This window comes from Polypterus senegalus, chromosome 3 (assembly GCF_016835505.1).
Source record: "Polypterus senegalus isolate Bchr_013 chromosome 3, ASM1683550v1, whole genome shotgun sequence".
Lineage (NCBI taxonomy): Eukaryota > Metazoa > Chordata > Cladistia > Polypteriformes > Polypteridae > Polypterus > Polypterus senegalus.
Window position 1 is genome coordinate 247,696,900 of NC_053156.1, and position 72,089 is coordinate 247,768,988.

A 72,089-nucleotide genomic window follows, 5' to 3' on the forward strand; every position below is an offset into this window, starting at 1 on the left:
TCATTTTCTGAAAAAATAGCAAGATCAGAAAACTTTTATTTGATAAATATGTACTCCATGTTTATGTAACCCTTTAGACTGTGCATGCGTTTTCCTTTGTTCTAAAACATATATGGAGTCTGCTTGTCACTGTAATTGGCTACCAATGGTTAAGAAATCCACTTGCCTATATGAAGTCTTGAATTTGATTGCTACAACTGTGCCACAAAGACTGAGATGTCTGTATCCATACCAGGGACGTTCTTAGGCATACGTGAACTACGCATCCACTTAGGGCCCCGGCCGCGAGGGGGACTCCTGACCCGTCCCCAACTTAACAATTTTTTATTTTTTGTTGTTGGTCTGTGGGCCTGGGGCCCATGTCATGCCCCTGGCACTGCAGCCGTCTGTGCCAGTCCCTCATGTCGTGTGTCACGATACCTTCCTCATCCTAAATTTTATCGTTCTGAGTCGAATTCGGTGGGGAAGGGTAGAAGCAGGGGGCAGCAGGCATGAAATCGGGGGCGTGGATGTGGGACTGGGAAAGTATAATTAGCGATCGCTTAGTCTGGAATGTGCATCTCTTAGTCTTATTAACAATGGTAATTTATTATCCAAATTGCAATCTTCACCTAATTCCCTAATAATATTGTCACGCTGTCGTAACTTTGCCAAATGCACTATAGCAAACGTTAATTTTAGAGATTCGGATTCATTCAGAGAGATCCCCATAAAATCATGAAATATCCTTATATTACCAGCCTTTACCAGATCCAGAACAAAATCAATATTTTACCACTCTGCATACACACAAGCGTACATGTAGGCCTACTGGTCATCTAAGGCCTTTTCCGGACATTTTATTAGAACACCCTCCTGAGCTCTGGGGCCTGCACATTTCTGAACTGCATAGGACCCCCAAACAGCTAAGAACGGCCCTGTCCATACCATAACATTTTCTATGCCCGCTCAATCCTGAGCACGGTCTCGGGAAGTATTCTGCAAATTAAGATAGGGATATTCAAAATATAAGAAGTACAGAGTTCATTTAAGGAGAGTGGAGAAGTAATAAACTTCTTTAGCACTTCAGAAATGTAGTGTATTTTTAACTGCTTATGCAGCTATTTAAAAATTGTCATTCAGTTCAGCTATAGACTATTATAGAAAAGATTTTCATTGGGACATTTGAAGGAGTTGGTGGGATCTTTATGCACGGGGCTTATGCATGTGTCGTCTCATTCGTGGGTCAAAATGAATGGTGTTGGAGCCCACATAACTGGTTTGTCTATAAAAGGTTCCATCGAATCATCAGGGGACATCAAGAAAACCCAAGAAGCTTTACAAAATGACAAAGAGAAATTGAAATTAAAGAATAATTGTTGCTAATTATAGAAAAGAAATTTATATTACTGCCATGAAGGATTTAGTCAACTACCTTTCACGATAAGTGTAAGGTCCGCACAACATTAAAGCTCCAGTCAGACTTCAAAATTATCCATCCATCCATCATCTAACCCGCTATATCTTAACAACAGGGTCACGGGGGTCTGCTGGAGCCAATCCCAGCCAACACGGCGTAAGGCAGGAAACAAAACCAGGGCAGGGCGCCAGCCCACTGCAGGGCACGCACACACACACCAAGCACACACACGGGACAATTTAGAATCGCCAATGCACCTAACCTGCAGGTCTTTGGACTGTTGGAGGAAACTGGAGCACCCGGAGGAAACCCACGCAGACACAGGGAGAACATGCAAACTCCACGCAGGGAGGACTTCAGAATTATACATTGACAAAATGTCTACTGAAATAGAAATATAAGTCTTGCTTTAATTCAAAGCACCATACCTGGCTTAGAATGCACATAACCTATCACTCAGGTAAAATTATTATATAATGGATGATGACAACCTGATAACCTTTTATAACTTTATATTTGACAAGACAGGGACAATATTGAGTTGAGCCATATAGAGTGAAATGTAACCATTAAAATAAAGTTAACGTTTTTGAGTGGCACGGCCAAATGTAAAACTTGAGTCTCATGTAGACTGACTACATTCACCTTGATGGAGCCTGAGCAAATGTTTCTAAAAAATGTTTCTAATATCTTTAAGTTCAGATGGGCAAAGTTCTTGCAGATGGGTCCAAAGGAGTATAAGATGGCACGGCACAACTGCTTGTAAGCCTTTTTTATTTCATACAAAATATTTCAAATTGAAGTATAACATTTTTTTGCTTCTTTAAAATTGCTGGTAATATTTTGTAAATAAAGGGATAGATCAATGTAGTCTTTGCAGATTAGCAAGTAATGACAGAAAGGACAAGGGGGAAAGTCTAAATTTTAAAAAGAAAAAATTAAAAATGTCACACTTAATGAATTTTAAACTGATGTAATCATTCAAGTCAGACCAAGAAAAATAATGTAGCCCATAATCTCAGCATGATTCCGTTATATTACTGGGAAAAAGGGATGGATGAGCTTCAATGGACTAGACGGGAACTGTCACCTAAGATGACACAATCTGCTTGGGCAGCCATTAACCTTTTAAAAGTTTAGCAGAGCTCATCTGACTATGCCTTTAATTGCTTGGCTCCCTGGAGATTTCAACAGCAGTGATGTCAGCCAGGTCATGCTGCCCCCTGATGAGTCATAAACCAGAGTGAGGTGGCAGCTTGACTGTATCATTAAGGCCGCTTTTTCTGGACAATAACAATAATGTACGTGCCTCAGCAGATAAAACATGAATCACCACGACTGTGAGATAAATTATCTGGTAAAACTAATGTCAGCTCCAGCAGCAGAAGCAGTTAAGCTCCCATGCAACCCCCCCTCTCCCAACATGAATCAGTGTCTACTGTGCCAAAAAAAGAGTGTTTAGCACCAAATATGAAATAGAATTATTTAAAGGATAACATATACAACAGATGCAGGACAAGAAAATAATCATATGCGAAAAGAAAACTCATACTAAAGATGGGTAAAGGCACCAGAAGCAATGACCCATTTGTATAAAAAGTGAATATGCCTCTGAAAAGTACCCTGAAAGTCAGTAGGCTAATGGAAAGGTCGGGGTAGGCCTTTAATTTGATAGAGTTCACTTTTACATAAAACAGTTCCTATTTGCATGCTTAGAGCAATGTATCCCTTTGTCCATTTCCTGAACTCATACAACATTGTGTGCCTAAAAAACATATTTAAAAATTTTCTAGCCATCCTTTACTTTTCTGTTAGGTTACAAGGAGGTGGATTCTCCCAGAAATAGGAATCAATCCTGTATGGGACAGAAGTCCAGAACAGGGAATGCACAAAATGACACTTTTACAGTCCCCAATTAATCTAAATTGCACATATTAGATGAGAAAAGCTCACAAAGGCACAGGTACAGCACACAAATTCCATACAGAAGGTAGTTGGCCCAGGGTTCAATCCTAGTTTCTTTGAGCTGTTATGCAGCAGTGTCACTGTGCCGCCATTTATCCATCCCTCCATCCAAACATCAGTTTGTCTGTGCTATGTACAATTCTGGGTCCTGGGTGCCAAAGTTGTTCTCAACTGTATCAGGCACAATGTGGGAACCAGTCTTGAACAAGGTCAATAGCTGGGCACACCCACACCCCCCACTCATATGAAGCCAGGTTAGATTCAATAAATAGTCTAACAAGAACGTGTTTAGCATGTAGTAAAACTGTAGTACACAGATTAAAACCTGCACAGTTGAGGGAGGAAAGTTAGGTGTCCATGTTTAAAAGTATAAACTATAAATGCACCAATACACTATGCAACATATAATTGAAAATAACCAGGATGCACTTTGCTTATTAAATGTGTAGAGGTGCTTATGGGCAATTCACAGGTTATGTCAGAAATGCATTTCGAATTTATTTCTAGTATATATTTTTGGTTTCCATGCATTATTAATTTTTATTAATGTTTATTTACATTTTCGTCATTATTTTGTGTGATTGTTTATCATGGGCACCACTATTTTGGTGCTTCAAGTGATATGTGCTATAAACATAACATGACATGTGCATTAAACAGTGGCCTGACCTTAAGAAATGAAAGGAATAACTTAGCAAGAGACTTGGGCTTGGGCAAATAAATTGTATAGGAACTGATTTTGTTTTTCATTTGGTTTTGTACTTCAAGTGTAGTGCAGTCCCTTGAACTTTGGTGAACCGTTTAATGTTTTGTGTACCAGCCTTTCGTAACAACCTTGAATGTTTGTCTGAAAAGGAATGAAAGGATGACCTTAATTGATCTCTGCCTCTTATCAATATATGTTGTCTGAGAAGACTTGCCATTAGTTCTCTTCGAACCTGACAGCCTGGTTGAGTGATATAAAAAAATCAATGCCTTCCAGGATTGTGACCTTGGTGTGGTACAGCAGCCTGTTCTCTGAAGTGTTCCTTGAAGCTAGATTTTCAGGATGTTTGAGATCCTGATGTAGTTACCTGTGGCAAATTTGACTATAAACAAGAGCTTGATAAAGAAAATATTAATTAAAATAAAATGAACCTCACTTGGATGAGGGGTATCAAGACACACCAGGGCGTGCAGTTCTCTGGCAACAGCAGAGTGTCCAGTCTCTGTGTGGAGAGGGCAGAAACGAAATGCCACTCAGAAGTTCACGACATTCTACTGACAAAATAAACTACGAGAATAAAGTGGAAGTGTCGACTGTAATCTCAACATAAATGACAAGAATTAAGTAGAAATGTCAACAATAAAGTCAACAGGTCGACTTTATTCTCGTCATAAGCGTCGAGATTAAAGTGGAAATGTCGAGAATAAAGTCAACATGTCGACTTTATTCTCGACATATATTTTTTTTTCTTCACTGTGTCTGTATTTTTTTTCTTTACCGTGGCCCTAATGCGCTTCCATAGATGTGAGGAACAGCTTAGAACAAACATATATACCTATACATGTATCCCTGTTTAAATGTTGCTCCTAAACTGATATACAAAAATCAGTCTATAGAAATAATTATAAAATGAACATCTAGGAGCCACAGTCACTATGATGAAAATGTATTTGCCCTTGGCCAACTTGCTACATAGTATGTATAAATATGTTCTGCAGTGTGCTATGATGAAGGAAAAGCTCCTTTTCATTTTAGGATCTCATTCCTATATTACAAGTAATAACTTGATCAATACACCACAGGTACTACATAATAACAAACCAATGCAACATTTGTGAAGAAACAGGTGTTAATGAAAATGTGAGAATATCATAGACACTATATAGATATATCTACATAGATATCTAGACACTGCAGATACTTTACTGATCCCAAAGAAAACTCCACTTGGCTCACATACTGTATATTAATATTAGCAAATGCTGTAAAAATAAAGAAAAAAAAGTTAGGGTCCTAGCTGTACAATAAGGCAAAATGATAAATACAAAGACACTAAGGTCTTGAACTGAATAGCACTGTAATGTCGGAGCTGGGTGTTTCACTGCTGCTATTTATCAATTGATGAGAACTTCCTGTTGCCATCTCCCTTTAGAGTTGTGGCTGAAGTGGACAGGAAGGAGTGGATGTAGCATCAGGTGTCTTTGGATGGGACTTCTGTGCTGGGAATGGAAATGGTGTCTATTATCATATATAGTGTATCCATCCCTCTCTTTAATCCACATGGACACAGTTAAATTGTTCTGGTAAGATATAATGCCCACGTGTTTGATATTATGAATATCAACTATACTTCATGTCTAAAAAGTAAAATAAATAAATAACATGTAGTGGGTTTGACAATGACTGACTGACTGACTCACATTTATTTATATAGCACATCTTCATATACACAGACTAACTGAAAGTGTTTTAGAAGATGTCAAAAAAGTTATTAAATGCAAAGAAAAACAAATTAAATTTAGGAAAAATAATGAATAAATAATACACATTTACATAAGACGGAAATATAATTAAGAGAAATAGAGTCCTTAAATATAGAATTTTTTTAAGTCAATAAACACATACACACAAGTAGGTCAATAAGTATTTATATAGTGACACAATTTTCATAATTTTGGCTCTGTATGCCACCACAATGGATTTAAAACAAATCAATCATTATGTGATTGAAGTGTAGATTATCAGCTTTAGTTTAAGAGGGTTAGCAAAAGTATTGTATGATACTTTTATGATGCTTGATTATCAAAAGTATCATATGAAACTCAGCCACAAGGGATGCAAAAACCAGTGTGTTTCTTTGTGCCCGTCCCAAGCTCAGATAAATGGGGAGGGTTACATCAGGAAAGGCATCCTGTGTAAAATTTTGCCAGATCAACATTCGGACAAGAAAGGTCTCGTCCGATGCGGAGATGGACGTCTGAAGTGGAGCTCCGCTAGCAGTGGTGCTATTTTTCATATTATTTGCTTATTATTCTGAGATATCCTGTATTTATTCAACCCGAGAGGGACCGCTACAGTATATGTAAACACATATAAACATGGCCAACAAGAAGGGAACGAAAGAATCAAGACTAAAGCTACATCCAAGCTGCGATCAGCAAGCCCTAGTTCGAGATACGGCCTCTCAGAGACAGACCTGGATCAGATGGGCGAAAGTACAGACTCCTCGGGACCACGGTCCGCTACATCGTCGCCGGCTGAGAGCGAAAAGGGGAGCGAAGGTGATCGTGAGTGCAGATGTGGATAGCTCGCCGATTGGAGAGGATTACCTGAAACTGGAAAAGGCGGGAGGTCCGCGGCTTCAGTTACGCAATTACGCTGGACTGGAGCAGCGGGACACCGCTTCAGCAGAGTCTGCTGCTTCATCTACGGTACAAGAAGGCACATTTGAGCTATCTGAACTGAAAGTGTTGCTCGCTGAGCTCACGCAAGATATAAAGAAAGCGAGAAGGCTAATGAGAAAGCAACGGCAAAGGCACTTGAGAGACTGAAACAGGAATTAAAACAGGAGATGAAACAGGCCAATGAATGTCTGCGACAGGAAATCCAACAGGCAAATGAAAGGCTGCGACAGGAATTCCAACAGGCAAATGAAAGGCTGCGTCAAGAGGTCCAACTTGAACCGACAGGTGCTGGGTAAAATTGAAGAGCGCATTGAGAAAAACTCGCTAAACTGAGCACGCTTGCTGATCGATTGGAGCATCTTAGTGAGACATTCACGAATCGGATCGAAATAGCCAAACATCTACGCTGCCAGTGCCGAGGAAAGAGCAGTAAATGTCAGTTCGGAATGTAAAAAACTCGGAGAAAAACTTGGAGACAGACTGGCTGCTTTAGAAGATGGGAATAGAAGGTATAATGTCAGAATTGAAGGCCTGCCGGAGAATCGAGAAAGTTTAAACCCGTGAAATTCGCAACTGAACTTTTTCTAAAATAATCGGGGCGACTTTAAAGCAGAATCTGAGATAGCAGCGCTTACGCGACGCGGATCAAACACCGTCAGACCCGACCAAGATCTTTTATAGTTCGTTTTGAACGATTATCATTTAAGTTAGAGGTGATGGAACTCCTCAGGAAAAAAGGGGAAGATATTATATATGAAGACTGCCACATTCGCGTCTTCCCTGACTTCTCTCCAGCAACAGCTATAAACGCGCCTTCTATAATATTAAACAGCTGCTACGGCAAGCCAATGTCAAATACGGCCTCCTGTATCCGGCAAAACTGAAAGTGGAATGGCAGGGTCATTTCTATGTTTTCGCTAGCAAGGAGGAGGCAGAAAATGAGTTAAGAAAGCTGATCCCGGGACTATTCTGATACATAATTGTGAGTCATGGCGGTAAATGATAAAGCTAGGATTAATAATCTACTGTCTGATCTATTTGTTTTAAAATACGGGTTTTTATCAGCATATATTCTCATATTCTTATATTACTTATTATTATTATTACTTACTTATTACTTATCATTACTTAGTATTACTAGGGCTAAATGTTTATGTTTTATTGTGCTTAATTACGTTTTCCTCCTCTTTTTTCTTTTCTAATTATTTCATGTGTACCCTAAATGAGACTGTTCAATATCATACCCTTGGTTTGCTGTTATTGCTATTACTGCATTAAGACTTGTTATGCTTGTTTTGGACACATCTTTAACACCATCACCTGGGTTTATTATCTGGGGATATCATCTTAATGCACTAAAATTGATGAAGATTATATGTATGTATGTATGTATATATATATATGTATATGTATATATATATATATATGTATATATATATATGTATATATTAAGTGCAAAATTCTTTTCTTTTTTTTCTTTTTCCTCTTTTAAAGACTATATTGGTAACAGATATCTCTATCTTTTAACCTTAAAGCGCCACTGCATGGGGGCTTGATGTGCTTTGGACGTGCTCTGTCTCTGGGTATGTCAGAGGACTGGGACTGCATGAAGTGGGTTTTAGCCTCACCTGGGGAGGCAAAAAGGGAGGGTGGGGGTTAAGGGGAAGAGAAAGAGAGCAGGCTTGATCTATATCTAATCTATCATCTCAATCTTTATAATTATAACTATCAACGTAATAATAAGCTGCATGGCAACAACTCTTGGGGGAATAGGAAATTAAGACCTAAACTATTTCACTTCCAGTTAAGACTATAATATGACACCAAAAACTCAGAATCAGTGTCTCCATGATGGGACAGTTAACTTCGTAAGCTGGAATGTTAAAGGCCTGAATCACGAATTAAAGAGAAAGAAAGTACTTTCTCACCTAACAGGTCTAAATGCTAAAATAGTATTTTTACAGGAAACCCACTTACTAAGTAAGGATCAGTTCCGGCTGCAAAAGACTGGACTGGCCAAATGTTCCATTCTAGTTTTACAAAGAAAACTAGAGGGGTGGGAATTCTCATACATAGAACAGTACCATTTGTAGCATCAGATGTAGTATTGGATCCTGAAGGGAGATATGTGATGGTCATGGGAGACTTATCTAACTGTAAAATGATTTTGATAAATGTTTATGCACCTAATGTTGATGATAAGGAATTTATACAAAATTTATTTGCATCCATTCCCAATCTGAACACTCATAAACTTATAATGGCTGGGGACTTTAATTGTGTTCTAAATCCACTTTTAGATAAGACTTCCTCCACAGGGGGAACGGCAACTAACACCGCAAAGATAATTACAAAGTTTATAACTGATCACAACTTATCAGATCCCTGGAGGTTTTTAAACCCAAATTCAAGAACATATTCTTTCTACTCACCAGTACATCATTGCTACTCAAGGATTGATTACTTCTTTATAGATAATAACTTCTTGCCTAAGATTAAATCTTGTAAATACGATGCTATTGTTATTTCAGACCATGCTCCGATGATCTTGGAGCTGAAATTACTAAGCCCCATACACTCACCCCAGATGGCGTCTCAATCCGCTTCTATTAGCTGACGAGAATTGTACTGAATTTATATCCAAACAAATTGAATTCTTTCTAGAGACAAATACATCCCCTGAGATCTCTGCAGGAATACTCTGGGAAACTCTTAAGGCCTTCTTAAGAGGACAGATTATCTCATATCTTTCCCACAGAAATAAATCCGAAGCGAAGAAAGTAGCAGAGATAAAAAGCGAAATTACTAAAATAGATGAAGAACATGCCAGACTACCAAGCGAGACTCTACATAAGAGGAGGCAGGCTCTACATTCAGAATTAAACCTCTTGACAACTAAAGAAACCGAACAACTAATTTACAAATCCAGACATCATTATTATGAACATGGAGAGAAAGCTAATAAGCTTTTAGCGCAACAAATTCACAAGCAAGATATGCAACGCAATCTCGTAATTACTAACACGAATGGAGATAAAATCATCGAACACAAAAATATAATGTACACTTTTAGAGACTACTATAAATCCCTATATACTACTGAGTTTAAAGAAGACAATATACAATCTAATGCATTTCTGGATAAATTACAGATACCACAAATTGACGCTTTTAGTGTGGAGGAGCTCGATAAACCTCTGTCATTATCAGAATTACTGGATGCTATAAAGTCACTCCAAGGTGGAAAAGCAGCAGGCCCTGATGGCTACCCTGCAGAGTTTTACAAGAAATTCTCCGCTCAGCTAGCTCCCCTCCTATTAGCAACATTTACAGAAGCCAGAGATAACCAATCTCTTCCACAAACCTTTCGCCAAGCACTAATCACTGTCTTTCCAAAACAAAATAAGGACTTATTACAATGTGCATCATACAGACCAATTTCACTTCTGAATAACGACGTTAAAATACTCTCTAAAATCATAGCTAGAAGGATGGAGAAAGTGCTCCCTCAGTAATATCACAAGACCAAACTGGATTTATTAGGGGCCGACACTTATCTTCAAATCTTGACGCCTGTTTAATGTAATATACTCACCAACTAAATCAAACACCCCAGAAATATTATTATCATTGGATGCAGAAAAAGCATTCGACATGATTGAATGGAAATACCTTTTACTATTTTGGAGAAGTTTGGGTTTGGCCCAACATTTGTGCATGGATTAAATTACTGTATACTAACCCAGAAGCTTCAGTTTGCATCAATAACATTTGCTCAGACTACTTTAAACTAGAACGTGGCACAAGACAAGGATGCCCTTTGTCACCACTGCTGTTTGCAATTGCCATTGAACCACTGGCAATACATTGTCGAAATACTGATCAGATAAAGGGGATTAGCAGAGAAGGACTGGAACAGAAAATCTCATTATATGCAGATGACATGGTACTGTATATATCGGACCCAGAAAATTCTGTGCCTGCAGTCTTAGCAGCACTCACAGAATTTCAAAAGCTCTCTGGTCTCAGAATTAATCTGAATAAAAGTGTACTCTTTCCGGTGAATTCGCAAGCATATAATATTAGATTAGACACCCTTCCTTTTATCATTGCAGAACAGTTTAAATACCTCGGGGTAAACATCACAAGTAAACATAAAGCTCTTTATCAACAAAATTTCGTCGTCTGCATGGAAAAAATTAAACAAGACTTGCATAGATGGTCAACCCTTCATCTCACACTAGCTGGAAGAATTAACACTGTTAAGATGAATATTCTTCCTAAGCTCCTTTTTATTTCAAAACATACCAATATACATTAATAAATCGTTCTTTAAGCAATTAGATTCAACAATAACCTCATTTATTTGGAATTCTAAACATCCACGCATCAAAAGAGCGACCCTACAAAGACAAAAGGCAGAAGGTGGCATGGCTCTACCTAACTTCCAGTTTTATTACTGGGCGGCAAATATACAGTCGATAAGAACCTGGACACAAATAGAAGAACATACACAGGCATGGACCGCAATAGAAGTAAAATCCTGCAGTACTTCTTTGTATTCCTTGCTTTGTGCTCCAATAAACACACGTTATCGGCAATACACTAATAACCCAATTGTGCTCCACTCACTTAGAATCTGGAACCAATGTAGAAAGCATTTTAAGACGGAGAAGCTTCTTTCTGTGGCACCCTGCAAAAGAACCACCTCTTTCAACCCTCACAAACATATGCAGTTTTAATATCTGGAAAAATTTGGAATTAACTTGCTTAGAGATCTTTATATAGACAACGTCTTTGCATCCTATGAACAATTACGTTCCAAATTTAACATTCCAGCTACAAATTTCTTTCACTATCTTCAAATCAGGAACTTTGTTAAACAGAACCTTCCAGATTTTCCTCATCTTGCACCCTCATCCACGCTGGAAAAATTATTGCTCAATTTCAAGGAGTTAGACTCCATCTCTACAATATATAAAATCCTTTTACAATCCCTTCCTTTCAAAGATCCAAGAGGACACTGGGAAAATGACCTCTCAATTAATATATCAGAAAAGGAGTGGAAAGTAGCAATGCAGAGAATTCACTCAAGCTCCATATGCAAAGCATACAATTATACAACTCAAAATTATATATCGAGCACATCTGTCTCGACTAAAACTCTCAAAATGTTTCCAGGGCATGATCCAACCTGCGAACGTTGCAACCAAGCCCCAGCCTCACTAGGTCACATGTTCTGGGCCTGCTCCAAATTAACATTATTCTGGACAAAAATTTTTAATTACCTCTCAGACAGTCTTGGACTCACAATCCCTCCTAACCCATTAACAGCTGTGTTTGGGGTTCTTCCAGAGGGTCTTAAAGTGGAGAAAGACAAACAAATTGTGATTGCATTCACTACACTGTTGGCACGCAGACTTATTCTGATAAACTGGAAGAACCCAAACTCTCCTCTTTAAGTCAGTGGGAAACTGATGTGTTATATTATTTAAAATTGGAAAAAATCAAATACTCAGTTAGAGGATCTGTGCAGACTTTTTCAAAACATGGCAGGATCTAATCAGTAATATTTTGAAATGATTTTATAAAGCACAGAGAATTTGTTGATTTAGGTATTTTTAAAAGCCTTAAATTTTACACCTTTGGCTTGCTCTCTCTCTCAAGGGTGGGGATCGATCTGTTCTTAGCATAATTCTTTTTTTGTAAAAACTTGATTGCTATGTATTGATTGTAATAAAATTAATAAATAAAAAAAACATTCGGACAAGAAAACAGATTTCCATACCGGACTGGTCGAGTCCCGGGTTAACAACGACCGCTAACAGGGTGCTGGTAGAGACTGGGCTACTGTTGGCCGAAGAAGGAGAAGAAGAGGGGGGAGGAGGAAGATAAAGAGAATGGAACTGAGGGTAGGAACTTTGAATGTTGGCACTATGACTGGTAAGGGGAGAGAATTACCTGATATGATGGAGAGAATGAAGGTTGATATATTGTGTGTGCAAGAGACTAAATGGAAGGGCAGTAAGGCCAGGTGGATCGGAGTTGGATTCAAATTGTACTATTAGGGTGTGGATAGGAAGAGAAATGGAGTAGGGGTTATTCTGAAGGAACAGTATATCAAGAATGTTTTGGAAGTGAAAAGGGTGTCAGACAGAGTGATGATTATGAAGGTGAAAATTGAAGGTGAGATGATGAATGTTGTTAGTGCATATGCCCCGTAAGTTGGGTGTGTGATGGATGAGAAAGAAGATTTCTGGAGTGAGTTGGATGAAGTGGTGTTTGGAGCGGATTTCAATGGACATGTTGGTGAAGGGAACAGAGAAGACGAGGAGGTGATGGGTAGGTATGGTGTCAAGGAGAGGAATGAAGAAGGTCAGATGATAGTGAATTTTGCAAAAAGGATGGGCATGGCTGTGGTGAATACGTATTTTAAGAAGAGGGAGGAATATAGGGTGACGTACAAGAGTGGAGGAAGATGCACAAAGGTAGATTATATCCTGTGCAGAAGTCAATCTGAAGGAGATTAAAGACTGCAAAGTGGTGGCAGGGGAAAGTGTAGTTAGACAGCATAGGATGGTGGTCTGTAGGATGATGTTGGAGATCAAGAAGAAGAGGAGAGAGGGCAGTACCAAGGATCAAATGGTGGAAGTTGAAAAAGGAAGACAGCAAGGTTGAGTTTAGGGAGAAGGTAAGGCAGGCACTGGGTGGTAGTGAAGAGTTACCAGACAGCTGGGCAACTACAGCAGAAATAGTAAGGGTGACAGCTACAGAGGAAGGAGGAAAAGGAAATCTGGTGGTGGAATTTGGATGTACAGGAGAGTATAGAGAGGAAGAGGATGGGGAAGAAGAAGTGGGATAGTCAGAGAGATGCAGTAAGTAGACAAGAGTACAAGGAGATAAGGTGCAAGGTAAAGAGAGAGGTGGCGAAGGCTAAAGAAAAGGTGTATGATGAGTTGTATGAGAGGTTGGACACTAAGGAGGGAAAAAAAGACCTGTACCGATTGGCTAGACAGAGGGACTGTGTTTGGAAAGATATGCAGCAGATTTGGATAATAAAGGATAAAGATGGAAACATACTCAGAAACGAGGAGGGTGTGTTGAGAAGATGGAAAGAATACTTTGAGAGGCTGATGAATGAAGAGAATGACAGAGAGAGAAGGTTCGATGATGTGGAAATAGTGAATCAGGAAGTGTAACAGATTAGCAAGGAGGAAGTAAGGACAGCTATGAAGAGGATGAAGAATGGAAAGGCTGATGGTGCAGATGACATATCTGTGAAAGTATGGAGGTATTTAGGAGAGATGGCAGTGGAGATTTTAACCAGATTGTTTAATGGAATCTTGGAAAATGAGAGGATGCCTGAGGAGTGGAGAAGAAGTGTACTGGTGGCAATTCTTAAGAATAAGGCAAATGTGCAGAGCTGTAGTAGCTCCAAAGAGGACTGTTTCATTTATGTTAGGTAGAATGCTCAGAGGGGACTGGGCAGTCTAATGGTCTGGAATCCCTACAGATTTTATTTTTTTCTGTCCACCCTGGCCATTGGACCTTACTCTTATTCTATGTTAATTAATGTTGACTTATTTTATTTTCTTATTCTGTCTTTTATTTTTCTATTCTTTATTATGTAAAGCACTTTGAGCTACAGTTTGTATGAAAATGTGCTATATAAATAAATGTTGTTGTTGTTGTTACAGGGGGATAAAATTGATGAGCCACGGCATTATGGGAAGTTGTGGGAAAGAATTGTGGAAGCTAGGTTAAGAAGGGAGGTGATGATTAGTGAACAGCAGTATGGTTTCATGCCAAGAAAGTGTACAACAGATGCAATGTTTGCTCTGAGGGTGTTGATGGAGAAGTATAGAGAAGGCCAGAAGGAGTTGCATTGCATGTTTGTGGACCTGGAGAACACATATGACAAGTTGCCTTGAGAGGAGTTGTGGTATTGTATGAGGAAGTTTGGAATGGCAGAGAAGTATGTAAGAGTTGTAAAGGTTATGTGCAAGGGAAGTGTGACAGTGGTGAGGTCTGCGATAGGAGTAACAGATGCATTCAACGTGGAGGTGGGAGCACATTGTGGATCAGCTCTGATCCCTTCATTAATGGTGATGTACAGGTTGACTGACGAGATAGGACAGGAGTCCCCATGGACTATGATGTTTGCTGATGACATTGTGATTTGTAGCGAAAGTAGGGAGCAGGTTGAGGAGACCCTGGAGAAGCAGAGATATGCTCTAGAGAGGAGAGGAATGAAGGTCAGTAGGAAAAAAACAGAATTCATGTGTGTAAATGAGAGGGAGGTCAGTGGAATGGTAAGGATGCAGGGAGCAGAGTTGGTAAAGGTGGATAAATTTAAATACTTGGAGTCAACAGTACAGAGTAACAGAGATTGTGGAAGAGAGGTGAAAAAGAGTGAGCAGGCAGGGTGGAATGGGTGGAGAAGAGTGTCAGGAGCAATTTGTGACAGAGGGTTATTAGCAAGAGTGAAAGGGAAGGTGTATAGGATGGTAGTGAGACCAGCTTTGTTATATGGGTTAGCGATGGTGACAATGACCAGAAAGCAGGAGACAGAGCTGGAGGTGGCAGAGTTAAAGATGCTAAGATTTGCATTGGGTGTGATGAGGATGGACAGGATTAGAAATAAGTACATTAGAGAAGGGGTTTCGCCAACTCCAGTCCTAAAGGACCACCATGGCTGCAGGTTTTCATTCTAATCTTTTTTTTAATGAGTGCCCTGTTTGAGCTGCTAATTAACTTTCAATTTTAATTGAATCTTTTTTTAAGATTTGTTCCCCTAATTTTTTCATCGATCCTCTAAATTGCTTCATATCCTTCCTTAAATGGCACCCAAACAGAAATGAAAGGTGAAGTGAGCGCACCAACAGAAGATCAACTAAGTCAGGGTCTGAAACTCCAACTAATTTCACTACAATCAATTGCTTAATTAGGCTTAATTATGTGCTAAGAATAGAGCTTCCATGCAAGAGAGGAAAAGAGGAAGGCATAAGAGAAGGTTTATGGATGTGGAGAGAGAAGGTGATGGGTGTGGCAGATCAAGATGTAGAGGACAGGAAGATATGGAACAAGATGATCCGCTGTGGCAACCTCTAACAGGAGCAGCCGAAAGAAGAAGCAAAAGTATCGTTTGAGCCATTTCAATACATATCTATACAATTCTATACAATATTTGGTTGAAAATCCTTTACAGTCATTGACTGCCTGAAGTCTGGAACCTATGGCCATCTCCATGTGATATTTTGCCAGGCCTTTACTGCAGCTGTCTCAAGTTTCTGCTTGTATTTGATGTGATATTCATCACATCATGAGCTGTTTCTTCTCTTCTCCATACTCTTCTCTATTCCAACATTCTGGTATATATTGATCTTTGTCCAAAGAAAATTGTTCCAGAACTGGATAGACTTTTAAAAAATGTGTTCTGGCAAAGTCTATGTCCTTCCTATGCTTGACATTTACTAATGGTTTTACCTTGTGGTAATCTCTCTGTCTTTACTTTTATGTAGCCTTGTCTTGATTGTAGACTTTGGCAAAGATAGGTCTACTTCCACCAAGGACATACTGTAATTCTGCAATTATCCAGAACAGTTGTGTTCTCTGGTTTTCCATGACCTTGTGGTACAGCCGAGTTCACCAGCATGTTACTTCTTTTTAAGAATGGATCAGATGGTTGGTTTAACCACTTCTCATGTTTCTGCTCTCTCTAAAGTGTTTGTTTTGTTTTCTCTGCCTATTGATGGACTGTTTTTACTTGCATGGCAGCTCTTTGGACCTCATATTGAGAGTTCACAGTGACAGTTTCGAAATGCACACACTTGGAGTTAATTCCAATTTAATAATTAATTAAAAAATGAGGGAACTGCTCTAACTTGGCTATTGAACAGTTTGTCAATCAAGTATCCAAATACTTTTCAGCTCCTGGAAATGAGGGGGCTATGTGGAAAAAATGGCTGCCATTCCTAAATGGCTCATACAGTATCTTTGGTAAACATGTTAAAATAAAGCTGAAAGTCTACAATTCAAACACATAATGATTGCTTAATTTCAAATCCATTGTGGTAGCCAGAGCCAAAATTATTAAAATTGTGTCAGTGTCCAAATACTTATGGACCTAACTATACATACTGGTAATAACTTATGCTCATAATGTATTTTACTTAATTTTTTTTGATAAACTATATTAATCACCAGAAATTGTTGTTTCATATGACCTTTTCGGGGTCAGTGCACAGGCTCAGCCATTGTACAGTGTCTCTGGAGCAATTTTCAGGTTAATGGTCTTGCTCAAGGGCCCAATGGAGTAGGATTCCTTCTGGCAGTATCAGAACTTGAACCGACAACCTTCTAGATACCAGCACAGATCCTTAGCCTGAGAACCACAACTCCACTAAGATGTTAAAATGGAATTATGTATAATAATTATGTAACGTCTAATAGCAGCTGGATAGAAAACCTTTTGTAGTGCAACCTGGAGAATCATAATTAAATGGTAGAATTAACCTTGAACTGAAGATGCCATACAGATTAGCTAGCATATCATGCAGAAACGTGTGAGCCAGCTGTTCAGCAAACATCATTCTGTCTGCTTCCTACTCCAGACAGTCCAGAACAGTCCATAAAACATTGTCAATCTTACCACAACATAATACAAAAAAGGACATTTGAAAATACAAATAGGTAGAACATATGAAAAAATGTAATTTTCTGCTACAACCAAGGTAGAAATACAAGTAATTAATTATACATCAGGACCACCAAAAACACCTACTCTCCTGATGGAGACTGCAATTAGGGAAGCCTTGCTCTACCAAACGGCCTCTTCCATTCTTTGCTTTTGCTATTGTAGAACTGTAGATGATTTAAAATGAACTACTCAGCAAATTCATTCACTTGTCTTCTTTGTTCCTCATCATGCCCACCACTTATGAACTCCAAAATTGCAGAATCACCAGACAACCTGTGTAGGTGGCATGTAAGAAAATTATCCATGAAATCTGGTGTGAATAAGGTAAACAGAGTGGGATCCTTGGTAGATAACACATACATTTCATGTGGATTTTATCAAACTAAACAATTTGTTTCGACATTATCTTACTATCTGGAGAATTCTAACCCAGAAGAATTGCTGTTTTTACTTTCCACCAATCAGCTCTCCTACAGATGCATTTCACCAGATGCCTACATTTCTGTAATACATTACTTGTTCATTTAATAAAAATAGCTGTATTACCAGGCTTCTTAGTATTTAACTTTAAAACAGTTTCAGATACCTGATAACTTCACAAGCTCTAAAATGTTAAATATTTAAGTCACTTTTTGTAAGTGACTTTCAGTAAAGGTATCTGGATAATTTCATAATAATAATATGCTCCAACTTCCCATGACCTTGAAAAAGAACAATAGATGATAATATCTAATACTACAAGGTTAATTCAGAAATAGATGTTGAACTTTGTGGCATATGGCATATAGCCATTCTTTGTAGGTGGTGCCATTTCTCTAGGTAATTTGGGTAAATAATGTAGTTACGTGATACAGTGAATAGATTTTTAGATGCTCATGGTTTGTTTTCTTTTACTTATAGCTGATGCTGCCGGTTTTTGGCCCTGTATGCAAACCTATAATTTGATTAAACTAATTTAAGACAATGGCTGGCTAGATTTACAAGTGTGAAGCCATGAGCTGATTATTAACTAGTAAAGGATTATATTTGAGATATTGGAAGAAACAGGAATCCCCATTGAAAGTCCACATAGATAAGAAACAACTTCCAAACTCCAGTGGGAGCAGAATGCAAGTACATTGAGCTGTGAAGCAACAGCATAAACTATTGCAACAAGTTGGCGGCCAGATTTTTTATTATTAGTATTCCATGTTTTGCATTATGAGTCACCATGTACTATAACCTAGAACACCTAGGTCATTTAATTTGTAATTGTGGAATTACTTGTTAATCATCATACATACATTCGTTTGTATACATTTAATGCACTAATTTTGCAGGATCACAGAAGTGGCTGTTTACAATTTTTAATGTGCTATAATTCCTTTATGCAAATGAAAAGATATGACACTCATTTACAAAAGTTGATTAACTCCACCAGTTATGGAGCTGACATTAAAAAGATAAAAAGATGTGCTTACTTTTATTTCCTTTCAGTTTTCGGAATTCCCGTTAAGGATATAGTTTTTTTCTTGTTAGCTTTACCAATATCAGGAAATCCATTCATCTAACAGTTATGTTCTCAGCTTATATTTGCTTGGTATGTGGGTAGCCTCTGCTGTCCTGACACAAGACAAGTCATATCAGGGAACACTGACACATGGCCATTTATCCACTCAGAGTGGGCTAATTCAGTTTCTCTAGCTGATCAGATAGCATGTCCTTGGAGTGGAAGTGTATGTACATATATCATATCCCTGAAACAAATCATTTATTATCTATTATCGAAAATGACACAGCATAGACATCATTGACCTTATATTGTGATTGAGAACAGAAGCTCTTTATCATTCATAGGCAAGCAGTGTGGCGTAGTGGTTAAGGCTTTTGACCACAAACCCTCAGGTTGTAGATTCATATCCTGCTGCTGACAATGTTCGACCATGAGCAAGTCACTTCACCCAACTGTGCTTCAACTGGAGGAAACAAAAGAAATGTAACTAATTGTATCTCTCAAATGTTGTAAGTAACCTTGGACTAAGGTGTCAGCCAAGTAACAATAATTCTGCATGGCAGATCCATAAGAAACAAACCATTTATGGTAGGTGTAACTGCTTTGACATGTCAGCTCTATAGGCAGTTCCTTTAAAGTATTTTTAATTTTTTTTCTTAAACCCCACAGTCTCATCATGCATATGTTGATAGTTCTGGTGCATCTGGGTGAGAGATGTCTCTTTTAAAAGAAATGTGAGACTTACACTGTACTGTGGAGTGTGAAACATGGATCTAACTATACTACAGGTCAAACGGTCAGATTTTCAACAGATGTCCAATTTGATTGAGTAATAATTATTAGTGTTTAGGGCAGTGGAAACAAAAAATGCTCTTTGTACATTTGAAAATTAATATTTAACATAGTGCAGAACTTGTAAAACATATTAGGATGGCGATCTCTGTGCATAGGTAATATTTAAATTGTTTTTGATCTGTTATAAGTTATCTCATGTTACTTGTTTTTGACTGTATGTATTTTTATCAAAGGCTATGCTATTAATTGCATTCACTTTTATGCATTTTCAAACCATTTAGGTCCAAATGGGATGCCATCTTCTTACTTTGCAGCACCTGGAATGATGCAGACAAATCTTTTAATAGGCCCTTAGTTCATAGTTCTTAGAGAGTGCATAGAAGTACAGTCATGGAATCTGTTCATACATTACTTTTCTGAGTCTCCTTATTTTCATTTATTTCACGGGGAGAGCCTTAGTCACTCCTAACAGCCAGGGTTAGATCTGATGCAAATAACAACCACAGGTAGCAAGTTAGGCTCTCACAAGGCACCTTTAACTCATAAACCCACGCCTGGCTTGTTGAGAGTTAGCTAATCTTCATAACTTGGAATGTACAAAGAAAACAGAATACAATGAGAAAACCTACATGGACACAGGAAAACATGTAAACTTCATGCGGACACTAGCCAGGCCAGAATTCCAGCTCAGGCTGTCTGTATTTAAAAATATGTTATTATCCCAGAATGTGATTTGATCCCAGGGCCCTTGAGCCGTAAGGAAACAGTGCCAATCGCTCCTCCACCACCCACCCTAGATAACGCTGCTCTCAGTAATATTACTGTGAAATAAACAACACATTTGTATTTTTCTTTTTTTTTTTTTGCTAAATTAAAATATATATTTTTTGTTTGTAAAGATAAAAAAATAATTATTTCTTTATAGAAACAAATCCTCAATCATGAAAATATTAAGAGTGTGATTTTTCAGGTAAATGTACTAAATGGCAACTATCTTTGCTATATACTGTTCTTTTTGGATGTGAGATACTATTTCATTGTTAATGAACATATCATCTTTAATTAGGTGTGATTTATTATCTCCCATTTGTCAATATTATCAGTTTTCATTAAGCGCATTCATTTTATAATCATTTTCATAATAGTTTCATCACTTGTTTCCGTGAAAAAAATTAGATTTTTAAATTCACAAACAAAATTAGTCTGATCATTTTTATTTTACCAAAAAATATAAATTATTAATGTAGTTTCAACTAGGCAATAACTGAGAATAATATAAATCATAATGAAGAAGCCAAAACTGATTAACTAAAGAGATTATTTGCTTTATCAGCAGAAATAAGTCTCTGTCACTGGTAACAGACAGGATGAGATTTAATGGCAAAACTACCCCACACCTGGCTTGTTGAGTAAACTTCTTTCTTTCTTTCTTTCTTTCTTTCTTTCTTTCTTTCTTTCTTTCTTATATACATGTGGATCCCTGCAAAGAAGGCAAAGTTCCTGCTCGGTGAAAGTGATTGCACTTCTATTTTCTCTCTTATGTTGCTATTTTTTCTTGCATCTTCAGCAAAACTTATCCCTGATTTTCAAACACCACATTGCATGTCTTCCTGTTTAATGTTTGACTCCAGTATATTGTGTTAAAGTGCCATCTGTCTACAAAAGGGCAGCGTTCCATTTCTATTAGCTTTGATGGTATTTGTTTAAGTTTTACAGGCTGTGAATATTGATTCTGCATGTACAAAACATATTTGTTTAAAATGTGCATTTTAAAGAAAGTGCTAACTGTAGTCTTGTTTACTGTCTGAGACCCGAACAAAATTTCTGGCTTCCATTAAGACAAACTGTGTATAACCTATAGTTAATGTCAAATAGACATGTTGAACAGACTTGAATATGTGTGAGTCAAAACATACTTAAGGGTGGGTCACAGAATATTGCCACCATGGAGAAACAGAATAGAAATAACCATAAGCAGGTTATTATTTTTTTATTTATGAGTTGAAAATTATATGGGCATTAAAACAAATTTATTCATGGAGGAAAAAAAGTTTGTGTTTTCATAAAAATGCTAATGAATAAAATATATTATGGGTCCTTCAGTCTGTTATTCTGAACCTGCTTATTATAAACTGTAATAGAACTATAAAACACACAGTGCTTGGTAGCAGATTCTTTTTTTTTATCTTACTATATGTGTTATGGAACCTATAACTAACTGACATTTCAGTGTGTCTAGTAATTATCAAACTTTAACACAGTTCAGCTTACTCTGTTCTTTCTTTTTGCCAACTACAGGTATAATCACATGAAGCAAACTTCATAGTTCAGCAGCCATCTTGTATGCAGTATGTATACAATATTTAGGATGTAATCAGTTCAACCTGTCTCCCATTACTTCTCTGAAACCAGCCTGGAAAAGCTTTGCTTCTTCATAAGAAAAAAGAGTAGAGGAAAGGAAGGCGGAAGTATAGGACAGCAGAATATGGTGTATGTAAGTAAAGGTACCTCAGCTTTGCTTCTGCCTTTGAGTCATCATTGAACCCAATTTTTAGTCATCCAATGTTTAGCTATCTGCTAATGTGTGAAAAATATATTTCTTTCTCTTTCTTTGCATGTTTTGTTTTTTGGTTATTCAGTTGTAACTTACAGGACTAATTGAAAAAGGTCTCCTTGACTTTGTAAGGCTATATCGGGCAGTCAACCATCATATCAGCACCAGACACAAGACGAGTACCCATCTTTGCCAAGACTGTAAGTTCACTGTTTTGCCATGAACTCACACATCAATTCACACTGATATAAATAAATTAAATTCTTTGCATTTATATAGCGATTTTCTCACTATATAATTTAGAATGAGTAGATAACCCGACATGCAATTCATTGATGCATATGGGAGGAAGTCCTGATAGCATGCATATACAAAGCAGGTGGAAGAGCTACTCAGAGAAAAACGGCAGTCAACTTGACTTTAATTTTGTTTTATCTTCTTGAAAAAACAGCTAAAAATCCCAAGACCAGAGCAAGAGTGTTTAGTACAACAGTCACATAGGGATGTTTCTTGTCTATGGGTGAGGTGTTGGCTCCAGGTAGCTTGGTACTAGATAATTCAAAGGCTGGATTAGTAGGCCATTTCCATCAAGACAACTACACTTAGATATTGAACTATTATAATAGAAAGTCCACAAAAGAGCAAGGGGGCAACATTGATGCCTTTTATAAGCATATTCGAATGTTATTTGCAAAAATGAATTAATGAAATGCTACTCATCCACATCTGCCCTTCCTTTCTCTCTTCCTCTGTATAACCACAATATTTCATCAAGTTCTTAGTAATGTGACAGATTGTGTGCCTGACTTTCATCTCAAATCTCTCTTCAGGTGTTTTCATTTTGTAAAATTCTTTGTCTTAATAGCTCATATGGCATCTAAACTTTTTGGTACAACCTAAATTGCATGTTTTCTATGTATATATGCGAAATAAATATATGTGCCAATATGTAATATACAAATGACAAAAAAAAAAAACCAACAAGCATGTGTGTATGAATTACAATGATATTATCAATTATATTTACTGAACACTGCATTTTTCTGTGGGTGATATTTTGTTATTAGAAAATAATACAAAATAAAGAGAAACGCAATGCAAAAATTTCTCTTGTTATGATGGACTTATCACCTTTCACAAATTTCATTGTATCATCTTGATCCATGCATTGTAATTAACTGAGTGTATTTATAATATGCAAAAATGAGTGCATCATTTCCCACACATACTGTATACTCTGCTTTGTTTTTCATTTTAGGTTAATGCCACCTTCTAGACTGGAACCTTCCATTTTTGTGTAGGCCAAATAGAATATGGGTGGTATTTATTAGAGTAGAAAAGGCCTTCCAGAAAGAAATTGGTTATTATTGCTATTGTACATTTGGCAGTTTGCCTATATCCAAGGTGACTTAAACAGTCAGGATATATGAAAGAATAGTTCACAAGCAGTTTATTTTTTCACAATTATAGCACATCAGGGTGTCGGCATTGAGCTAGTTGCTCGTGGCATCCCATGAATCACCATGGCAACCTAGATTTTTATGGTTTTGTTCATAAATTGAATCCACAGTGTAGCCACAACAGTTTACATAAATAATGATAATACTCTCAAATACTGTATTTTACCTAAAATTAAAATACAGTAATAATATATGAACATTTTGGAGCATTTATTTCATGTTGAATACATAATATGGTAGTAAAAACTCAAATACAAAAAAACACTCAATTAGTCTATCTACACTTTTAAGATAATTTAAATTAGATTGTGAATCAAATTAGAGAAATATATTTCATGATTTGATTTTCACCTGGACAACTGGTGTGTGGGCAATGACTTTAACAATAAAATGAAATGTAGAGAATCCCATTTTCCTGCTCTGGATTTGCATGCTATCATCTTTAATTGGACTGCTAATGATTTCTCTCTTTCTCTCTCTTTGTCCCTCTTGAGAAACAGGCAGATGTTCTTGCCCAGCTAGCCTCATGTGACCATTTTAGCATCAGACAATTTTCTGCAATGCCAGTAAAAGGATAATTGATTTTGAGCACCTTCTAAATGCCCAAGTCACATATCGCACATCATGAAAATATCTTTGCACTTTTAAAAAACTATTTCCAGGCATTTGGTTTCAGTTTCTTTTGTATTTATCTGGTGTGTGGCATATGCATCATAGAATTCTATATCATGGTTGCCCTTTCATTTAAAAAATTGATAAAAAGAAATAATATGAAATGTAGGCAAACACACAATACTGAATACATTGGCCATGAAAAGTCTACACACACACTTTTGAAATGTATGCCTTTGTTGTTGAAAGGGCTAAAATTGAAACAAATCATGGCAGACCTTTCCCTTTTATTTATGATGTTGTGATCAGATTAAAAACAAATTAATAATTAACAAAAAAACAATCAATTCCTTTGATAAATGTGCACATTCTTGATGACATTTGTGGTAAATTGTGTTGTTTTTCACCAAACACGTTTCACATGCTTCATTAAGGCAATATTCTTTCATATTGCATAAAAGGAAGTGTTCAACCCAAAATAAAACCTACTGTTGTTACAGAATTCCCAAGAAGGGGTCAAAATATTAATTTATTTAAGATATCAAAAGTGAGGAACAGTTTTGAACTGAGCTGCTATAATGTCAAGTGGCTGTGGGCATGATCTTTTAATTCACATGTGGTGTACCAGGATGTGATCACATGGTTATGGTGGTCATTTTAAAGAACTGTATGATCAGAAAGCATCAGTGCCTGCTGCATTTTTAAATTATCGACTTTAGTAAAAGACAGTTACCTTTTGGAGGTTTTCTTTTCGAGTTTTTTTCTTGCATTTTTGACCTCTTATTAGGGCTGACTTCAGGTGTTGTCCACTCTTTGATTTGGTGACTGATTTCTGTTCTTTTGGTAGCAATCCTACCCCGAGTCTACCTGCTTACAGTCATTTCCCTTTTAAAGTATACTTGGTCTCACTCACAGTTGCAACTGATTTACATCCTACTTTTATGGAAAGACTGAATTGATCATAATAGAAGATTCTTAACATTATATATTATAGAGATAACAGCAATCCACAAGGAGGTAAAATAGATCTATTGGATCTTGGTTGAGAGTTAAAGTAAAGATAAGGAGAACTTCAAGTGAATTACAAACAGTGCCTGTAAAACCCTCTTCGGAAGTTATCACAGCATATTATTACACAACATTGAATCACAGTGGATTTAATTTGGCTTATTTTAGCACTGATCAATATGTAAAAAGGACAACAGTTCTCGTTGGAGGAAGAAGAAGAAGAAGAAGAAACATTACTGACTTACCACTAGTTGGACCTTCCACACAACATGCATTTGTACTACAATTAGATGAAACCCCTTAACTACAACCAGGTCACCTAATTATGTAACAAATTAAGTGACTTCTAAAACCAATTAGCCACATTAGTAATGATTTAGGTCTGTCATATTAAAGGGGATGAATACTTGTAAGATCAATTACTTTGCGTTTTATATTTGCAATTAATTTAGACCACTTTGCAGAGATTTATTTTCAATTTGACAACGAACAGTCTTTCTGTTGATCAATATTAAAAAAGCGAAATTGAATACAATGTTATTCAATGCTGTATAATAATAACGTGAAAACTTTCACAGAGGTTAACATTTTTTATAGGCACTGTATACAGAATGATCAAACAGTGAAGAGATCATCATTAAAAAGTGGAGGCAATATGGTATCACCAGGACATTATAAAGAGCATGAAGTCCCTCCATATTGATGTCTGTTTGAGAGGAAAGCTCATCACAAAGGCTACCAAGAGATTAAATACAATCTTCAAGGGATGATTGGAGTTTATGGTTGTAGCTAGCTTCTCCCCTGCAAATGTCATACATTTTTGAATTCTCCTCAAGATTGAACATTGGAGTAGGATGACATGGCAGAAGCCATTTCTATCAAAAAAAGAACATCAGATCCTGTATAAATGTATTTGACATGATTTGATTTGCTTTCAGTTTTTATATCAACAAACACTTAAATTCTTAGTAGGCTGTGTATATTTTTGAAAATCATATTCAGACTCCCAACACAATTGCCTGTTATGGTATGATGGGACAAAGGAGGAAATGTTTTGGCCATAATTCAAAATATGTTTGGTGTCAAAAGGACAGAGTTCATCATCCAAAGACCACAATACCTCGTGTTAAGTATGGTAGTTTCAGCATCATGCTATGGGGCTGCTCCTTGAAAATCAAGAGATTTTAAAATAAAACCTGCTGCATTCTCCCTGACAGCTAAAGTGTATGATGAATATTACTTTTCAACATGACATTAACGTTAAGCACACAGCACACTCTGAAGAGAAAGGGTTTGAAAAAGGAAGGTCAATGTCCAGATGTCGCCAAAAGAGGGTTATGTACTATAGTGAAGATTTTCTTGCCATTTGACTGCACCTGAGATCACTTGCAAAGAAAGGAGCAATAAATATATATATCCAATATATAGGAGTTTATGATAATTAACATAAAAATAACAATGTTTTATTTTGCCTTAATTACTGCATAGTGACAATATTCTTCTCAATGATCATTAAGCAATAAGCATCAAGAAACCAGTACAAAGAGCTGCTACTCAAAACCTGATTCCATTTATGAAAGCACATATTATATATACTTGAGTCTATTCTGGTTCAGAATGCCTTATCCAAACTCGGTCACTGCTGAAATGCATTTTACTAATATGCTGGAATTCTATGAGGAAGCAGCAAAAGGCTACAATTGGAATATTTGATAAGGTACCACATGAGAGGTTGGCCATCAAACTAAAAGAATGGGCAGTTCAGAGTGTTCTGTGTAGTTCATCCAAAATTAGCTCAGAAAAAGGAAGCAGGGAGAGAGAGAACTGCTTGACGTTAAGCATGGTGTTCCACAGGGGTCAGGGCTAGGGCCACTCCTTATTTTAATATACTTTATATAAATGATTTGGATAGGAATATAAGTAACATGTTGGTTTACAGATGATACCAAGGAAGCAGATTGGCGGTTTATCTAGAATTTGTTGAATCATTACAGAGGGACTTGGACAGCCTACATTGCTTGGGCATATTTGTGCCAGGTGAAATTTAATGTAAGTATATGTAAAGAGTTACACGTAGGAAGTAAAAATGTTAGATATGAATAAACAATGGGAGGTCTGAAACTTGAAAATACAACTTATGAGAAGGAGCCAGGAGTCATTCATATGGGCTGGTTGCTGTCAACTTCCAGGCCGTGTTCAGAAGCCATTAAGAAGGCTAACATGAATGTTGGGTTATATAGCAATTTGTGCAGAGTATAAGTCAAAGGAGGTTATGCTTAAGCTTTACAATGCACAAGCGAGTCCTCACTTGGACTACTTTGTGCAGGGTTGGTCTTCGGGGTACAAAAAGACATAGCAGTGCTAGAGAGAGTCCAGAGGAGAGTGACTAGGCTGATTCCGGGGCTTAAGAAAATTGTGATTAAAGGGTGACATGACTATTACTTTAAAATGAGTTCAACAGGAACGTGGTAACACGGTTTGAAAGTTGTTAAGGGTAAATTTCACACAAATGTTAGGAAGTTATTCTTCACATAGAACCATAGATGCATGGACAAACTTATCAAATAGTGCACTGGACAGAAGGGCTTCAGGGACATTCAAAACTCAACTTTATGTTGTTTTAGTGGAATTAAATGGATGGGACTGGTGGGCTTTTTGGGTCTGAATAGCTTGATCCTTGTCAATTTTTTTTCTTTCTAATGAAATAAAGAACTGTGTTTATAATACAGTTTTTGTCTGTCCTATCTACAGTGTTTAAACAGTTAATGACATCGGCCTTGATTGTACAGTATTTGGTTGTAAAATAAGAGTGGCTTTACAAAATTAAAGCAACACTGTGAAAAAGAGGTGTAGTGATAGAACAAGAAAAACATAATATGTACAATTTAATTTGATGTATTTAATACACTGCATTGAGTTTACAATTCTAAACATGCTGTGCAGGCAACTTTTAATATGCATTCATGCTCTTCTCTTTTTCTGTTTGCAGCAATATAAATCGGACAGACCCTGGGTGTTCACAAATGATTTTATTTTCCCCAATAACCACTTCAGTTGAGAACCACAAGTGAACCAAAACCTGCCAAATAGTATGTATGCACAATGATTTCTGGGGGAAGCATAGTTGAAGAATTTTTCAATTTTAGGTTAAATTTCTTGTAATAAAAAGTATTAATATCTGCTACATAATCTGTGTCATGTGCTGAAGCTATAGTATTTTCTGAGAAAGACATATTTTATTCTTCCCACCCTTGGCTCATTATACATTAACCAATGAAGCAACTTATCTTAGGAAGTTGTTTATTTTTGCTATTCTTATCCTCATTTCTTTCATCTGCTTCAAACAATTCACTGGGTTTGTATATCTATATATATTACAGATAAAAGGCGTTTTTTTAACCTCCTATAGTTTACTTCTTTTGCATTGATAGGTTTTACACAGAATATGTGAAGCTTTTAAAAATGCCAAGATTGAGAATCCCACTGTTGGTTTGTATTGCTGCCATCTGGTGGCCTAACCAAGAACGCTAAGCAAGGTGGAGTAGATACCTTCATAAATGCGTGTTCTGCTCAGTTTAGGCTAGTCTAGTAGATTATGCTGGCCAAATGCTTAAGCCTGAGGACTAGTATTCAAATGAAGAAAGGGGAAAGGTCACAGAACTGGAGAAGCCCCCAAACATACAAGCAGCAAAGAAAGAAAGAGACAGAAAAGAACACAATGGCAAAAACAGAAATTCTGTATTTACCAATGTGCAGAGAGAACTGTCAAGTCTGTGTTAAATAAACTCTGCAATAGTCTGAGAGTGGCTCCAAGACAAAGCTAAGAATATTTCCATAGAGCACTAGTAGCTGTCAAGAGAGTCTTACACTTTGCTCATAGATTGAACCACGTGATTGTTACAGTTATGTGCTTGCTTTTTAGTGTTTTTCTTTTTTTTTTAATTTTGAAAGTTCCCCGGCTCCCTTGTCTCCTTTTTATTACATTGTTGGTAATTATTTCCTGGACATTTTCCTCACTAAATGGCAATTAGGGCCTTCGGATGTGACCTGATGATGTCCTATACAGTGGATTCAGATAGTATTCAGACACCTTCACTTTCTGTACACTTTATTGTGTTATAGATTTAATTTTAAATCGATACCTTTTCAATTTCTGCCTTTCAATCAAAGTTTATTTTTGGTTATACCGCTGGCTCTTGTATTTATGGTTTAGGATTCCTTACGGAATAGGCAGGGTCTATCTATCTATCTATCTATCTATCTATCTATCTATCTATCTATCTATCTATCTATCTATCTATCTATCTATCTATCTATCTATCTATCTATCTCATATAGTACCTTTCTATCTATCTATCTATCTATCTATCTATCTATCTATCTATCTATCTATCTATCTATCTATCTATCTATCTATCTCATATAGCACCTTTCCTATCTATCTATCTATCTATCTATCTATCTATCTATCTATCTATCTATCTATCTATCTATCTATCTATCTATCTATCTATCTATGTTAATATTATATTGTGTTCAGTTGTTCTTTATGTTACTGTATGTACCTTGTCTCCTCTATGTTTAGCCTAAGGGAGTTGGACCCACCCTAATGCTACAGATAGGAGAATGCCCCTAGGTATTATAAGCCTGAAAAAGCCACAATGGCTTTAGTGCACTCTACTTCTGTTTTCTCTTGGATTTCATTTTATAAGTGCCTTTTTTGGTTTATAGACTTCGGCCCTGACTGTTTATAGGATTTGATTTCTGGTTTATGAATTTGTTAGCTTTAGGTTTTTCATTTTTATCAGATCCTTTCTTGATATTGTTTTGCTTTTTCTTGTTTTTTTTTTTTTTTTAAAATGACTTTTTTTTTAATTAATTTAGCAAACTTGTTTTATAAATTAAGCCAGGGGTTTATGCAGTTACCCATTCCTTTTCTCGCGCTTTGAATATTGAAACTCTTAGCCCTTTTTATTGGTTTAAGGTTGCTTATTGATTTTGGGGTTAGTTTCATTTTGTGTCCTGGCCTCACTGGAGCCTTAATGCTTACATTTTGGCATCAAATTCTCTTTGAGAACCCAGCTGATCATTGCATTGGGTTTGGATTTTGATCTTTGTATTTTAGTTTTTTATATTAGTTGTTTTGAATTCTTTTGGAATTTAGAATTTTGGAAGTTTTGGAATTTTTTTAATGCTCTTCATATAATTGTGTTTAGTGCTGGTTGATGACTTACACCTAATGATGCCAAAGGAGGCATCATCCTTTACTGTAATTAGATGGTTTGAGAATAAGTGGATTTGTTTAATGGATTAGGGTTTTAAACTAGGAAATAATTAGTTAAGTGTTTTTTTTTTCTTTTTCAGTTTAGATTTTCAAGGTAATTACTAACAATGGCTTTATTGTTAATCAGGAAGTAGTTGGAAATGTGTAATTCGATTTTTTGGTTTCTTTTTTTGCTAATTAAAAATATTGTGTTTATATTTGATTGTAGTCATGGTAGTCATGTCCAGGTAACTGATTACTACAGGAGAGATGTTCAGTTTGGTTTGTTTGATAAGAACTCTTTATGAGCATGTTTTAAGTTGCTTTTCATGAATCATATTTTGTCCTTAAATTCTTTGCTTCATTCTGAATCTATTAATTGTTGCTCATTCAAGTTATACTTTTTTGGCATTCTAACTGATTTAATGGTAAGATGTGCTGAAGATTTTGAAACTGTTTCGAGGAGTCATTTTGGTCGTCTGTTTTCAAATTCCTTCAGTGATTCCTGTTCTTTTTAAAAACAAGAGAAAACTTTTTCTTTAAAGACATTCTAGAGACAGAATGAGGTAAATGGCTAATTAAAGTGAAAAGGGTAAAAAATGAAGTTCAGTCTACGCAGTTGGAAATTGTGAGCAGTTTAGATGGGCAAAAGAGAAAAAAATGAAAATTCAGGCTGGAATGCAGCCAATCTAATAAATGAAATCACAGCTCATGATGAGCCAGTGGTTGCAGAACTTCAGTATGATGCACAACCTGAAATGCATCCTTCACGTTTCAAAGCCACAGAGTCCAGTTTAAGAGCAGGTGCAAGTCAAGAACCAAATGGGACAGACAGCCAGTCTTTCACAGAGCACCCATACAGAGTCACAAATCAATCCAAGACACATGTGTTTAGGTGGTGTGAGGAAAGCAACATAAAAACAGACATATTGAAAATTACAACATTTAAATTACACTAAACAAAATAAGAATATGAGTTATGGTTTGGCAAGGAGGGTTTCCAACTTCTGCAACAGATGTAAAAACTAGAAGCAAGTTGGCAGGGCCCCAGTTTGAGTTTTGCATGCTTGTCCACTTTTTAGACTATAACTTAGACTATTTTTATAACTGCATATATTTATTAATGAATTTCTGTTTAGTATATTATATTATGTGAGCATGAAGGCATCAACTGTAAGATGAAAAGCATTACGAGGTGTGGCAGAAAAGTAATGAGACTGCCAACACTGCAAGCGATCTGGCAACGCTGCACTGTTGTCCTTGATAGAGCACGTGTATCAGTACCCTCCCATAGCTCAGTGCGAGTTTCAACTCCTTACGTTAACTACGGGATTTTTGTGACTGCTATTAGCGGGGAATCGTCCACAAAGAATTTGTTCCTCCAGGACAAACTGTCAACCAAGTTTTTTATAAAGACGTCCTTGAAAGGCTCAGAAAAAGGGTCATTCGCGTGAGACCAGACATTGCAAACAAATGGATGCTCCATCATGACAACGCCCCATGTCACACTGCCCTCTCCATAACAGAATTTTTGACCTCAAAAGGCATTCCTGTGGTTCCCCAGCCCCCTTATTCACCTGACCTCAGTCCGTGTGACTTTTCCTTTTTCCTAAACTGAAAAATGTCCTCAAAGGACGTCATTTCGGGACTTTAGAAAACATCCAAAAGAGTGTAACGGACATGCTGAAGACCATACCGGTTGAAGACTTCCAGCGCTGCTACCAACAGTGGGAACAACGTCTCCATCGGTGTGTAGCTGCCCAAGGGAACTACTTTGAAGGGGATAACATTGATGTTTGAAAAAAAGAAAAACTTTGGTAAATAAAAAATCAGTCTCATTACTTTTCTGCAACACCTTGCATATTGAATTATACACTAGAGAAAAATATTTGCATTTTCCATATTGTATATTTGAATTTGACTTACTTGCCAAAAGAAATAAACTAAGCAATTCATATTTAGTTTATTGGAATTGTGGGAGGCACTGTTGAACAGCAGGCAACATTTCATCTAATGGTGTTTGAACCCAAAGTTTGATTCAGTGTTGGAACCTGTACTGTACCTTGGACTTCCTCCCTCTCTCTGTCAAAAGACATGGTTTCTATAAGGTGGCAAATTTTAACATCCCCAGTATGCACTCCCTTAGATCATCATAGGCAGCAGTAGCTCAGTCAGTAGAGCGGGTTGTCCAGCAATCGGAGGGTCGCAGGTTCGATCCTGGCTCCCGGCATGAGAATGCAGCTCTTGTGTCCTTGGGCAAGACACTTAACCTACCTTGCCTGCTGGTGGTGGTCAGAAGGATTGGTGGCACCAGTGTTCGGCAGCCTTGCCTCTGTCAGTGCGCCCCAGGGCAGCTGTGGCTACAAAGTAGCTTATCATCACCAGTGTGTGAATGACTGTTGTGTTGTGAAGCACCTAGGGGGGTTCTTGAACTCTAGTAGGCGCTATATCAAATACAGGCCGTTTAACAATACAGGCCATCATGGTAGTAAGCAGTGATTAGTGCCGCTTCCTGAAGGCTCCAGGAGACTGAGTTTGAATTCTGGCTCAGTCTCTACATGTCTAATGGTTGTATATTTTCATTCCCTGCGACCGTGCAGTTGGATTAAGTAGGTTCCACAAAGAGATAATTAGATGGACTGATGGGTACCTGACTGTTCATGAGTGCACTTAATGAATAAATTAGCTAACATAGCTGAAATGCCCAGCATCGCCCGGGAGGAAAAAAAGTGTTTTTTTTTTCTTTTAATTGTTTAACTTTAAAAATAAAAACTAATTAACAAACAATGAAGACTCACTAATGTGCTTGTCTTGCAGTCTTGAGAGTATGTTATCATCCAGTTGATGCTCGGAACCGGCCAACTCTATTTAATTTCAAAAACAACAGCTGTGCTCTGGTGCCCAAACATAAAGAATGCTGGCAGTTACCTCCAGTTCGCCCTCTGGTGGTCATTCTGTGTGTCAACTGGGTGATAACATGCCTACAAGACTGTAAGATTACCCCCCACCCTACCCAGAAGGGGGTGGGTTAGGGTTGATTTCACCCTACAGTATTTTTAGTCGACCAATGAGAAACATGTGTGCCAAGTTTCATGAAAATCGCTCCAGCCGTTTGGAAGTGATGCTGGAACATACATACACACATACATTGACTTTTACATATACAGCTATATACTCCGTCAAAGTGGGAGAGCCCATTACTGCATGGTTAGTATGTGGCACCTCCATGGCCCTAATATGACTACACTGCCTGTTTAATCAGGGAAAAATCCTATTTAGATCACTTTCTGACCATCTTTATGGTAGAGAGAGTGTGACCATAAATTAGCACTAGAATGACATTATTAATGGTGATTGTCAATGAATAATTTCTTGTGAATTTTTAGCTGAAACTAAGAGAAATTCTGAGCTTCTTTATTAGCGCTGATCAATGAAATTTGCCAAAGTGTTTTTCTCAGCGACTATTCAGTATTCACCAGTGACCTTGCTAAATGAATCTTTGGTGGAAATTTACCTTGTGGCTGGCTTAGGCGAACATTTTTTTCTGGGTATCCCATCATGCTTTGTGCAGCCAGAGAGACAACACAGTGGTGTAGCGGACATGCGTTGAATTTTCAGACAGGTGCACATGCATTTATTAAAAAAAACAAACCAAAAGAAAAACGTGCAGTATTTTCACTTGAGGGGTTCATTAGCTGACCATAATGAGACTATTGGGAGTACTGCAACCGGATATACTGTATAACACTGATCCCTGCTAATTTACTATGTGCTGCCTCAAGTCAAAACAAGCCTTAACAGCAGAGTCCTACCCTCCTCTTCCCGAGTCAGAAAACACATGAGACCCTGTGGGAAAAAAAAAAAAATAACAAAATATTTATTACTGTTTATAAAGCGTTAGTTACTTCTTGACAGAAGAAGAAAGTGTGAAGAATTAGCACAGATACATGGAAAACAAAAAAGGCATTCCAGCTACTCCCAGAACTGCAACTTCAAATTGATTGAACGAGTCCCATGTCGTCGCTTTGTGGCAGGCCAATGTATGCCTCAAGATTGAAACTCTGCAAGCACAATGATCAATATTTTATTTACTTATTGCTAGTTGGTGGCCATTTTTTGTATTTTCTTTGCATTTGTTATTCTTGCATCTTTTGTTATTTAAGGCATGGTGGTGCAGTTGTTAGCACCGCCATCTCACAGCACGGATAACATTTTTGCCCACAATAATCAGTCCAGCATAGTTGGTAAATGCTTCCCTAGCCCTCTGGGACATTTAAAGACCATTGCACAATTATAATCCATTCAAAACTAGTTCAACTCCTCCATCCCCATTGACTTTAATGCATTTTTCAGAATTCCACAAAGTTCCCGAACATTTCCACGATTTCAGGCAACTCATGGTGAAACAAACTCTGTGGGGTTTGCTCATCACTGTTCCTTATATAGTATGAAACTGCCATGGCAGACAGATGGGCATCCCGAGATCTTAACCAGCCAGGATGCCATAATGGAAGGACCACAGGTCTGGAGACACAGCCTGGCTGGAATGCCCTGTAATTTTTGTAATGGCAGGTATCAGACTGTAATGAATGGACTGGGTAAACGTGGATTATGGGAACAGTTCATAACCCCACACAGAAGTTGGCAGTTTTCCTCGAGGCTGACCCAAATCAGGACACCCGCAGGGTTACATAGGAACTGATGTGTGGAAGTACAGCCCTGTCAAGGTCCTTGGGTTCAACCAGAAGGTGCTTTTGGGGATTGGACAATAATGGTTTCCTTGTGACCTGGAATGACTCCTGACATGCAGTGTGGTGACACCAGAAGCAGTCCCGGGTCTTGCTTAGAAAGTAGCCTGCCACCTCACATAGGGAAGTCAGAGTTGGGAGGCAGCAAGTGACACTCTTGGAGGTAGGAAGGAGGAATAATTCAATAAAATATTGTATTTGCTATTTTATCTTTTGACAGGTGATTATTGGAAAGGTGTGGTAGACAAATATATATCTTTTATTTAAACCCAGAATTGTGTGAGGCATTAATATGTCTACAAGTTTGGGGCTCAGGGTGCCCCCTGGTGGATACCTAATGAGTGTGCATTCAGGTCCTAACATTTCATCCAACATGTGTATAAAGCTCCTGCTGTATTAGACTACTTCCCGGTTCTTTATCTACTCTTTGTAGCTCGGGCATTTTTTTCGACTATTTTGTAAATACAATACGTTATATCTGAGTATAAATAGGATGTGGTTTGAGCTGCAGTCTTTCCTGAAGAGTCGCAATGTCAAGGTAATGTGTGGGTCATTTCTAGCATATGAAAGTAAAATCATGTGTTACTAGGAACATTAATGAATTTACTTTATTAAGATAATATATATATATAAAAAGATTTAAAAAAACAGGTAAAATCAGGAAAATGAGAAATGCTTTATGTAGTGTTATTTATCCAGAAAAAAACATTACAACAGCACACAACTCAACTGAACAAATACAAATAACACAACAGATATAACAAAATGCTACAAAATCAAACCAAAGAAAATAACAGAAAAATTACAGAGAAATCAATCATTATTTTGGAAGACACAGTTTAAATGAATTGTTTTTAAGGGTTCTAAGGGAAACTATTTATATTTTTAAACCATGGGAAACAGTTACATTTACTATATTTTTGGATCACTTTATTAGCTAAGTACTTTCATATGGAAAGGGAATTGTATACATTACACAAAGTACAAAAAGAAAATTCACAGATATGATGCATTTTACCTTATTTATTTATTCTTTATATATTTTAATTTTATTGATTTTTTTTAAATCAAATAACATTCCATATACATAACGCGAGTTTTACAAAAAGAAAAAAAAGAAAAAGCTTTGAAACAAATCTTATTTTTGAATAAAAATAGTAAAAATATTTAAATATATTGCAGTAGCCTTGCTCAGACTAATAAGAGTTTAAAAAATGCATCAGGAAAATATTTTTATTTATTTTTAACATTAGATTTGCTTCTGTGTGTTATTTAATGTTATTTTTTCACTGATTGCATTTTTTATCATTAATTCAGTGACATCACTGTGTCACCATTTTAAGGACTTGTTTTATTTATTATAGGGACTGTCACCTGTCATTTTTTGTCATGTTCACATTATACAAAATTGTTATGCACATAAAGTTATGTCTGGAGTTTAACATGAAAAAATTCAAAGGAAGGGGTTTGCAAAAGACATGTCCTGAGCTCTTAAAATGTTTCGGGATTTGCTTTGTCTTTTTTTTGCCTTTTTTAGGCTCTGATTACTGACCTTCTTGCTGTGTACCAGCATTTCATTTCTGACCCCTTAGAAACGTCAAATGTAGTAGTTGCCTCTCAAAATAATAATAACAATCAGTTCAGTCCTGATACAATATAGCGCCATTCCATGGCCAACCAGATTAATTTACCCTAATGTATTATTTACTGTTTCTTTGTATCATTAAATCTGTGTTTTATAGCACAAAAGAAAGAGGAAATGGAGAGGAAGTTGGAAGAACAGAGAAAGGGCTTTGGGAGATAGAGATTTAAAGGTAAAGGATGATTTGTTTTTGATCCTATTTTTGTAAAAATGTATTTATTTGTATGGAATATTGTGTTATTTCAATATAATAAAATAAGAACAATAAAAAAGGTAAATAGGAAAAAGGAAGAATATATGAGGTTTAACGATGATCAGCATTCAGAAGTTAGTGTCCAGGGAGAGCTATTGAAAAGTGATATCTGGGATCAGTGGTAGTCCAAGATAAAATCTTATATGCAGAGTTAACCCATAGAGTGCAGTGTGGATGGAGCAATTGGAAGAAGGTACCAGGAGTATTGTGTGATCAAAGAATTAAGGCAAAAGTTAAAGGTAGGGTTTCTAAATCAGCAGTAAGGCCAGCAATGATGTACGGAGTTATGACGTGGGCAGAATATGGCACGAAGGAGAAGAATTTAGATGTGGCAGAAATGTCAAAGTTGAGATGGATGTGTGGAGTTACAAAAAAGGACAGAATAAGAAATGAGGCAATAAGAGGTACAACAAAAGTGGGAGAGACATCTTAGTAAATAGGTTGAAATGGAATGAACATGTGAAGAGGAGAGACAATGAATATGTGGGCAAAACAGTGATGGAAATAAGTACAGGGGAAGAGAAAGTGAGGGAGCCCAAAGCAGAGGTGGATGGTTAAAGTAAAAGAAGATCTGAAGGAAAATGGCATGCCTGGCGAGGAGGTGTGGGACCGAGTTATATGGAGAAGGTTAATCAAGTACATAAACCCCACATAGAAGTGGTGAAAGATCAAGAGGAAGACATACCCAGGGGGAACTGAACACTCCAAAAGAAAGTGAGTATATTTTGCTATTAATTAGTCTCACTTCATTATGCTAGGAAAGGTCAACATTACTTGTAGTGTACAAACTGCATAACAGGTGCAAACATTTGGCAGAGAAAACTGGAAATGCTGGCAGTGATCATCTGAGTGATCTGTTAGATATGTGGAGGGTTTGCTTGGCTCACATTGTGGATCTTTATGGGCCAGATTGTATTTATCTGTCCCAGAATGCAGTGGTGTATGGCACTGTGCATGTTACAAATGTTTCTAATAAATGGGGAATGGCAAGTTGAACTTTTCACAATCTAAATTTATAAGAGTTCTGTCATTAAGGTGACCACAATTGTTGGAACACTCCATTTTAATTAAGGAGTTTACTATAGTATAAGCAAAGCAAAGCAATAAAACTAGTAACAGTAAATAACCATTATTCATTATATCTTCAAGCACTTTTCATTTTGACTTTAATAGATTTAGTAAAGTGTCCTGTGGTGGGTTGGCACCCTGCCCAGGATTGGTTCCTGCCTTGTGCCCTGTGTTGGCTGGGATTGGCTCCAGCAGACCCCCATGACCCTGTGTTCGGATTCAGTGGGTTAGAAAACGGATGGATGGATGGATAGATTTAGTAAAGTTAAAAAAATTAAGTGTTATTTTTTTTGCTTGGAAGTTGTACATTAGGGGGCAGTGTTCTCCTGTTTTTGCCATGGGTGCCCTGTAGGCCTGCACAGTGACATTTCACCTCTATGGTGGCGGCATAAACTGCATAAGTCAAAAGATGATACTCAGAGATATTCATGAATATTCATTACTTTTGGTTCAAGTAAAAGGTTGGATGTAATCCAGATGCCTATTCAGAAAATGTCATTTAAAAATAAATTTGTTTAAAGCACAGTAGAATTGGGCTGAAAATAAAAAAATCCTCAACAGTTATTTACCTACTTGCTCCAAACCCATCTTTAAAGAGTCTACAGTAAAACAGGCAGGCTCTCCACTGACTCCATGTGCACCAACGCAGGTCTTAAAGAAAAAAAAGAATTTGATACACTAAGTCATTGTCAGAATCGAAAAGAAGAATGATGAAGTGGTGGAAAGGCCGTTCCCCTTCTCGCTGGAGCTGAATTCCAATGCGCTTGGCGCAATTCAGTTTTCCTGTCTAGAGCAGCAAAATTAGGATATTTTGGGTGAGGTCAGGAAATGAAGCATATGTGGAAACCTCAAGGAACACACAAGCCAGGCCAGAGGATAAGAAAAACATTCTCTCTGCACTCGGTTTCTTTTTTCTGATCACCTGCCAATCTGACTTTAACGCTGAAGTCATTTTTACAATGTGTCACATAGTAAAAATAAGGAAAAACACAGCCTTTCAGTTATGTATAATGCAGAAACATCTGTTGCCAGTGACATTTTATAACCGCATTCTGTGAAGCAAACATAAAACCTAAATGCAATTAATGCAAAGTTTAAAATGTTTAAAGAGATGGGATACATGAAGTAGAGCTTTTAGTACTCATCTAAATCCTTTTTGACTGCTGTGATACAATTCATCACATTTCTTCCAATAGTCTTCAATACTTCAAAATCCACTAAGAACAAATGTGTTCATTTAAAGAAATGTGAACTTGGAAAATCAGGCAGCAGGCTGGAAGTGCTTGGAATAATCTATGTCAGACCTTCCATGGAGGTTGGAATCTCAGATTTCTCTTTTTACACAATAAAGATTCATGGTTATATTCACTGTAGTGTGTCTGGTATGATGCATTTAAATTCCGTCTACATGACATCCAGAAAAACATCGATAGTCCTGAGCTTTTCTTTTCTCGTAATGTTTTGAAAAATGTAATGTACATCTTTGTCATTAAAAGCAGTAAAAAAAAAATAAACGTTTATCCATCCCTCACAACAACCAAAAACATCTCTTTTAGAGAAGTCTACTTTGAAGTGGATGCATAAACAGGTTTTACTGTTTCACTATAAAAATCAGTTGTTCGTGCATTATCACCCCTTCAGACAACTTGCTTTAGCTGAGAAGTGCTTTGGTTTCCATGGTACTTGGGGCCTCTGGAAGCAGGTCAGCTGTATTCGCGCTCAATGCTGGCCATAAGCTCCTCTTCAGACCCGTCATAAAACACAGAGGCACCGGTGGGAGAAAACGTTTCGGTATGCCTGTGAGCAAAAGAAAGCAATACTTAGGCATTCAAATTGGGAACATGTATTTTTGTTATGCATTATTAGGACATATTGACTAAAAAGCATTTGGATTGTGAAAGCTAATTTCCAATTACCATGCAGGACAAGATTTGAGAAGTTAACTTTAAAACTTAGTGACTCAGCCCAACTACCAAATCTATAAATAAAAGAATTGTCAGTTATGCGGGACTGTAAGCACACGGCAAATCAGTGCTACCTGAATAAATTCTTTTACATTGCGATACTCAGCTCCAAAGATGTATATCTGAGCTAAACTAGTTTCTCAGAAAAAGGAAAGAGTATGAGGTCTACTGCATTAAATGCATATTGAATAGATAGTGACAACAAGCGTAAAATTAAGACTAGGGACAAATTATTGGGCATAAGATGATGAAAGAGTGACAGATTCTTCAGAATTGCCAGTTTAGACTGATGAAACAACAGCCTGAGACAGAGAAGAAAGAAATGAAAGGCAATGTGCCTGACAACCAGATTGTCAGGAAAAAGACAGGAAAAAGTGTCAACAACAACAACAATATTTATTTATATAGCACATTTTCATACAAATGATCTAGCTCAAAGTGATTTACAGGATGAAGAAAGAGAAAAAAGACAAAATATAAAAAATAAAATTAAAATAAGAATAAAATTAAGGACGGCACGGTGGTGCAGTGGTAGCGCTGTTGCCTTGCAGTTAGGAGACCTTAGTTCACTTCCCGGGTCCTCCCTGCGTGGACTTTGCATGTTCTCCCCGTGTCTGCATGGGTTTCCTCCCACAGACCAAAGACATGTAGATTGGTGATTCTAAATTCTCCCTAGTGTGTGCTTGGTGTATGCACGCCCTGTGGTGGGCAGGTGCCCTGCCCGGGGTTTGTTTTCTGCCTTGCACCCTGTGTTGGCTGGGATTGGCACCAGCAGACCCCCGTGACCCTGTAGTTAGGATATAGCGGGTTGGATAATGGATGGATGGATGATTGTTTGAATCATTGTTGATGTCATGTGTGGGCCCAAAGAACAATGAAGTAGAGCTCTGTTCTGATGACGACCCAATGACATTCTCTGGCATTCCACACTACAGTATGCTGCTCCATCGTGACATTCTTGATTCAATCTGAGATGGGAAATAAGCAGTGATTTAACAGAGGCTACCAGGTCTGTTTCAGTGGTACAAAATGTTGACAGAGGTGTAGCATCAGCATGTTAAATAATCTGTTAATTCTTCTATGGTGGTGTTCCTCTGGCTCTCCCAGGTCCTTCAGAATAGGTGTGAACCATTTTTATCAGCCATTGTTGCAGCTCTCTTTCAAATTCATATTGCCTGTCATGGGCCATTGATCTAGTCCCTATCAGACTTACTTACTGTATCCAATCTTGCAATAGATAAGCATTTTGATATCATAATGATCTGACCTTATCTGGGTATGGACAAGATATTTTTTGCAAAGAATTGTCCAACAGTTTTAGTTACTGGAATGTATATAGGCATGCTGGCTTTTCATGCCAGTTTGTATATGAATTTGACAAAGCTTCTGAGTATAGCTATATTTTTCACAAAATTATATTCTGTAAGAAGATAACAAAAACTTTTAACAAGAAAGGGCCATTGTGCCACAACTAGTTCATTAATCTCTGTACATACACCTAACTCTTTTAAAAATTATTAAGTTGAGCATTTACTATACCGCTTGATAGCTTTTGCCATGCCATCCTCTGTGAAAAGAAATATTTTACAGTATAACATTATTGTGAAATTTATCCATAACTTGCTTCCATCTGTGCACTCATTTGAAGTAAAAGCTGGCTTCTAGCATACAATCTGTTTGCCTGGTTTTAAACTCAGTGATCATTTGATTCAACTGTAAAGATGCAACTCCACCCAACTCGTGTCCTCAGCCCTAGAGTCAGTTTTGTTGACCCTCTCTGGACTTTGACGTCTCTCTATAAACCAACATCTTATTAGCATTAAACATTTTTGAAGAATTTTAGAAGTGGTGAGTGAGCCATTATGTTTGTCCTGTTATGACTTTGCTGATTCTAAGACACAGTGTCATCTGTAAAGCTAACTATTATATTAATTACATGCTTACGTAGATCATTTATAAAAATTAAGAGAGTAGTGACTCCAGCACAGATCCCTGAGGGATGACGCTTTTAAAGCCACATAGTTGATTTTTGGACAAAGTTCACATACTGTTGCCTATTACCTTCTCTGTTTAGGCCAGTTCTGCACCCATCTGCACACTGAATTCCTTCAATTTCTGCTTTTTTAGTGTGATCACTAACCTTACAAATGAAACCTTATTAAAAGTTTTTAAAAATGAAGATAAATAAAATCTCTTGTGCCTCTCTCTATTACCTAAAATTTCTTTGTCATTGGTTTTGTTGTAATTTTTAATAAGTTTGAATTGCTTATATTTTACAGACAGAGAGCAGTAAATGGAAAAACTCTTTGTTAGATTTCATATGCTGCTTTCCCATTGTTAGCAAGAACCAGTAAATACCTGATTACATTCTTATTTCCATAATCTTTTTACTGAATATTAAAAAAAAAAAACAGGAAAATTGTCATAATCACTGTAATGTTGTTGTTATGAAGTAACAAAAGGTTTCTGGGCTATTGAGAAATTCTGTCTGAAGTTTTTGAAGGCAAGGAACTCAATTCTTGCTATAGTGTGTGGTTGAGATCTTTATAATATATTTTTTATCATTTCCACTGCCATTTTGGTTTAAATGGGCATCGCTATTTTGAGCTCCCATTGGTAAGACGCTGATGATGTCATTAGGGGCGGAGTCACATAAGCTGTGACGCTAATGCTAACAACATGATGGGTTAAAAGGTTGTCCTCATGTGCAAGTTCACTATTTTAAATTTTATTTACCTAAAAATCATTTTGCGCTTCTTGTTTTGCTATTTCTTTCTTTGGTCTACTGTTATTTGACTTTGCTTCCCCAATTTTTGACTGAGTTTGTGTCACAATTTAGCTTTGTTATTATGTATTCTTGATCTCTCAGTTTCAACTTACACCAGTTTCCCAATCTGTCTCAGCAATAATTTGCTGTCATGTATAGCATCACAGCTGTTAATAGCTTAAAACATTGTATTCATTGGTAAAAGAGTGTTTGTGATTCACCAACAACTATGGCTGCGACAGGGAAATAAGCAAAGAAAATAAAATATGGATCTAAGCCCTTTGACAAGCTGTTAGTAATTTTAAAACTTTAAAATAAAAAAATGAAGACTTTATGGATGAATAAACACGTCTTTGCTCTGCTAACCTGTCCTTACTTGGAACAACGTGATTTTAGTGCCTACCTGAATTTAGAAAGGCCCCTGTAGAGCAAACAAAAAGTAACTGCCAGGACAAGAAAATTAATAAGGTAAAACAATTTTAGACGAAGAAACCAGTGGGAACACACACTCCCAAAAGCAATGCACTCAAAATGCAAAAGGACATAGACAAGCAAAATGCACTTGCATTTATTCTGCCAGGAGATAGAACCATAGTAGCGTATAGGAATATAGAATCGGGATATAGCTGCATAAGAAGAAGATGAAAGGTAGTTGATAATGGTCTAAAGTCTGTAATCGGGAAATCTAAATGATATTCAAATCAGGGTTCAAAAAAGCAAAGGATTGTGAAATACAAACACTGAAGAACAAAGTAAGCACACTAGAAGGTTTGGTCATATCCAAAATCTTGGACAACCAGGAATTGCATGAAGCTGACCTTTAACAGTAACATCATGCATTGCATAATCCTGGTTATCCCTGCATAGTTTATACATAATGCAGTACAAACAGCAAGCAAAGTAAATGGCGGAAACCATATAAAACAAAATAGTGTCATGAAAGAACTTAAAATTATTTCAATTTCTTGAAAGCAAAACCTAAAATAAAAATGAATGATTAAAATGTGTCCTCATGCATATAAAAAACAGAATTAATGGAAATGGTCTCAGAAAAGCCACATTTAAGATACAATGGGTAAAATGGCCTACTGAAAACTGATACGTACTTATCTGAAACGTTGTTGTTTTCCAAATCCTGAGGTGTCAGAGGTGCCAGAGAACCCTTTAAGTTAAAGAAAAGAGAAAAAACAAAACTATGAAATTTTACCTGTCGAGAAAGTGCAAAGACAAAACAGCATAAAGCAACTGATAAAATACAAAGGAACTCCGTACATTTTGTCGGCTGGCTTCCTCTTTAAGTACATCAAAATCTTCACTCTGGCTCTGAAAAAAGCACAGCAAAGCTCTTATTTAATATCTATAAAGAATAAAGATTACTGTTAAATTTAAAAAGAAATAAGATGGCATGCAATTTCACAGAGACTGGAAGGCTTAAATGCTTGTAAAAGTTGTTTTCATATGAAATTCAAAATCGTTCTATCAGTTGACTCTTTAGAGTGAATGGTGAGAGAGGGTGGCAGCCAGCCATTTATATTTTTGTCAAATTTAACACACTACTGGTAAACCTCCATTTTAGTGACATTTTTATTCTTTGACACAGATGTGCGTAGCAGGAGCTGGTCCGTGCAGCAACTGGAATAAGACAAAACCCAGCACTGATTACGTCACAAAACACACTAGGACACCCAGATTCACACACTGGCCACATATGGACAATCTGGAGCTACCAGGCCACCAGAATTCATGTCTTTTGGATTATAGAAGGATAACCACATGATAGATAGATAGATAGATAGATAGATAGATAGATAGATAGATAGATAGATAGATAGATAGATAGACAGACACAGGGGGAACATACAAACTCAACACAGATGATATTCCAACCAGTAACTAAAACATAGCTCAAGTGCTCTGAAATTGGAACAATAGCTAATATTCCACCACTTAACCCAATTGTAGTTTGTAACTCCATTTAACCTGAAGGTTTCTACACAAACAGAACATTCCAGTTAACAGCTACTTCAACCACAGTACTTACAGACTTTTATTTCAAACAGAAAATTAATTGAAATCATTAATGTAATCATATGAGGCATTTGTCTGTTAACTTCAGAATAAGCACAAGAAAAAATGACAAAATGTGATGAAGTTCAGTTACCAAAAAGGAAATGGTTAGTTGGTTTATAACCAGCACAGACTTATCTAATGTGTAGTATCAAATATTGGCAGATAAAGGAATCAGGAAAATGACAGAAAGTGAAGAAATGTAGTTATTTTTATGTATAATCAAACAGCCAACTGTCAGCCAAACTGAAAGAGACGTACACTATTAGATATTTGTGACTCAAAAAACAGAAATTCTGAATATGGTCCATGTGAACTTTTGGTTAAGGAGCTGAAGAGCAAACCATAAGGGTGCAGGGCCATCCCCACTATTCTGCCCCATTCATACGCTATTAATTGAACTTGCTCAGCCTACTCTGGAGAGGAAGTTGGGCATAACGTGTCCCAGAGACACATTACACAAGGTAAGAAACAGCAATGGATTGAACAACTTTAGCAAGCTGTTGTATAAAATAAAGTCATGCAGATCTTCAGGAGAATTCTCTTGTAAAGGCTATTTTTATTAATACAATTACCAGTATGTCTGACAGGTCAAAATATAACACATTATCCCATTGTCCTACAGCTGATGATGAAAATCAGCCACAGAGGATGCACAAACCAGTGTGTTTCTTCGTGCTATTCCCAAGCCTGAATAAATGGGGAGGGTTACATCAGGAAGGGCTTCCGGTGTAAAATTTTGCCAAATCAATATATGGACAGCAATACAAATTTCCATAGCGGATCGATCGAGCCCCGGGCTAACAACGACCACCACCAGTACTGTTAGCCAATAGGGTGCTGGCGGAAACTGGGCTACTGTTGGCCGAAGAAGAAGAAGGAGAAGAAGAGGGGGGAGACGTATAAAGAGGAAAGTAAAGAAAGTGGAACAGAGGGTAGGAACTTTGAATGTTAGCAGTATGACTGGTAAGGGGAGAGAGTTAGCAGATATGATGGAGAGAAGGAAAGTTGATATATTGTGCGTGCAAGAGACTAAATGGAAGGGGAGTAAGGCCAGGTGGATTGGAGCTGGATTCAAATTGTCCTATCATGGTGTGGATGGGAGGATAAATGGGGTAGGAGTTATTCTGAAGGAACAGTATGTCAAGGGTGTTTTGGAGGCAAAAAGAGTGTCAGGCTGAGTAATGATTATGAAGCTGGAAATTTGAGGTATGATGATGAATGTTGTTAGTGCTTATGCACCACAAGTTTTGGAGTGAGTTGGATGAAGTGATGAACAGTGTACCCAAGGGACAGAAAGTGGTGATTGCAGTGGATTTCAATGGGCATGTTGGTGAAGGGAACAGTGGAGATGAGGAGGTGATGGGTAGGTATGGTGTCAAGGAGAGGAATGAAGAAGGTCAGAGGATAATGGATTTTGCCAAACGGATGGACATGGCTGTTGTGAATAGGGTTACATACAAGAGTGGAGGAAGATGCACACAGGTAGATTACATCCTATGCAGAAGAGTTGATCTGAAGGAGATTGAAGACTGCAAAGTGGTTGCAGGGGAGAGTGTAGTTAAGCAGTCTGGGTGCCTGTAGGATGATGTTGGAGATCAAGAAGAGGAAGAGAGTGAGGGCAGAGCCAAGGATCAAATGGTGGAAGTTGAAAAAGGAAGACTGCAAGGTTGAGTTTTGGGAGGAGGTGAGACAGGCACTGGGTGGCAGTGAAGAGTTACCAGACAGCAGGGAATCTACAGCAGATATAGTAAGTATACAGAGGAAGAGGATGGCAAAGAAGAAGTGGGACAGTCAGAGAGATGCAGAAAGTAGACAAGAGTATAAGGAGATAAGGCGCAAGGTGAAGAGAGAGGTGGCGAAGGCTAAAGAAAAGGCATATGATGAGTTGTATGAGAGGATGGACACAAAGGAGGGAGAAAATGATCTGTACCAATTGGCTAGACAGAGGGACTGAGCTGGGAAAGATGTGTAGCAGGTTAGGGTGATAAAGGATAAAGATGGAAGTGTACTCACAAGTGAGGAGAGTGTGTTGAGCAGATGGAAAGAGTACTTTGAGAGGCTGATGAATGAAGAGAATGAGAGAGAGAAGAGGTTGGATGATGTGGAGTTAGTGAATCAGGAAGTGCAACAGATTAACAAGGAGAAAGTAAAGACAGCTATGAAGTGGATGAAAAATGGAAAGGCCGTTGGTCCAGATGACATACCTATGGAAGCATGGAGGTGTTTAGGGGAGATGGCAGTGGAGTTTTTAACCAGATTGTTTAATGGAATCTTGGAAAGTGAGAGGATGCCTGAGGAGTGGAGAAAAAGTGTACTGGTGCCGATATTTAAGAATAAGGGGGGTGTGCAGGACTGCAGTAACTACAGGGGAATAAACTTGATGAGCCACAGCATGAAATTATGGGAAAGAATAGTGGAAGCTAGATTAAGAAGTGAGGTGATGATTAGTGAGCAGCAGTATGGTTTCATACCAAGAAAGAGCACCACAGATGCAATATTTGCTCTGAGGATGTTGAGAAGGCCAGAAGGAGTCGCATTGTATCTTTGTGGACCTGGAGAAAGCATATGACAAGGTGCCTCGAGAAGAGCTGTGGTGTATGAGGAAGTCAGGAGTGGCAGAGAAGTATATAAGAGTTGTACAGGATATGTATGAGGGAAGTGTGACAGTGGTGAGGTCTGCAGTAGGCGCGATGGATGCATTCAAGATGGAGGTGGGATTACATCAGGGATCAGCTCTGAGCCCTTTCTTATTTGCAATGGTGATGGACAGGTTGACAGACAAGGTTAGACAGGAGTCCCCACGGACTATGATGTTTGTTGTGACATTGTGATCTGTAGCGATAGTAGGGAGCAGGTTGAGGAGACCCTGAAGAGGTGGAGATATGCTCTACAGAGGAGAGGAATGAAGGTCAGTAGGAACAAGACAGAATAAATGTGTGTAAATGAGAGGGAGGTCAGTGGAATGGTGAGGATGCAGGGAGTAGATTTGGCAAAGGTGGATAAGTATAAATACTTGGGATCAACAGTACAGAGTAATGGAGATTATGGAAGAGAGGTGAAAAAGAGAGTATAGGCAGGGTGGAATGGGTGGAGAAGAGTGTCAGGAGTGATTTGTGACAGACGGGTATCAGCAAGAGTGAAAGGGAAGGTCTACAGGATGGTAGTGAGACCAGCTATGTTATATGGGTTGGAGATGGTGCCATTGACCAGAAAGCAGGAGACAGAGCTGGAGGTGGCAGAGTTAAAGATGCTAAGATTTGCAATGAGTGTGACGAGGATGGATAGGATTAGAAATGAGTACATTAGAGGGTCAGCTCAAGTTGGACAGTTGGGTGACAATGTCAGAGAGGTGAGATTGCACTGCTTTGGACATGTGCAGAGGAGAGATGCTGGGTATATTGGGAGATGGATGCTAAGGATAGAGCTGCCAGGGAAGAGGAAAAGAGGAAGGCCTAAGTGAAGGTTTATGGATGTGGTGAGAGAGGACATGCAGGTGATGGGTGTAACAGAACAAGATGCAGAGGACAGAAAGATATGGAAGAAGATGATCCACTGTGGCAACCCCTAATGGGAGCAACTGAAAGAAGAAGAAGATCCTACAGCTGATGATGACTGCCATAGCTATGATGCTGCTTTTCAGAATAATTCAGTTGCTTGCAGCCATTTAGTCATGCTTGGAATCCAAAAAGGTATTTAAGTTAAACACAATTATTTCAGCCTCACTGTAATCAAAATCATAAAAATATTCATTCTGTAATTAGAACCATGCTGGGCCTCTAATGATTGGTATTTTAGTAAGTTATCTGTACAAGAATAAACACCATATTCATGTTTCATTACTTATGGCACACAGTTGCCATATCCTCAGCTGCTTAGTCCTGATCAGGGTTGTGGAGGTGCTGGAGCCTTTCTCAGCCACCATAGGGCACAAGGCAGGAACAAACCCTGGACAGGGTGCCAGTCTATCGGGGGGCAAACATACACAAACCAGGGCCAATTTAGTATTGCCAATCCACCTAACCTGCATGTCTTTGGACTGTGGCAAGGTAACCGGAGCACCTGGAGGAAACCCACACAAACATGAGGAGAACATGCAAACTCCACACAGGAAGAACGCAGAATGTGAACCCTGGTCTCCTTACTTTGAGACAGCAGCGCTACCACTGCATAACCGTGCCATCCCTTAAACAGTTGTGTAGTTTGGAATTTTGCATTGATTACTTGCTATGGCTTTTTCTGCCAGTTATGGCAAATGCTGCTGATGTAACTCACGTTAAATCCCACAGGCATCAGTAAAGCTGATACGAACGTACAATAAATCCAAAACAGGATGCTCTTTAGACTTGCATTGAGGATATCTGACTTCAAACATGGATGACATACAGTAACTGAGTAGTAAAGTCCTGAAGAGTCGAGTTTGGGTCAGTGCATGTATATGCGTTAAACTTAACAGAACCATTCAGCCTAGCAGCATGTCCCAGATCATTACCAAAGCCCATTTTCTAAACCTTTTGTATTATTTCATGGTAAAAGTGTATCAGAGCTTAAAATTTGAGAACTGAGCAGAAAGCAGGAACCATATCACAGGGGCACAACACGCAGATAAGAGACTCACTTGTATCAGGCCCTTTCAGACGCTCCAAATTATCCTAAGATGCAAATATATGAGGAAAACCAAAGCACTCTTAAATAAAATAGAGTTATGTATTTTAATACATTCTTGTTTATCATATGGGTGGAGTGGTGGCTTTGAGGCTAGGGATCTGCGCCAGCAATTGGAAGGTTGCTGGTCTGAATCCTGTAAATGGCAGAAGTGACTCTACTCCATTGGGCCCTTGAGCAAGGACTTTAACCTGCAATTGCTTCACCCTGGGTATGACGTTAATCTGCGCCAGCCCTGCAAGCATGTTCTCCAACTTACAGGGAAAACGTGGAAGTAGGTGGCAGGATTGGCACCCCAGCCACCGTTAAAAACCTCACAACTTATCAGACCCCTGGAGGTTTTTAAACCCAAATTCAAGAACATATTCTTTCTACTCACCAGTGCATCATTGTTACTCAAGGATTGATTACTTCTTTATAGACAATAACTTCTTGCCTATGATTAAATCTTGTGAATACGATGCAATTGTTATTTCTGACCATGCACCTATGATCTTGGAGCTAAAATTACTAAGCCCCATACACTCACCCGCAGATGGCCTCAACCGCTTCTATTAGCTGACGAGAATTGTACTGAATTTATATCCAAACAAATCAAATTCTTTCTAGAGACAAATACATCACCTGAGATCTCTTCAGGAATACTCTGGGAAACTCTTAAGGCCTTCTTAAGAGGTCAGATTATCTCATATCTTTCCCACAGAAATAAATCCGAAGCCAAGAAAGTAGCGGAGATAAAAAGCGAAATTACTAAAATAGATAAAGAACACGCCAGACTACCAAGCGAGACTCTACATAGGAGGAGGCAGGCTCTACATTCAGAATTAAACCTCTTGACAACTAAAGAAACTGAACAACTAATTTACAAATCCAGACATCATTATTATGAACATGGAGAAAGCTAATAAGCTTTTAGCTCAACAAATTCACAAGCAAGAAGTGCAGCGCAATCTCGGTAATCACTAACACGAACGGAGATAAAATCATGAACACAAAAATATAATGCACACTTTCAGAGACTACTATAAATCCCTATATACTACTGAGTCTAAAGAAGACAATACACAATCTAATGCATTTCTGGATACATTACAGATACCACAAATAGACGCTTTTAGTGTGGAGGAACTTGATAAACCTCTGGCATTATCAGAATTACTAGATGCTATAAAGTCACTCCAAGGTGGAAAGCAGCAGGCCCTGATGGCTACCCTGCAGAATTTTACAAGAAATTCTCCGCTCAGCTAGCTCCCTCCTATTAGCAACATTTACAGAAGCCAGAGATAACCAATCTCTTCCACAAACCTTTCGCCAAGCACTAATCACTGTTTTCCAAAACAAAATAAGGACTTATTACAATGTGCATCATACAGACCAATTTCACTTCTGAATAACGACGTTAAAATACTCTCTAAAATCATAGCTAGAAGGATGGAGAAAGTGCTCCCTCGGTAATATCACAAGACCAAACTGGATTTATTAGGGGCCGCCACTTATCTTCAAATCTTCGACGCCTGTTTAATGTAATATACTCACCAACTAAATCAAACACCCCAGAAATATTATTATCATTGGATGCAGAAAAAGCATTCGACATGATTGAATGGAAATACCTTTTACTACATTGGAGAAGTTTGGGTTTGGCCCAACATTTGTGCATGGATTAAATTACTGTATACTAACCCAGAAGCTTCAGTTTGCATCAATAACATTTGCTCAGACTACTTTAAACTAGAGCGTGGCACTAGACAAGGATGCCCTTGTCACCGCTGCTGTTTGCATTGCCATTGAACCACTGGCAATACATTGTCGAAATACTGATCAGATAAAGGGGATTAGCAGAGAAGGACTGGAACAGAAAATCTCATTATATGCAGATGACATGGTACTGTATATATCAGGACCCAGAAAATTCTGTGCCTGCAGTCTTAGCAGCACTCACAGAATTTCAAAAGATCTCTGGTCTCAGAATTAATCTGAATAAAAGTGTACTCTTTCCAGTGAATTCTCAAGCATATAATATTAGATTAGACACCCTACCTTTTATCATTGCAGAACAGTTTAAATACCTCGGGGTAAACATCACAAGTAAACATAAAGCTCTTTATCAACAAAATTTAGCGTCTGCATGGAAAAAATTAAACAAGACTTGCATAGATGGTCAACCCTTCATCTCACACTAGCTGGAAGAATTAACACTGTTAAGATGAATATTCTTCCTAAGCTCCTTTTTTTATTTCAAAACATCCCAATATACATTAATAAATCATTCTTTAAGCAATTAGATTCAACAATAACCTCATTTATTTGGAATTCAAAACATCCACGCATCAAAAGAGCGACCCTACAAAGACAAAAGGCAGAAGGTGGCATGGCTCTACCTAACTTCCAGTTTTATTACTGGGCAGCAAATATACAGGCGATAAGAACCTGGACACAAATAGAAGAACATACACAGGCTTGGACCACAATAGAAGTAAAATCCTGCAGTACTTCTTTGTATTCCCTGCTTGTGCTCCAATAAACACACGCTATCGGCAATACACTAATAACCCAATTGTGCTCCACTCACTTAGAATCTGGAACCAATGTAGAAAGCATTTTAAGACGGAGAAGCTTCTATCTGTGGCACCTCTGCAAGAGAACCACCTCTTTCAACCTTCACAAACATATGCAGTTTTAATATCTGGAAAAATTTGGAATTAACTTGCTTAGAGATCTTTATATAGACAACGTCTTTGCATCCTATGAACAATTACATTCCAAATTTAACATTCCAGCTACACATTTCTTTCACTATCTTCAAATCAGGAACTTTGTTAAACAGAACCTTCCAGATTTTCCTCATCTTGCACCCTCATCCATGCTGGAAAAATATTGCTCAATCTCAAGGACTTAGACTCCATCTCTACAATATATAAAATCATTTTACAATCCCTCCTTTCAAAGATCCAAGAGGACACTGGGAAAAGATCTCTCAATTAATATATCAGAAAGGAGTGGAAAGTAGCAATGCAGAGAATTCACTCGAGCTCCATATGCAAAGCATACAATTATACAACTCAAAATTATATATCGAGCACATCTGTCTCGACTAAAACTCTCCAAAATGTTTCTAGGGCATGATCCAACCTGCGAGCGCTGCAACCAAGTCCCAGCCTCACTAGGTCACATGTTCTGGGCCTGCACCAAATTAACATTATTCTGGACAAAAATTTTTAATTACCTTTCAGACAGCCTTGGACTCACAATCCCTCCTAACCCATTAACAGCTGTGTTTGGGGTTCTTCCAGAGGGTCTTAAAGTGGAGAAAGACAAACAAATTCTGATTGCATTCACTACACTGTTGGCACGCAGACTTATTCTGATAAACTGGAAGAATCCAAACTCTCCTCTTTAAGTCAGTGGGAAACTGATGTGTTATATTATTTGAAATTGGAAAAATCAAATACTCAGTTAGAGGATCCGTACAGACGTTTTTCAAAACATGGCAGGATCTAATCAGTAATATTTTAAGTTCATGAAGCATAGAGAATTTATTAATTTAGGTATGTTTAAAAGCCTTAAATTTTATGCCGTTTGGCTTGCTCTCTCTCTCAAGGGTGGGGATCGATCTGTTCTTAACTCTATTTTTCTTTTTGTAAAAACTTGATTGCTTTGTATGGAGTGAAATAAAATTAATAAAAATAATAAAAAAAACCAAAAAAAAAAAACCTCACAGTTTGCCAATGTTGCGCTGAGGTGTCACCCATTGCCCTCGGGTCCCAATCCAGGTGGTTTGTCATGTGGTGGGTGCGTCAACACGCTATCAGCGCATGTCTACCAACCTCTATCTCTAGTTTATCATGCAGGATAGTGGCAATGTTAGTTGGACATGCAAGTAAGAATTTCCCTGTCCTCTGTGCAAGTGACAAAACTACTGCTGTTTCCACCAGTACTACAAGAACATGCAAACTCCATGCAGCCAGCAGCAGGGATGTGCATTGAACCCAGGTCCATGGAGCTTTGAGCCAACCGCAGTGCTTATCATTAGATTGCCATGGCACCAACTACTAAAATCCCAAATAAGAAAAATAATTCACTGTTCACATTATTAAAAATATGCCTTTAAAGTTAAGTTAAAAAAAAAAAAAAAAACTTGGGAAATGAGTAACACATTCTGAAATCATGCCAATATGGTCCATAAGGAGACGAAGCTTCTGGGTGGTGTATGGAACACACATAAGACAGCTACATTAAAAACACAAAAAGAAACTATAATGGCCTGTTCCTTTAACAATTTTAATAGCGGTCTTCCTAAAATATGGGAGCTGCCTGCCAGCTGTCACCAGAACAGTTTTCTCCCGACTAAGCAATCCCTTGGACACCCCCAAAATTGCAAACTTTAAACACCCAAGGTTGATATTTTTACTCAATGGTTCGATATGGACATCCTATATGCAGGCAGAAGTGGTGACCTGTCTGGTTCTTTTGTTCCTGCTGTGTGTCCATTGCAGTTAGAATAGGCTTCAGCTTAACATGAAAAATGGGTTTAGAAATTAAATGGACGAATTTACTGAGTCTGCAACATTTTCATAGCACAAAAGTGAATATATAAAATATTGGAAAATGTAATGATTTACTGAACCCATCGTTTTAAATGGTGTGCCCACACATGAGAACAGCTTTGGTCAACAGGATACATCTGTGTCATGGTTTCATGGAGCTGCTCCAACCCACAGATCATCTTTCAGAGCTCTAGAGTTGGGGTGTGCTGAAAAACATAGCAACCTTCAAGCAAAATATAAAGGACCTATTCACACAAACTAAAACATAACGAGAATGAATTGTAATGAACAAACAGTTTAAATGTAAAAACAAACAGAGCATGTAGAAATCTATTTCGAGCTGTTTTAAATTAGAATCAAACATTTTTGGAGTTGGTATAGCTTAACAAGGGTATACAGGACTGCTATTACAGTAAATTTCAGCCATACTTTAAATATTTTTCTTCTAGATCCACCCTGAAAAGATGGTATTTTTATGAGATGGTGGGAATGTGCAATGAGGAATTTCCATATGTAAAGTAAAAATGTTTAGCCTAATGTATAAACATTAATTTCCGCAGCTGGATATGCATCAGTGGTTTCCTGTATTCGCACAGTGTGCTTAACTTTTAGCAGAGAGTCAAAACACTTGGTTAAGTGATGGATTGGCGTTATGTGTGGCACTTGGACTTGCTTTCGAAATCTTATATATTTATAAATTGAGGCAATCAGAATCTGATATAGTAAGGCGCTGGGCTCACGGCTATTGGGCTGTAAGTTCAGATCTCATCACTCGTCCTCAGGACACACCAGCGCGTTAGTCCCTAAATCGTACTGTGCATACTGATAAAAACACTTTTGCGTGATATTCATGACGAACGGCACTGTATAAAACAAACATTACTAAAATGTACGTATAATCCGTTCATATAAAACTATTAGTTTACCTTTAGAAGAAAACAAAGCTCAGGAAAAGACCAAGCGCGTCTCAGTAAAACTTGAAACAAACCTTACTAAAGAATTACGAAACATATGCGAAATAAACGAAGCCAAGGCACCCAGACAAGTTGTCACAATAGGATTATCTCTTAAGTCCGTCGCAGGTTACTCACATTTCTGTGATCGCGACTTTCCAGGTGATGTCCCCAAGCAGGAGTCGCGGACGCTGCACATGCGTTCACCCCTTCTCTCCCAAAGTATGACGGCGCGGTATTAGCGGTTAAATGTCCGGCGAGTCCTTTTCTGGGTACTCCTGTCTGGATAAAAGGGGTTGAACTGAAATCGGGTCCGGGGTACACCTGTCGGGAACTGCAGAAACTGTAGGTGTTGGAGCGCACGAAGGACCCTTGGTGATGTTTTCTCTTAGAACTGAAGTCGTCCCCTTCCAACTCTGCTAACGCTCGGTCTAACTTCCTTTCATTGTCCTCTACATCTGCATCTTCTTCGTCGAGCGAAAAATCCGACTCGTTTCCTTCACTATGACAGTCTGGTGCGGCACGGGCACGAGGTTGGCAGAAGCGCGACAACTTCTGAATTTTGTAAAGACGATTGTCCCCTTCAAGCTCCCCCTGCTTGACACCCTTGTGCAGGGTGTTCGCATCTTTTTCTAATGCGGCCGAAACTTTTCTCCCTCTGCTGCTGCCGCTACCCATGGCAGACAGCTTTGAGAAGACAGTGTTTGTAGCTTCTAAAACCGTTGCCTACATTTTAAGCGCATGGGGCTGTGATGCGTCTGGATCTGCAGCGCTGCCAAGTGCGGGCGAATCGCCCATTGAAGCGAGTTAAAAATTAACTTTTCCACTTGGGTGCACACGTCAGAGCTTGGCTCGCTACACTAAGTGCGCTAACAACATATGGAAAAGAAAGAAATAAAGAATTTATCAAGAGTTTTTTTTTTTTCTCCAGAAAAACGTTAGCCGCACCAGCAATGATAAAGACACAGCTACAGGTTTTTAAAGTTCTGTTATTGGCGTAGCTTTCAAAGACCGCCTGAGCAAAGAAGCAACACTAGGACTGGAGTCGCGCATTTTGAATGATGCCAAAGCCATCTGGGCGCATCCGGATTATTGAGAGGAGCTGCCCTGTTTACACAGATTTACAAACATGCCCTCATCCTCGGACAGACCTCGGGAGCGCTTCATCACACACAGAGCTCTGAGTTTGCCGACTTTCCTCTTCCTTGTCTGCGTGAGAGTGAGTGTTGGGTTTTGATCGAGGAGCTCACTCGTAGGAAAAAAATTACATAAGCAGTAAAGGATGGTAGTCAGCCAACTGGTGAGCGGAATACATGTACACAACACACCAGCATATTGAACATTTCATTCATACTTTTCATACCAAGCCGGGCATGCAAGGTGTGTTTTTTCAGTCACTGCCAGGTCAAAAGAGGACTTCAGGTTAATAATTTGTTTTTAGCTCAGTGAAACACAGGCTAACAAATTGACCATGGCTGTTTCGGGCTAATGACCTCACAAGCAGAAAATTGAAGCACAGCCAGGGCTTTACGGAGAAAAAAACACTGCAGTTAACTACTATAACTGGAAAAAAAAATCTATGACAACATCTTTAGTCCTACTGGTAAAATTCCTCCAGGCATAGAAGTTTGATTTCTTTTTAATGTACTTGGCCTCTGAAGCACATTTGCCTCATATTTAAAACCCTTAAATAATGGGCATGTTGTGGCCTTATTCATTCCACTGTTTTTCCTTTTGCAAAATATTTTTTTGTAAATCTTATACCCTTTCTTTCAAGGTTGAGTTGGGTTGGGTTGAGTGGATTTAGATTAATTTGTTTGACACAACAAAACACATCTCTGCAAAGTGGTATACATTAATTATAAATACAGTATAAAGTAGAAATAAAATTGATCACATAAGTATTCAACCCCTTTTAACATCAGTGGTGCGGCCAACTGGTCTTAGAAGTCGTAGCATTAGTTCAATGGAGAGCACCTGTCTGGCATTTAAATATAAATAGTAAATGTATCTTATTTTCTAAGGTCAACTTCTGGTGAGTCAGTATGGTGGCCTAACCTACACAATGAAGACAAAATGGGAAACGGTGATTGAAAAGCACAAGTCATGTGGAATGGATACAACAAAATATCCAAGTCACTGAATATCCCTTGGAGTCCAGTTAAATCAATCATTAAGAAACTGAGAGTATGGCATGGGTGCTTCACCAGTTGCCGCTTTATGGGAGACTGGCAAAGTGGAAGCCACTGTTAAAAAACAAACATGACAGCTTGGCTTGAGTTTACCATATGGTATGGGAGACTCTGAATTCAGCTAGAAGAAAGATTTATGGATTGAGAACCCAAAATAAACCTTTTTTTTCAGACTAAACACCATGTTTTGCTTAAGCCAAACACTGCATATTATCAATAAGAACACCATCTCCACCATGAAATAGTGTGGTGGCAGAAACATGTTTTAGAGATGCCTTTTAGCAGCAGACACTTGACAGCTTATGAGGTTGGAAGGTAAAATGAATGCAGCAAAATGTAAGAAAATCCTGGAGGAAAGCAGTCTTCAGGAACCTGCACCACTGGGAGAGGATTTGATTTTAAGCAAGAGAACGACACCAAGCATAAAGCAAAAGTTGCCAATGTTACATAGGAATGACTTCAAAACAAAAATATTAAAGTTCTGGAGAGGCCAAGTCTGAGTTTGGGTGTCAATCCATTTGAGTATTTGTGGCTAGACTCGAAAAAAGGCTGCTCACTCAGATCACCATGCAACCTGACAGAGCCCGAGCAGTTTCACAAAGAAGAAGAGACCTGAACACACAGACTCAGGACCGTCATGGCTGCCAAAGGTGCATCTGCTAAATACTGACCTGAGAGGGGTGAATGCTGCTAATGCAATCAATTATTCTGTGTTTTATATTTGTAATCAATTGAGATCCCTTTGAAGGGATCTGTTTTCACTTTTAAAATAAAGTTTTCTGTGAAAACTTCCAAGTAATGCATAATTTTAAAGTGCAGTGTAATTCAACTAAAAATTGTACACCACTTGCACTTATCATCAGTAATTGTATTAAAAGTATACTCTGGTGATGTATAACTTTGTTCATTTAATAAATGTCAATTTAAAAAATGTGCTATTTAATCAGTTAGGTGCTTTTTTATCTAATACTAGACTTTTCTTGAAGACCCGAAAACATCCATCCATCCATCCATTTTCCAACCTGTTGAATCCGAACACAGGGTCACTAGCGTCTGCAGGAGCCAATCCCAGCCAACACAGGGCGCCAGGCAGGAACCAATCCCGGGCAGGGCGCCAACCCACCGCAGACCTGAAAAATTCAGTGTCAAAAATATGCAGTAATCGAAGAAATTCAGAATGGGAAAATACTATCTCTATATATAATATTCATTTGGATCTTGATCTTTGTTTGTTCATGAATGAATTAGAAGAAGAAGCACTAGATGGCAGTAGAGAGACAGCTAAAACATAGGAATTGCATTAAGAATCTCCTCCAGGCTTATACTACTGAAGACTGTAGTACTCCAGTCACACCTCAAAACACAGACATTCAAACTAAACAAATTGTTGTGATTTAAATTAACTAAAGAGATCTTCATTTAGATCTTGATCTTTGTCCGTGAATTCCACGCATGCTTAGACCACCTTCCAGTTTAGTACGTTGTTGTTACTCACGGATGTCAACAATGTGCCAGAATAACGAAAGGGGTGGTGGACAGTGTTACGCTGGTTAGCTCCTGAGGCCTGGTTAGAGAATGAGATTGCCGAAGATAAAAGGTACGTGCCTACGTAACATATGAATGAAAGAAAGACAGTGGGTAAAATGAATGACAACGTAACAGCACGTGCCGGAAATTATTATTGTTACGTTGTAGCCGGCGAGTGCTGCGTGTCTCACAGTTGTACCGTGGCTTGCTCACATGTCAGTGAAGTGATCCCTATTTATGCTTTAAAGAGCCTGGATACTTATGTGTCCCCCTTTTATAACCATTGCTCCGTGTATATTGTCTTACTCTTTGGATTGCCACAAAGCAACCTGCGAGATTGGAGAAAGGTTGAGAAGAGATTGTGAGAGGAAAAGACAGCATCGTGAAAACGAGATGGACTGTGAACGGACAGAAGCAGAAATTCTCCTACACCACCACATAAGTACGATTCGGACAGTGATTCCGAGTAGGCCGTTCCTGTCGAATCAATATCCAAGGGTTTTCTTTTGTAATTTTGTTTCCCTTATAAAAAATCATAATGCTGTGCGACGAAGGGCCCAGTTCACGACTGGCAGCCGCGTTTAAACAGGGAGCCCTTCACAGAAAACTGTAACATGCGGCAACGTAGTTGGGCGCACATGCCTAGTTTATGTATAAAGTAGATAAATAAAATGTGCTATATGATAGATAGAGTATTGTGATTGGTTCAGAAGTCAGAGTATGAACTTTTGGTGCATTTACACAGCATCTGAAATGCTGATGCAGTTTAGTGAATTTTTGGTATCCCTGAACTTGTTTTGAGCATTTTCAGAGTTATGTCCGTGTATGTGTCTGTTTACCAAGATGCATACAAGTCTGTGGACACAAGAACTATAAAAATAAATAAATAAAACAAACACAAATTAATCTGAAAACAATGAATCAATCAATCCAAATGAAACTTATCAAGACCTCTAAAACTGTAAACTAGTAGGAGTTGGAGACTATTGATTTTAAACAAAATCGCTCTAATAGAGTTTGTTTTTCAGTGGTAATGATTTTACATGTTTGGCCTCATATGTGCCAACCACAACACAACTGGGAATGTAGAATATCAATGAAATATGATTATTCCATATCTTTCCATATGATGAAATACCAGACTGCGAGATTTTACAGACAAATTGACAGCTTAATGTAGGGAATATCAGGCACTAGATTCATCAGGTTTGTTTTGTTTTGTGCCATACTACCAAATACTTTCTCTGACGCTCCAAATACTTTTGCATACATACTTGCCTTGTTCCTTTTCTATGTTGGTAATTTGCAATGGCAAAACCTTATTGACTAAGCGGTATAACTTGCAGTGGTTATTTCATGTATGGCATCCTGCCAGTCACTGGTTTGCAATTAAAACTGCTCCTTGATAAAGATTCAAGATCATTTTTGTTTATCAACACAGTGTCAGTATGGTGCCTCCTTTGACCCAATTTTACAATATGCTAAGGCAATCAAAGAGTACAAAAATTAGAAGTTGCTTGTTTGCTTGAAATTATATATAGTGCACACAAGAAATGGCATGATCACTTAATTTAGTAATGACTACGGCATGATAAAAGGGAATGGCTGTGCTATTTCAGGTACTGAATTCACTAACCTGTGCATTACAGTGTGCACTCATTTCCTCTTCAAAATTAATATATTATAAATTAATGGAAAAACAACAGTCTTCCATGCATGTGGACACAAAAGGTAATTGGACACTAACACTTTAAGATGAGACACAATTGCTGGCACTGTTTAGGGTGTCAGTCACATTAATTGAGTTTGTTCTCTGCTTGTTTATGGTAGTTTTATCTGCATTAAGCATATTTATGTTTAGAAGCATAAAGAAACCAATAACTGTTTAGAAAATTGATTGCACATATAACTAAAAATACTCAGCTCTTTTATATAATTTTCTGAAGTATGGAAAGTGTAAACATATTTTTCTACACATGGGCTTTTTTTAGCATTTATAGAGGAAATAATAAGGCGCTATTGGATGGCTGCCTGAGACATGTTGTTTCACAATGACTGCCTTTAGCTAGCAAATGAGGCAGCCGAGAGTGTGCTGGCTCCCACACAATTAAAAGGCAATCATATTCCTCTTTGTACATTTGCAGAAGTTTCTAGTTTATGGCAGGGACTGAGAATATGCATCGCTGTTTACTTGAGATCATTAATGAAACAGGGCAGCATGGCATCACAGGAGGTACCATTGCTATCTCAAAGTGCTTGAAGCCTGGTTTAATTCGTGGCTGGACTGTCTTCCAACTGGCGTTTCCAGGATCTTCTTTAGCTTATGTGATTTTCCTCTGGGAATGTCATTGTTATATAGAACTGCTAAACTGAATTGACCTGGTGAAAAAGTGTGGTTTTGGAATGTATGATTAACAAACAGTATTGATTAATAACAATGTGACAATATAGAGTATATTTATGCAAAACGTTTAACATGAACAAAATGTCATGTTAACCAAACAAGTAAGCATGCATAAGAAATGCATTTATATTTCCTTTTGAAAGAGTATTGTAGTTGCTTATTTGATCTCACTCTAGGATTTGTAAATATCCATGAATGAAAATCCATAATCTAAGTTTGAACCCAAAAATTAAAGATAAAGAAAATTATTCTGTAAAAATGATTCATTTTGCATTTGATAAGGCATTTTCTATTTCTTATTAAATGGATTTTGGTTACAAATGATAAATCTTATTATCTCTTTTGCTTGCCATGACCTGTCTAAAGAAGAGCATCTGTGGCATATAGTGGCAAGAAAATATGGTCAGATTGTCATCCGACTTAAAATATCAAACACTACAAATACAAAAAATACAAATGATTGTATTTTTCTTATTCATATTGAATACATCATTCAATCAATTACATTGTACATTGGAAAAAGTATATGAACCACTAGGCAATCTTCAACAAAAGCTAATTGGGGTCAGGAGTTGGCAAATCTGGAGTCCAATCAATGAGACAAGATAGGAAGTGTGGTTTAGAGACACTCTGACGTATAAGAGAGACTCAGACATTTTGTGTTTGCTGTTCACAAGAAGCATCTGCTGATGTAAAGTATGCCTGGTAAAAAAAAGAGATCTCAGAAGATCTACAATCAAGAATTGTTGATTTGCATAAAGCTAGAAAAAGTTTCCATGTAATTTCAAAGAGTTTAGATATTAATTAGTCCTCAGTTAGATGATGACTGGAGATGATTAAGTACTCTTTCTATTAGATTTTGCCCAGCCAAGATGACTCTTAAGACACAATACAGAATGCTCAGGGAGGTAAAAAAGAATCCTACACTCTTGAAAATAATGGTTCTTTAAAAACACTTTATGGTTCTGTACTGGGCTGTGTGGTTTCTCATAGAACTGTTGCTTGACAAAGCACCATTTCATTCTGTGAAAGTTTTTTTACATACAAATTTAGTTGTTTGTGTTTTGAAAAGCTTCCTAATATGTGAAAAAAATCTGAAATCTTTAATGTATGTTAGGCTACCTAGCAGAACACTAGCAGATTTAGCAAAACTGGACTTAGCCTGTGTTATTGCTTGCAGCAAGAGACCTTTTAAAATCATGACTCATTGGTATTTTATAAATCTGTTACCACCTAGTCATGGTTATTTACGTTATGGGGCCTGTTATAGATCTAAGTAAATAAAGGTTCTTTCTGGAACCTTTATGTGGAATAGTCTTTTGGGAACCAAAAATGGTTCTCCTATGGCATTACTCTGAAGAACCACTCTCATACCTTTCTTTTTAAGAGTGTAGATTAACAGCAAAAGTCTTAAAGAATTTATTGGAACAGGAGCCAATTATGGTGATTGCCTAGGGATCAATTTAATGTCCGAGGACATCTTAGTAGATGATTTTGGTGTCTTGTTTTTTTGGCCTCAGTGAAGTGGTTCAGAGTAGCCTGGAATTTTAATCTGAAATTGAAAAAAATACATCACAGTCAACTATATACTGTATACATTACATTCACTCAGAGTCATGTTAGCATGTCCATTAGTTGGCATTGCAGGTTAACTGTGGATTGTACACACAAGAAATCTAGCCACCTGAGCTAAAAAATCAACCTGGGTGGCTAGCATCGTTGTAACTGCAGTGTAACATAGTTACAATATTACTGTTTGGTTTAACTTCTGATCAAATATTTATTTTCTTTATTATCAATTTATAGTAAATCCACATTTAGATAGAAAATATGTATAATGACATATTTAGGCATCCATCCACACAAGCACCCATTTAATCTAGTTCAGAGCTACAGGAACTGGATGCTAACCTGTCATTAGTCTACACAAGGAAGTGGGTACCAGTCTATCGCAGGTCAAGTTCACAAAGACATTTACATTTATTCATAAGGGAACAGTTTAAAGTAGCCAATTAATATAATATGCACCTCTTTAGATTGTAGGAGAAGAGCAGAGTGCACATAGGGAAAAAAACACAAGTTCACACAGATGACATAAATTGCAAATAAGAGAGCATAGGGGTGGTATTTAAGACCAGGTCTCCAGAACTGTGATGCAGATGTGCTAACCACCATAATGCATATAAATATAGAAACTATTGTAAAATTATGAGTATGCTGTATAAAAAGCAGAAAAGGTTACATATCATTTAAATGCCTTACTTCATTGTATTGCTAAGGCTTAGTACCCTTTAATGAAATATAAGGATCCAAGGAGATTTCAGGAGTAGACTTAGCACTTTACCTTTCCAAAGCATACAGCAATCAGACACAGCATTAACACCAACTTTATAATATTGTGTAGGTCCTTCTTGTGCCACCAAAACAGCTCTGACCCGTCGAGACATGGACTTCACAAGAACTCTGAAGGTGTGCTATTATATCTGGCACCAAGAAGTTAGTAGCAGATTCTTTAAGTCCTCTAAGTTGTAAGGTGGGGCCTCCATTGATTGGGCTTGTTTTTCCAGCACATCCCACAGATTTTCAATCACATTGAGATCTAGAGAATTCCTAAATATTTTTTATAGGGTGCATTTAATCTGCTGAAAAAGACCACTGCCATCAGGGAATACTGTTGCAATGAAGGAATGTATGTGGCCTACAATAATCTTTAAGTGGGCGGGAGGGGATAAGTATCAATGTAACATCCACATAAATGTTAGGGCCCAAGGATCCCCAGCAGAGCATTGCCAAGGAAATCACTTTGCCTCCGCCGGATTTTCTTCATCCCATAGTGCATTTTGCTGTGAACTCTCACACATGCACCTTGCCATCCACATCATCTAAAAAAAAACAAAAAAACATCAGACCAGATCACCTGCCCCATGGTCCAGTTCTGACACTGTAGGTGTTTTCGGATTTCATCAGTTTGCTTGCAATGGTTCACAAATCAGACACCTGATTAAGTTCCTGTAGCACAGTCACAACTAACCACCTGGCAAAGATGGATCTAATAAGAGACTGAAACTATTCATGTCTACATCATCAGACCTATTCAAATGAAAAAAACAAGAAATGTAAGTTTTATTATATTTTGGTTTTGTCTGTCAATTTTTGCCATTTTTCACTAGTTATTGTACAATGTGCTGCATTTTACTTGGACATCTATGTTATGAGAATTAATTGAACTGAATTAAACTGTCTTATGCATTTATACTTGTATATCGGACTGTTGTGGTGAATCAGATTAAGTGTTTTTCTGGTTAAATTCTTCTAACCTTGTGTTTGTCTGCTTAACATTTATTATTCTAATATAATAATAATAATAATAATAATAATAATAATAATAATGTATTTACCCAGTACCTTTACTATAATCAAACTACTTCACAAAGGGTAGAACAGGAATAGATTCAGAGAAGAGCTAAATAAATTACATTGGATAAAAAATAGTATCAAAGCATTAAACAAAAAATAAAAGTTCTCAGAACAGAAAACAATGCATGAGCTATTAGAAAATGTTCCCTTACATCACACTTGTGACACACTTGAACATCTTTTTCAGCCCTCAGAATGCCTTACAATCATTGACGCTAACATTTGCCAACGCGCTTTGTACATCTGTGTGCTGCTAATGTATTTTATTGTCCTCTCTGAAAAATGGGCTTCAGGGCCTTTTCTTAATTTAATTGCTAGTGGGATTTGGGACATTGAGTGATTGAAGTTTAGCTTTATATGACGCGAGAGGCACATTCCATCCGCGGAGCAGAAGGATCCCAGAGATCAGTGACAAAGCTTTTCTTTGGCTTTGGCTTCATAACAAAGGACAAATGGATGGATTCCACTTCTGGACCATTCTTTCAACTTGAGCCCAGAGCTGTGTCAGTCTGTCCCTTCAGCTGTTTGCCTATCATTAGAGCTCAAAAGTACACAGAAACACCAGGTCCAAATAAGCAGAAGCAATTATTTTGGTGATAATTAGCATAAAAACTTGTTTTCTTTCATAGTTTGTATGATTTTGTTACACAATCTTTGAGATTGAACATAAATAATTTTCTAGCAAAAAATAAATGGGCGTCCATCACTTTTGATCAACTGATTATTATTATTATTATTATTTTGCATTTACACTTCAAAATCAACCTCATGTGAATGATAATGTTGTCTGGGACCTCATCTATGGATTTTCCCTGCATTGCATTTAATGCTACTGGAAACAGTTCCATGATTTGGAACCGGAATAATTGGGTTTGAAAATTAAGAACCAGGTTTAACATTATTCTCTTAACTTATTCTGGTGATTTTTAATTATATGCTGCAAAGTCTATTGAGTCTACTGAGGCCGTTTTGACATTGGCGTGGACCACTGCCTGGATAGGATGCTGAGGAGCAGCCCAAGATTTATAATGCACCATTATCTGCATAGGATACCAAGAAAGGGATATCTGTTTTGCCATCATTTTAAAGGACTCCCATAATAGTTTCAATGTCTATATATTTATGCACATATGCGACCTGGAGTCAACTTCTGGATTTGACACTGGGGTAAGTATATTCTCTTTCTCCCACAGAACTGAGAAGCCACCATGTCTTTTAAAATGTGAGGGAAACCTGAGTACTTAAAGGAAAACCCATACAAGCATGGCAAGAACATCTGCAATCTGTTCATGCAGTGACGGTGCTGGGAATTGAAGCTGGGCCCCAGGAGATACAATGGGCACTACCATCCATCCATCCAACCCGCTATATCCTAACTAACTACAGGGTCACAGGGGTCTGCTGGAGCCAATTCCAGCTAACATAGGGTGCAAGGCAGGAAACAAACCCCAGGCAGGGTGCCAGCCCACACACTAGGGACAATTTAGAATCGTCAATGCACCTAACCTGCATGTCTTTGGACTGTGGGGGGAAACCAGAGCACCCAGAGGAAACCCCCGCAGACATGGGGAGAACATGCAAACTCCACGCAGGGAGGACCCGGGAAGCGAATCCAGGTCTCCTAACTGTGAGGCAGCAGCGCTACCCACTGCGCCACTGTGCTGCCCTGGGCAGTACCAGTCTCTGTAAAACCCAAAATCTTAACTATTCATAAATGCACCAAAAACTAATGCAATGTAATGCTGAGCTTAAAAGAGCAATAAGGTATCACATTTTAGAAGTCTACTGCAATGTTTTTATTTCCTGTTTGTTAATAATATCCATCTAGATCACATCAGTAATCATCATCGCCCCACAACTGGTAAAATCAACTGGGTCATATTTAAAAATATACAGAAACTATAAAATTCAACAGTCTTGGCAATATAGGGTTTTCTGAGAATAAAGTTCATGATCATCACACCGGTGGCAAGTAATAGTGTAATTTTATGCTTCAATGAGTACTTTGTTCTTATTTAATTGAAGCCTTTTCTGTTTGTACAAATGTGCCTCTGTATTTCCTTAAGGGTCCCATTAAAATATTTGTTTCAGCTGACCTTGGAAAAAGCAGATACAGCTGAAAATTACACAATTATAATCTATTTCAGATTTTTGGAGGTCCAGGGAAACATTTCATTTAGCTGCATTAAACTTGTTTTAGAGTGTTTTACAAAACTGTAGGGAAATATCATTTTCAAACCATCTGTGAATCCAATGTTAATATAAAATTAAGGGAAATGCAACTTTTTTGCATTGAAAACTTTAACTTGAAGATTTGCTGTGAAAGGATAAGTTCTGTATTTTTCAAGTCGATGTTATTGCTTCACCATAGTGGTATTTATGTGAAAGCAAAATCTTAAACTTACACAGTACTTCCATTTTTCAAGCCAAGAGAGTTATCAAGTATTGATCCACGTCTCGAAATTGTACACATATTGTAAAACAGCACAGCCATGTCATTTTAGAAACCAAAAAAAGTAAAAATAAATAAATACATTTTGTTATTTATTGAAAAAAAACTGGCTGTGTGTTTTATTTTACTACTTGTCTTTTTCCATGGCAACCTTTCAGCCCCTGGGGCACAGTTTCCTCCAACATATATTTTCACCTTGAAATTTCATCTCCAAGACCTGTTATTGACAAGATTAATTACTGATACCTAGATGTGAATTGCTGTCTTTGTTCTGTAAACAACTAGACAAATGTCATATGATCACTCACAGTCTACACAATTCCATACATATCAAGTTATATATCTGGAAAAATAGAATTAATATAGTTTGCCTCACAGAACATAAAGGACTAGACTTTTATGGTAAGTGACAAGTCTTACTAACACATTTCCAGTATTTAGTGCTAAAACTGGTAATATTCTACAGTTAAATAATCTGGTGAATGTGTAAAGTATATTTAGAGACTGACAGTATGAGGCAGGAATGACAGCTCTGTGCTACCACTCTTCCTATGGTAAAACATCTGTACTGAACTTATTACACTTGAACCTGACATAAATTTATATTTAAAATGTCTATTCAGTTCTTGCCTGATGATTGCACACTATGTGGGTGCTTAATCGTTCCCTCGTAAGCTCTCACTAGACTACCAAAGCACTCAAGTTCACAAAGATACCAATGGTGGGAATAACCCTCTGTATGATTCAATATGTGTGTCAGTATTAGGGGTGTGTCCATGGGAACTAGAATATTAGAAATATTTAGATGCAAATTGTCCATTCAGCTCAACAAGGTTTGCTAACTCTATCCACTTAATTTCTCCACAACAAGGTTGAGAAGGTCCCCAAAGTTCTTCTCTCTGCCCCACTAGTTGGACATTTATTCCATGTGCCATTGTTTCTCTGTTTGAAGAAAACCTTTCTGACATTTCTCAGATAGCTAATTTAACTTTCTGACATTTCTGTACCCATTAAAAGTTTTATAATATTCTGATAAATGTTTTTGTAATCATTTAATTCATTACTAATCATTTCAAAGAAGATTGGTTATACTAATCTGTACAACTATAAGAAAATTAGTTTCATGTTTTTTATGAAATGCTTTGAATATTAAAAGTCTACACCTCCTAACAAAATTTCAAATCAGGATTACTAAAATATTCAAATCAACAACCTTTAAACAAAAAACAAGTGGATAATTTTATTAAAAATAACCTAAAACGTGAAAGAGGGAAAAACAATATATGAAGAGCTAATGATCTTTCAGCCCCTTCATTAGTTATATTGCTTTACTAATATTTTGTGGAAACACCTATTTTGATTTTGGCATATAGTATGTCAATTTATCAGACCGTCATGCAATTTTATACCACTGTTATTTAGAGCAATTCAGCCTTCATTATTTAGTGAGGGGCTCTCCTCTAAACATCCTACTTTAGGTGAGTCCATACATTTTCTAAAGAACTGAGGTCTGGAATCTGACCGCTTCATTTCAGGACATTGACCTTATTTGGATTATCCATTCAGTTGGCTGTCTGTTATTGAAGAGTAGTTTTGTTGAAAAAGTGAACATTTTCTAGCAGAGGTCAGCAGGTTTTTCACCAAAATATCTTCTTTCTGGAAGCCATTTACTTTCCTCTCTACCCTAACCAGAGACCCCGTGTCTACTAAAGACTCTTGGAATGACACAATTACCACTACAGTATTCTTTACTGTAGATGCTGTGTTCTTTGGATGGGGTGATGAGTTGTACTAGTGTCGCATCAAACATCACTCATTAGTCTCAACAAACAATGGGACATATATATTGCTTTTATTATCTTTTTGTCTGTTGTTGGTATTGTAATACTGTCACTAGCTTGTGGGAGACATGAGTAAAAACATCATTGTCCTTTGTCAATGTCAAACTTGAATTTGACATTTACTCATTTGGTTTTGGGAAACTGAATGTGTAATCTTGAAAAATGTATATAGGTATAAATGTTAATTTATGTGAAAAATTGTGGTACGTTATGGCTGTGACTTCTGGAAAATACCTGTAATGAATATGAGGCAGTAAGTGACCAGGTATTATTACCTTTTTTAACATTGCCTTTGGCCTCACTGTAACCATCTTTATAGTCTTTCTCCTTTTCTGATCATTGTTTTTTTTTTCTTTTTGTCAGGAACATTCTATAATGTCTTAGTGCTGCCATACCCTTTCCACTTCTTAATAATGGTGTGCACAGTGTTCCATTATATGTGAATTCTTTAGTATTTCTCTACTGATCTGTACCCTACAGCAAAAAGATCCCATAAACCTTTTGTTAGCTTCATGTGAAGCATAGTTTTCTAAGCACGGTGTCACCAAGAAATCTTCAAGGAAATCTTACAGGAACAGTGAGTTTTACTTAGGGCTAATCAGAGTCAGTTCAGTTGGTGTTAGGTGGTACCTTTGCACATAATTTAGTTTGTGATTGGTTAAATTACATACACAGCCAAAGCATTGATTCTTATTTTTTATGTCCAATTGTTTTTAAGAAAAGCAATCCATTCATTTTTTTAAATATTATTGATGACAAGATATTGTTATGGTGAAAATAGGTTTGGCATGATTTATTTTGATTTCAGCATTTAGGTTGTCAACAGGTGAAATTTCAATAAGGTATGTAGTCTTTTGATTACCAGTACATTTGTGAGTTTCTATATTGTAAGTAGCAAACAATGATGGTTATATTTAAGGTAGTCAATTGTTTTCTTCCATTACTGTTAACAGGCCCACAAAATGAGTGAACACAAACCATTTAGGTTCATTCATGACTTCAGTTGGTTTGCTGACATGCTCCATTAATACTGAGAAGAGTTCGCTTTGCAGTAGTGGCCAACAATATTAATTCTGCCAAAGGTAAAAAAATGTCCTAAATCCATGTTATTAAGTCTTTATTAACAGTTTCTTACATGGTAGATATATCCAAATCAATTTTGCTAGCCTTCAAATCTATTTTCCTTATGAAAAATCTTTATTTTTATAAATCCTTGGCAGTGCTGAAGCTCATACCAAACAGTAACAAATCTAATGAAAGTTTTGTTCCTCCTGTAAATTAAATTATCCTATTTTTTACTCATTCATTACTACCTTGGATTTATGTTGTTCAAGGATGTGCGGAATGGGGCTCCACAGCATTATATATTTTTAATTCCAAAATGTATCGTTTCTTTCTTTTTATTGCTTACTATTAACATTTTTTGAAAATTTTTCTTAAAACAAACAAAAAACCACGGAACATTGAGTAGTGACATTAATAAACATTGGAGTTGTGACAGCGGCAAGGAAATATTTGTTTGGCTTGCAATCTTTAATTCCAAAAATAAAAATCATACCATGAGGTGAAGCAGCAGATGCTATAGCGTTCTGTCCAAAAAGGCAAATATTTGTTACTATGGTGACTAAGTACTCAGTCACTTTAATACATGAAGTGTTTGAATAGTACACTTTGAATAAGACGTTTCCCGGGACATGTTTAAAATGGATCGCTACTATCTTTGTGTGGCCCAATTATAAAGCAATGATTTATTTGAAAAGTGTACGATCTTTCCACCAATGACAATAACACGTTTGTGCTTCTCAATCACTCAGTCACTTTACATTTAAATGCACACATCTATCATAATTAGCATTCATCATGTTGTATTTACATTTTCATCCTCACCAATTGCCCTTGGAGCCTGAAGCATCCTCATAGATGCCTGTTGTCTATCATAATGCCATCTCCCTTCTACCAGAGGAACATCATTGTTTAATTCTCTTTAAAGATAATTGTCCACTAGAGATCATAGAGTACTTTTGTTATTGTCCACTTCCTAAAGCACCTTCACTGCCCTGTTCGCACAGTTACTTCCACTGATTAAATACATTTGCAATCAGGAAGGACTGTGATTTTATTTATTTTTGTTCTATACAACCATCTCCAAAACCACCAGCAGGCTTCAAGATTACTGTGTTTACATTACTTCAGAATCTAATAAAATGTTTATGTGAATTGTGTTTGGAGATAAGGATTATCACAATGATTTTATTACACTCTCATTCTCAAGGCTAGAACATACTTAAATAAGTATAGCGTTGAGAAGTTGAGACCTGAGAGGAAGCATGTAATGTTCTCACAGTATACGAGGTAGGAAATCTATCAGGTGCCTTGAATTCCTATCCTCCAGTTTAGGGTAAGATATAATCCATTAATAGTTAACAGGATACTTGAATACCTAGTCATCAAAACAGGGACCAATTCTCCAATTTAAGGGTGGGAACTGGGTGGAGACAGGTCACAACCCTTCAGCCCATTTACTGGTAGTTTAAAGTCACCAAATGGATGGACAAAGCTGTGTTGCCCTCATAAGTTGGGCAGCCTACAAGTTTACCTTGTAGACAATACTTTTTAATGGTCAAACAAGTTTTAGGGGTGTTGGGACACCAGAGTCCAACTGAAGGATTTTAAGCCTCATAATCAGGTAGCCAAATACATGATTTTCTGGCTTAGTCAGAATAGAAGTGATCCTATAATACAGTGAAATGCTATGCTGGAGGTTTCCTTGAGTTTAGAATGGGGACGCGAAATGTAGCAAAAGAACAATTAAAGAGATTAAATCTCCAGGATAGTGAGAGAAAGGAACACGAGAGGGTAGTTTCCAGCCATTTTGTGGACTCAAGTGGTATACCTGTTTTATGGATTAACTATAGAAACATCATTTTCTGCTGTGTAGATTGGGA

At 37.6% G+C, this 72,089-nt stretch overlaps 1 protein-coding gene across 1 annotated transcript; it reads right to left on the bottom strand.

Moving 5' to 3' along the window:
* Window positions 1-38,565: 38,565 nt before the first annotated feature.
* On the bottom strand, window positions 38,566-56,531 carry LOC120526044. The gene is made up of 4 exons (XM_039748892.1): window positions 55,450-56,531; window positions 44,352-44,402; window positions 44,186-44,241; window positions 38,566-40,145 (listed from the first exon to the last, which is right to left on the bottom strand). Exons 1-4 carry the CDS (start codon window positions 55,987-55,989, stop codon window positions 40,052-40,054), a joined length of 741 nt encoding a protein of 246 aa, XP_039604826.1. The 5' UTR covers window positions 55,990-56,531; the 3' UTR covers window positions 38,566-40,051.
* Window positions 56,532-72,089: the final 15,558 nt, after the last annotated feature.

Bases quoted from the DNA above. Each gene is read 5' to 3' on its own strand.
- LOC120526044 (XM_039748892.1), bottom strand. From the start codon at position 55,989: ATGGGTAGCGGCAGCAGCAGAGGGAGAAAAGTTTCGGCCGCATTAGAA. The intron at 44,242-44,351 runs GTACGGAGTTCC...TTTAACTTAAAG, and splicing joins AGGAAGCCAGCCGACAAAAT to GGTTCTCTGGCACCTCTGAC. The intron at 40,146-44,185 runs GTACGTATCAGT...TTTTGCTCACAG, and splicing joins AACAACAACGTTTCAGATAA to GCATACCGAAACGTTTTCTC.